A 72,089-nucleotide genomic window follows, 5' to 3' on the forward strand; every position below is an offset into this window, starting at 1 on the left:
AACGTGCAGTTTAATAGATTGGGATTTGTTGCAATTTACAGTGTTTCTAAAGAATCCCCCTAAAAGAAAATTTCCCTGCGTCATCAGTATCTGAGATGAGAAAAGTAGAAAAAGTAATTTCTCATCATCTTGGGGTTTGTCCAATCTGGCAGCTAAAATATAAAGAACAATAGTCATTAATTTTTAGCGGAAAACAAATGGCACTTTTATGTCTACGTATAGTTTTAAGCATATAAATTAAACAATGCGTATCACATACATTAAATATCAATGATCGCCGTTTAATTGCAGAACGTAAAACTTAATATAAAAGCTACAAGGACTATTTATTTTAGTAATCAGAATATGAAGATGACCTTTGAGCCATCCATCATAAACTAACTCTGGAAAATAATCAGATCGTGAACCCGGAAAACTGACACTCAGGAGAATCTTGATTGCGTCTTGCTGCTCCCGGTACCAGGAGAAAACAAGAGAATGATGGGAAGTGGACCCAAGCCCCAGACTGAGGAGGAAGCGCAAAAGGCAAAATGAAAAAGAACAGTAGGGATTCAGGAAGGAAGGAAAGAAAGTCACACTTCTCGTCTCCCCATTTCCCATCCTTTAGAAGTCTAAATTTCAACATGAGACCTGCACATCCACAAAGTTTTGGGTTTGTTTTTTTTTTTAACTAAGTCAATAGTTCATTTGTTTATCATCATTAAAAATAGAACAGCCAAAAAGAATATGCCTAAGCAAATAATACTCAACAGAGACAACGTCCACCCTTCTGCTGGCTGCTCTACAATGTACCCAGACAGCGTTCAAGGAAAGAACACAGACTGTCCTTCGGTGCCTCTCCCAACTATGCTTGTTGCCACATCTGAGAAGGGCGGATACTGGCTCCAGTGAAAGCCAATCCAGCATTTCCTGAAGGTGACGAATATGGAGACCGAATATCTCACGTGGCGAATGTGGAGACCGAATGTTAACAAAGAGCAAGGGTACGGAGGCTGTATTTCCCAGGGCTGTATAGATCTATGCTTCCAGGATCACTGAATGGACAGGAACATGCCCTTCGTTAGAGTAAGCTGCTGTGACCCACGTGGACAATGGCTGCCTCGGTTACGGCCTCACATGGCCATGTCTTGTTGTCATTTGGATTAACTGGGAGAAAATCTCTACTTTCTCAGTCAAATACATTTGAAGCACATAAACATGCTTTAAAGGTCACAGAAACTAGTACTGCACACATTTTCACTCTAGGGGGTCCAGTCCCCAGGCTTCGCTTCAGGGGACACACCAATCTCCTGGGGAGTTTATTAGCAATGCAAAGCCCAGAGCCTCATTTTCAGACCCACTGAATCAGAATCTCCTTGGGTAGGGTCGGGGATTTGCTATTTTCAACAGGCACACCAGGTGATTTTCAGGGGAAGAGAGGCTTTTATGAAAGCAATGTGAAACCCGTGGTTTTTTATTTTCTCGACCAATAGAAGATTCTTCTGTTTACTTCATGCAACCGTTGTTTGCTCTTTGAACAAGAGGTCACATATATCGATAGATTAATGTTGCATAATTGTTAGCAACTGTCTTGTAATTTCTCATATGTTTACTCTAATCAAGTGTTCAAAGTTCAAAATCTGAAATCGTCCATTTGAAACTCTGAAAGCATTTCTTTTACTAAAAACGACATAAGATTTTAACAAAGATATCAAGTATTTTATCCAGGGCCCACCATAGACTTCCACAAGATATGCGATTTTCCCCTTCCTAGGGCCTCACTCCTCTCCAGTCACCAAGAACAATTAGCATTCAACTGCCCTCAAGGGTCACTTCATTCCTCTGTGTCTCTCTTCCTGTTTCTGCCTCTAGTAGAAGGTTCTACTCTCCTCACACCCCTCTGCATAGCAAACTTCAACAATCTCTCAAGACAGAGATCAAATGTCACCTTTCTTGTGAATCCTTTCATGAGTTCCATTAAATAGGACTGACCACTTCCGACCACATCCCCTCCCCAGGGCCCCTGAACACAGAGAACATTGAATTGCGTCTATCTGTTACATGTGTCTCTCTACAAACCAAGCGATAAGCCCTTTGAGTCAATCGGGATGGTTTCTTAGTCATTTGACCGTCTAGTAGCCAGCCCACAGCGGATAGTAAGTGTTCGTAAACCATCAATAAGTGTTTCTAGATTAGATGCAGAGCCAATTCTAAGCACCTGGTCATCTTGAAATCTGGAGCAAAGTGAATTTTTTTTCTAACGTAGTAGTTTCAAGTATCATGGAAAAACACCAAGTATTTCAATAGTGAAAAAACCAAAGTCATTTGGCCTCAATATCATTTACTTGAAAACAGTTCCTTGCTTCTTAATCTATTTCTCATTTAAAAGGATATATATTTGAGGTAAATAAAAATGTGTGTGAAATGGTAGAGAATGTAGAGGCAGCGTCTCTCAATTTATTCCCTAATAACACTCATCTGAGATTCTTTAAGATGCTTTATTTTGTTTTCTTTCATGTCTAGATAGCAAAGTTGCACAGAGCTGTTGCTGTTTGGGGGATAAGAAAATCTATCACCCCCTATTCACCATTCCCCAGTCAGTTATAGGAACCTCCAGAATTCTTGTTTCTTTTTTTTTTTTAATTTTTATATTTATTTATTCATTATTTGAAAACCAGAGAGAGCAAGCAGGGGAAGGGCAGAGGGAGAGGGAGAGAGAGAATCCCAAGCAGGCTCTGCACTGTCAGCACAGAGCCCGGCACGGGGCTCCAACTCACCAACTGTGGGACCATAACCTGATCCGAAACCAAGAATCGGACACTTAACTGACTGAGCCCCCCAGGCGCCCCTCTTCATTGCTTCTTAAAACAAGAAACGTACCAGAAATGAGAGGAGAGATCTCTCAAGAGCACGAGTAGACCCCAAAGTCTGCCAGACAAATGCAGCAGAGGGCCTACCGTGCCATATGTCCTCCAGATATTTGCTGAAATAAACCTAAACACTTCTGAAAGTAAAGATATTTTTCAAAGAGTAGACCTATTTGTTATAGATGAACACGCAGTAAAATACCGTAGAAAATTTTCCATTGCAAAGTACCATGAGGGCTTTTCGCAGTAAATGAGTCAGTAATAAAGACTAACCAGAAGGGGTAGTCAGCAAAGATCCCCAGTCTGTTTACATTTGTTAGAAACCACACGGGACCTTTGGTTTTGAGGCACTACTAGCACTGGTTGAGAGAGCGTTTCAAAAAGCACACACGTATGTTGTGCTTCATCTTTTATCATGGGGACTTCCCATCAGCAGGTAAGAAAAGAAGAGCTGTCTGCACCTTACATTTTGCCAAGGATGAGACTATTACCACTTCTCGGCCTCAGAAACGGACTTGCTGCAGCAGGAACATGTGCACTCCATCACCTATTTATCACTTACACCCTGTAACTGCCAATAGAAACACATCTGAACTGAAGAGCCGTTTCCCTTGCAATTGTTTTTAGTGGCCCAGAAATACGCTATAATCACCAGCAGAATTCACAAGCGTCTATGCCAGTCACGGTGAAGCTTAAATTTACCAATGCTAATCAACTTGAAGCAAGAAAAGATAAAAGCTAGTGATCTTATGATGAGTAAGTTTAGCATTTTCACATTCGTATTATCATCCCTCTGATGTCATCGCAGAAAACTCGTGGGGAAAATATCACTGCTTAGGATATGTATCCTATAAAAGTAGGTGGGGTGAAGTTTGTTAAATCTATTTTTCATGTTTCTTGATTGTGAGCATATTGGGAATACGCTCTACTTACGAAAGAAAGAAATCTTTTAAAAGGTTAGTTTCTTGAACGCGAAGTGTATCAATGATAGTTACTTTAGAAAACGAGAATCATAATTCAATGCTGGAAAGCAACTATAGAGTAGCAAGACCAATGATTAACAGTTTTATAGGTAACCCTCCAATTATATCTCTATTGTACATATTATATATATTTATCAATTATATATTTATATATATAATATATATTATAAATCATCCTATATAAATATATATCATCTATAAATCTATATACATATTATATATATTTATCAATCATATATTTATATATATAATATATATTATAAATCATCATATATAAATATATATCATCTATAAATCTATATACATATTATATATATTTATCAATTATATATTACATAATATTTATTATATATTATAATTATATATGATAAATATAAGTCTGTAAATACATATATATATTTATCAATTATATATTACATAATATTTATTATATATATTATAATTATATATGATAAATATAAATCTATAAATACATACTATATATTTATCCATTATATATATTACAGTATACATTATATATTATTATATATTATAAATAAACATATAATATATATAATAATATATAATGTTTCAGTTTGCCCTCTGTATAGTATATATAATAGATGTTAGAGATACCTATAAAACATCTATATCACCTCATATACAGATCACGTGCCTTCCTTTGGCCTCACCACACACACCCTGTGTCCTCTCGATTCCTTCAGTTGCCTTTTCACAAAGCACAACACTTCGGGTTCTGCTCGTATGCAGGGTCATACCACATTTATTTACTTATGAGATCCCAGTGGCCTGGATGTGTCAATGTTATCCGCGAGTAAGCTAAGTGTCCAGGTCAGGGCTGGACAAAACATGCTGCACATTGTCTACAGAAGTGTGGATTCAGAGAATGCCCCCTTCCCACTCCGGGCTGTACCTTGACAGGCAACTGAATTCCAGTGGGCGTATTCTTTTAGCCACTCTGAATGATCTTAAAAATACAGCCCCTTGTTTGAAAAACATAAATATAAACATACAAATACAAATGTATATGTATGTATGTATCGCTCTTGTTTGGAAGTTTCCCAAAGATTTGACACGGGATTCACAAGAGCCCCCTGGCTTCAGGCTACATTCAGACAAAGCAGCTTCTGCCCATTGTAAGCTGTTTTTTTTATTGCACTTAACAAAATTTTTAATGCTTGTTTATTTTTGAGAGAGACAGAGACAGAACGTGAGTGGGAAAGAGCAGAGAGATGGAGACAGAGAATGTGAAGCACGCTCCAGGCTCTGAGCTGTCAGCACAGAACCCGACGCGGGGCTCGAACCCACCAGCCGTGAGATCGTGACCTGAGCCGAAGTTGGACACTCAACCAACTGAGCTACCTAGGCGCCCCTCATTTCATTTTAAACATGAAGGGGAAGGGACATCAAGGGAAAGAGAGATAGGAACCGAGGACAGGAAAATCAGTGATGCTATGTAACTGGGCTCTCACATTTGCGTTTGCTAAGTGAAGGGCCTAATCAGACTATAACTTATTGCTTCACTGTTGTTATTTTATATCCATAGTTATACATCAATTCTTAATCTGTCATCCATACAGGATAGGTTCACTGAAGACTGCCTGGTAAGTAATTTGATCTTTGTGGAGAATTATTTGTATAGGATCAGATTATAATGACTAATAAAATACTTAGAAATATTTTTCCAAGCTTGTTAAATAGTTTTTGCTGTGAAATGGTCCACTATCACTAAACATCCTCCTCAAATCAGTTCCATATTCATTTATTTTTCAAATACAAATACCAGTATCTCTCAGTAAGTATGAAAATCATCAAATTAATCAAATTAGATTGGAGCACAATAACCCCAAAGAGCTTTATAATAAGAAGCAAATGAGATCTCATTTTTTTATCCAGGATAAATTATATGTAGGGACATAATGAGTTCCGAGAATACATTCGAGAAAAAAAAAAAAAAAGAAAGAAAGAAAACAGAAGAGCTAAACTTTGAAACAGACATTTAGTATAACACTTAAAATCATTAGTGATCTTGTGACACTCCAGAGTTTAAAAGAATGTATACCCTTTAAAGAAATAGGTCTTTGTATTCATAATGACAGTAAATGGCTCGGATTAAAAATCTGCCTGTAGCCCCTCATTCCAAAGGGTGTTTGGCAATTCACAAGCCTGACAATTTCCAGAGTGCACTGTATTATAATGGTACATTGTGCACTAATCCAAACTCAAAATTTCCCACATAAACTTAAGCTTCTGTTCTTTGCCCTGATCTCATTTTTACAGAACAATTATCTTTGACAAGAAGTAGTATATCCACTTTTTAAAAGACATTCCTTGTATTGTATACTTGAAAGTTGTTAAGGGGGTAGATTTTCAGTGTTCTTACAAAAAATATATATATAATTATTTGAGATGATGGATGTCTTAACTAACCTTATTGTGGTAACCATGTAACTATCTATAGGTGTATTGATCACATTGTACACCTTAAACTTATACAATGTTATATGTTAACTCTATCTCAGTAAAGTTGGCGGGGAAAAGAAATTCACACAGGGAAAAGTATAGCCTTCCATGGAAACCAATCACAATGTATAACATACCTCTCTGACAAAGATTTACTTTCATCCATATCTCACGTGGTACAATTGTGAACCAATTTCCTAAAAGAACATGGCTTAAAGGAAAGGCGGGATCAAAAGCCAACATGCTTGAGGTATTGGGAACACCAACCCATGTAAAACAGCACGGCACTTGACAAGAACAAAGATTCATTATTTATTAAAAATAAAGATCTTTCGGGGCGCCTGGGTGGCGCGGTCGGTTAAGCGTCCGACTTCAGCCAGGTCACGATCTCACGGTCCGTGAGTTCGAGACCCGCGTCAGGCTCTGGGCTGATGGCTCAGAGCCTGGAGCCTGTTTCTGATTCTGTGTCTCCCTCTCTCTCTGTCCCTCCCCCGTTCATGCTCTGTCTCTCTCTGTCCCAAAAATAAATAAACGTTGAAAAAAAATTAAAAAAAAAATAGAGATCTTTCACTTAGAAAATTATGCCTTTAATTTCAAGATGAACAAGAACATATTAAAATATGAAAGGCAGTCATTTGACATTTTAAGGTAATTGATTTTCTGAAAATTAACATGAAATGAATTCAATAAAAACTGAGCAATAACTTTCGGTTGGCCAGAATTAGGAGTATACCAAAATGAAGAAAACAGGCTTCTCTCAAATTTTCTTCACCTAAAGTATGGCTTTTCAAACTTTTGATCTATGACTCTCAACAAACACAAAAATTCCACACCTTTCTTTGATGTCATTCAAAACTCCAAAGTATATCACAGTCTATAAATTCAACACAAATCCAAAACACATATCATTTTAATATTTTGTTTAATTTTTAAAATAACCTGAGGCATAAATTATACACAATATGATGGACACATTATAACTGCATAGCTGTTGACAACTTTTGGCAAATAACCCTATAATCGCTACCCCATTCAAGATTTCCATCATTGCTAGACTTTCCCTCATGCCCCTTTGCAATCAATCCACTCCATTTTCTGCCCCAGGCAACCACTTTCTGATTAGTCTGGATGGATTCGTTCTGCCTGTTCTGGAACACCCTATAGAGGCACCTGGGCGACTCAGTCGGTTGACCATCCAATTCTTGATTTTGGGTCAGGTCGTGATCCCAGAATTATAGGATTGAGCCCCCCATCATGGGGCCTATTTAAGATTCTCACTCTCTCTCTCTCTCATAAAAAATAAAATAATAAAACAATAGAATACCCTATAAATGGAATCATAAAGTGTGTACACTTTTTACTCTGGCTCTTGCTCAGAATAATCTTTTTGAGAATAACCATGTCGTTGCTTTTCTTCCTTGTTACTCTGCAGAAGCATTCTATCATATGTATATATAATACAATTTTTAATCTATTCATCAGTTGGTAGATAATTTCCAATTTGGGGCTTTTATGAATAAAGCTATCATGACTGGTCCTGCACAAATCTTTTTGATAATTGCTGTGGTTGATTTTAACCTTATAAGCTTATTTATTTTCCACCTGTCCCTTATGTGTTGGGTTCCTTTCTACCCTTCTATAGAGTTGGCCAAATAGTTTTAGTGACTGTTTTCTTTACTGGCTTCTTAGTTACTTTTTATTTTTTACTTGCTATTCTAGGGCTAACAGCATGCATCATTTTAATCACCGCCCCATAACTAACAGTATACATCTTATCAATCTTAGTTAAGGTCAGTATTACACCCCTTTATATTTCACACTTTAAACTTCACAATTCCTTCTTCTCTATCATCCCTCATAACACTCAACATAAACTTACCCCTTTCTGCCTCTGCTCTGACTTCCCGCTTTGCAAATGTACTTCCCTTGTAACAGGATCATTCTATTGGTTTGCCACTGTGCCCGTTTTCAACTGTCTTTCTTTTCTACGTGTGTTATAAATCTGAATCTAGAGTATTACTGGTTTTAAAGTATGTTATGTGAAGAAAGACAGCACAGCCATCTCTATTCCCCCACTAAATTGTCATTTTCAGTTCTTCCTTATTGTTCTTTGTAGATTTGGATTTCCAGCTGTTACATTTTCTTCTGACCTACAGGACAGCTTTTAACATATCTTGTGGTCCGGGTCTATTGGTGGTGAATTTTACCTCTTCTTCCTCCCTCCTTCCTTTCTTCCTCCCTCCCTCCCTCCCTCCTCTCTTTCCTTTCTTTCATTCTTTCTTCCAGTGCTCCACAAAACCCTTTAGAGTCGCCTCTCTGCACATCTCCCAGTGCCCCACTCCATAGATTTAAGCTGCTAGAGACGCCCTGACCTCTGATCTCTGCCTCCTCTTTTCATTGGAGGACCATCATTCTCTCCTCAGTCTTGAGCTCATTGCCACATAGGAAAGAGTTGGGGAATCACGGGAGCATTTGGTCTCTCTTCTTCTACGTCCTTGAGGTTGAGAGTTACGTGGTTCATTTGAGACATTTCTTCTTTTTTAATGTAAGTGTTTAGTGCTCTAAACTTTCCTTTCCATATTACTTCTGTTATATCCCATAAGTTTTGGTGTATTATGTTTTCGTTTGCTTGTCTCCAGGTATATTCTAACGTCCCTTTTCATTTCTTCTTTGAGCCATTGGTTGTTCAAGAGTGATGTATAATTTCCACATATTTGTGACTTTTCCAGCTTTCCTTTTCTGTTGGTTTCCAGATTCATTCCATTGTGGTCAGAAAAGATACTCTATGTGATTGCAATATTCTTAAATTTGTGAAGACTTGTTTTGTGATACAACATGCACTCTATCCTGGAGAATGTCCTGCATGTACTTGAGAAGAATGTGCATTCTGTTGCTATTGGATGGAATGTTCTGTATATGTCTGTGAGGTCTGTTTGTGTATAGTTTTGTTTCTTTTTTTTTTTTAATGTTTATTTTTGAGAGCATGAATGGGGGAAGGGCAGAGAGAGATGGAGATACAGAATCTGAAGCAGGTTCCAGACTTGGAGCTGTCAGCACAGAGCCTGAGGTGGGGCTTGTACTCACGGACCGAGGAATCATGATCTGAGCCGAAGTCAGATGCTTAATCGACTGAGCCACCCAGACGCCCCTATAGTCTTGATCTTCTTTTTCTTTGATTTTCTGGCTGAATGTTCTATCCATATTGACAGTGGAGTATTGAAATTGCCTACTCTTACTGTAATAAGAGATATATTAATAACTATATATACCAATATATAGTAATGTAGTACTATGATAATAGATATATATTAATATATAATAGATGATGCTATTATTTCTTCCTTCAGTTCCACCAATATTTGTTTCATATATCTAGGTGCTGGGATGTTGGCTGCATATGTATTTATAATGTTTATACCTCCCTGGTAAATTGGCCCTTTTGTCATTATTTAATGTCCTATTTTTGTCTCCTGTGACAGTTTTTACTTAAAGTCTATTTAGCCTAATATGACCCTGGCCACCCCCGCTCTCTTTTAGTCACCATTTGCGTAGAATATCTTTTTCCACCCTTTCACTTTCAGCCTATGTCTGCCTTAAATCTAAAGGAAGTCTCATGAGGACAGTTGGATCTTGTTTTTTTTGTTTTTTGTTTTTTTTATTCTTTCAGCCACTCTATGTATTTTGATTGAGTTTAATCCATTTACATTTAAAGGAATTATAGATAAGGAAGGGCTTACTATTGTCATTTCTTGGTTGCTTCCTGCCTGTCTGGTTGCTGGTTTCCGGATTTCTCACAAAGGGAAAGGTGCTGAATTGCCTTCTGTGGAAGAGTGACTCTGGGACTGCCTATCAGCCATCCTGCGAGTTTCCTGCAAAGATCCAGTTTTTATTAGTCGGGATTATTTCAGGTTTGCAGCGGTATTCAAGCTGAAGCTAGCTTACGCTAAAATAATGGGTGCAAACAACCAAAAACTAGTGGCAATGAGCTTTTTAAGGAAGAGCTCAGGGCTCTATCTTTTTCTCCACATTCAGGCAGTTTCGCTCCTAACACTGAGCAAAGTTGCCTGTCAGTTGAACAGCCTGAATGAAAAGCTCCACCTGGAAATTTCTCTGACTGCCATGCCTGCACCTTGTGTCTTTCCCTGGACCAGTCACAGTTTCCAGGAAAACGAGGTGCCAGCAGTCTGAAACCCACACCACCGTGCACTCACTGCAAGGCCGGCAGTGATTCCAATGACATAACGAAACGGATTCCCCGCAGAAAATGGGCTTCCGTTTCCACGAAGTGGGAAGACCCAGAAGCTGCAAAAACAACAGATTTTCTGTCTATCCCGCTTGTGAAGACGAGCGTTACGACACAAAACTGCTTAGGGCATCGTTATCTAGAATGTCTAAAACCTTAAAATACACTAAAATACCCAGTATTGGGGATGGCTACTGCATGGTGGCACAAACCTGACCCCTGAACTATGTAGAGGTTAGGAGCACTGACCCCCATGCGGTCAAAAGTTCGCATGTAACTTTTGACTCCCCCCAAAATTAACTAGGAATAGCCTACTGTTGAATGAAAGCCTTACCAGTAACGTAAACAGTCGATGAACCTCTATTTTGCATACTATATGCATTATATATTATATTCTTACAATAAAGTAAGCAAAAGAAAATGTTATTAAGAAAACTGTAAGAGAGGAACACGTGGGTGGCTCAGTCGGTTCAGCATCCGACTTCGGCTCGGGTCATGATCTCGCAGTTCATGAGTTCAAGCCCCACATCGGGCTCTGTGCTGACAGCTCTGAGCTGGGAGCCTGCTTTGGATTCTGTGTCTCCCACCCCCCTGCCTCACTTGTACTCTGTCTTTTTCTCTCAAAAATAAACATTTAAAAAAAAAAGAAAATTGTAAGAGGAAGTACATTTACAGTACTGTGCTGTATATATATAATAAAAACACCATATATAAATGGACCCGTGAATTCAAACCCATAATGTTAAAAGGACAACTGTATTCATATGACCATCAAATTTTGCATACAAAGAGTTTTATTAATGTGGAGAAATGTGTTAATGTTAAATGACAAAATAAGGATACAACTCAAAAGACTCTAGCAGGGCAAAAGGTTGTAAAACACATAGGAAAATGTCTAGAAATGTTACAGTAGAAAGAGTAGATACATCTGGGTGTAAAACAAATTTTTCCTCTCCTTTTGTTTGTATTTCTCTATTCTTCTAAAATGCATAGATTTTATATTTCGAAGATAATCAAAATTTTAAATTAAGTAGAGACACAAAAGAAAGTTGTATGTTTACCAGCATTTATATTTGAAGATGTGTCTTGAAATTAGGATTCCCGTATCACAGGGGGAATTACGCGGTGTGATAAATGTTTGAAAGTAGAGGTTTAAACCAATTGTATTTCAAGCAAGTGAATGGAGTTTTCATTTCTTCTGTAAAATGGAAAGACTGTATTAGGCATTCGGGGATTTGGAATGCTTTCAACACATGACACCAAGACGCCTTTCTTAATTTTCTCTGTAAGTAGTGCAGGCTATATTGGCACCTTGTTTAGGAAGCTGAGGTGTGTTCACTGTTATATAGCCTATGGTCAAGTTTTAATAGATGTAGAAAAGGATGCCTCCGTTCATTAACTCCACAGGGCTCACATTTGGCCTAGAACTTCAATAAAACCAAGAAATAAATGAGACTCTGAAATAAAACTGCATGAACACTGGAAAGGTATCTGTCCATGATGCGGCACTAAATAGAGTAGAATTTCTTTTAACTGTACCTGTTTCTAAGTGAAGTTAGAACCCATGATTCTTAGGGTGTGAGAGACTAATTTCAGAAAACACCTTCCATCTGGATTCTTGCTGTTACCATTCTCGCTATTTTAATTAAAAAATCTTATATTGATCTGTTTACTTACTACAAGTAGCAAATATATTTCAGATGTAATTGTTAACACCTTAATTACTCTACTGCGAACGGATGCCCCCCACTTTCCCCTCTGTTCTTTGTAGGCAAGCGAGCTTGGCACGCTGCCAGTAACAGGCCATGCGTTTTCCTGCACAGTACCGTCCAAGTAGAAAAGAGGCAAATAATTATGAAAACATAAACATATTAATTTGGCAAAGGAGTAGAATCTGCGATTTAAAGATCCTAACCTACAATGTGTACTACAGCTACAAATTCACGTACATAGGTGCTTCCTCGTCATCTGCTATGTTCTAGCTAGCTGCTATGCCTGTGTCCAAAGAACTGGACAAGGTCTCTGCTCTCAAAGACCTTACAAGGCTGTTGCAGAAATGAACATATGAACCACTATGACGAGGTTAAAAAGCAGCAAGGACAGTAAGAGGAGAATCTGCTAATTAAGCAGAAGGGAAAGGAACTTTAGCTTATATCTGCAACCGGGTAGAGAACTTCAGGTTGAGGGAGGTTTTGTTTGTTTAGTTTTGTTTGCAGAAAAGTCACGGGGTTAGGAAAGTACACTCAGGAACAGTCAAGAGTCCGGTGTGACTGCAGCCTACGCGTGTGATGAGGAAAGCAGGTTGTAAGAAGATGACTGAGAGCCTGGATACCGTGCTAGGGACCGAACATTTTCTTGTAGAGGATGAGGAGTCGCTGGAGCATTACAGCAACAGAGTGTGGCATGACTAGCTCTGGGCTTTAGCAAGAGGAAGTGTGTGACAGTAAGAATGATGGATCTAAAGGGTGAGAAACTATAAACAAGGAGGCCGGTCAGACGCAATAATCCACATGAGACAACAAAAGGAAATAAACTAAGGCAGTGGCAGCAGAAAGAAAGGAAGGGCACACAACCAGAAGACAGTCCAGAGTTAGAACCAACGCATTCGTGGTAGTGAAATACACACACACGGACTTCTCTGCGCCCGTTACTGGATTGAGGACTCCACGCACTCTCATCTCATTCAATCTTCCTAACGGCCCTGGGGGCTACGCTCTGCTTATCATGCCTGTTTTCCAGATGTCAGAATTGAGGCTCAGAGAGGTTAAGTAGCTTGTTCAAGGTCACATAGCTAGGAAATGGTAGATCAAGGACTGAACCCAGGTCTGACTGAGTCCAGAGTACGACAAATCCCTGTAATACACACCGTCATCTGGTGACCACGGTCAGCGAGGAAGTGGTCACAAAAGATGACCATATTGGTTCTGGCATCAGTGACTTCAAGAATGGAGATCTCCTTGACAGAGGTAAGGAATATATGAAGGAGAGCATGTTCTGGTAAAAAAAAAAAGGTTATGTATATATACATATACATATATATATATAGATATGTATATATATACACACACACACACACATAAATATATATATACACACATAAATATACACACACACACATATATATATATACACACACACATATATACACATATATATAAAACTTTTATACATATAATATATATTATATATTATATTATATAATTTATAATTTATATAATTACATATAAATTATACAGATAAATTACATAGATGAATTATCTATCATTTATAGTGTGTTTACATCTTCTATAATGTATAATGTGTTGGATACATTTACCTTCAATATTGAAAATAATGTAGGGGCGCCTGGGTGGCTCAGTCGGTTAAGCGTCCGACTTCGGTTCAGGTCACGATCTCACTGCTTGTGAGTTCGAGCCCCACGTCGGGCTGTGTGCTGACAGCTCAGAGCCTGGAGCCTGCTTCAGATTCTGGGTCTCCCTCTCTCTCTTCCCCTCCCCTGCTCATGCTCTGTCTCTCTCTGTCTCAAAAATAAATAAAACATTTTTTTTAAAAAAAGAAAAGAATGTATATTCAGTAGGAAGCTCCAAGTTTAGTTTAGGACTAGTGAGTGGCTCTCATGGAGACTGTCACAGAAGCCGGAGCCGAGGGCAAAGCCAAGGCAGAGCACACGGTGAGGGGACACCAGCCCTGGGAGCTGGCACTTGCGGATCCCTTCTTTAAGGATGCACAAAGGACGATGACTCTGAGGAGAGGGAAGGATCTGTCAGAGAAACAGATGGAGACTCTGGAGGATGCAGGGTTAAGGAAGCCAAGACAGACAAGAGTGCTGACAACGAGATACAGAAAAATAAGACACACCATTTCAAAAAGCTGGGTCTCAGATATCAAAGCGAGAGCACGTTGGAGGAGAAGGTGAGGCATGTGTGTTGGATTTGGCCTTGGGAAGATCCCCTCTGACATCTGAGAAGGTGGTTGAAAGAAGCCAGGCGTCCCGCAGGGAGGGCCGGGGGTGCCGAGAAGGGCAGGTGAGGAAGAGGGTCACCTTTCTCTGACAAAACTGATTCTTTTCTGATGAGTGAGCTCCTCTCTTCCTCAAACCCCACAGTGGAAATACTACAAAGCAAGAGCTACACTTTCACAGGGACATTCAACACACTCCTAGTCTCAGAGAGGTGTTTCTCTCCTTTCAGCCTAACAGAGGCTCTGAATGGTTTTGTTAAAGAGAAAACGGTGGTGTTTTCTTCCTCTGGAGGGTATTCAACTGGCCAAAGCCACTGCTGGCTTGTTTCTGCCCCTTGACGACTCAAACACAAGCTCCGCGAAGCATCTGGGCCTGCCCAGCCCCACGTCTTTGGGAACCACGTCTGAGCAGAAAGGGCCCAATCACAGAGGCTCTTCCTGGGCGGAGTGGGGGCCTCCTGTCATGGGGGGGGGGGGCTGCCGTTTTGGGGCAGAGCCGTAAGGACACCAACATGTGGTGTATTGGCTGGAAACTCAGAAACGACATGCAAGGAGGCACAGCTGAGGAGAAGGAGGACTTTTAACTGGGGCTGAGACACACGGTTTGGAATCCTCACCGTAAGTCCTGCAGTAAAGGCTTTGAGGTCTGTAATGGCTTCTATTGGGCCAATTTTAATTGTGGATGGGCCAGCCCCCTTAGATTCAGGGCACATCTGGGTGAATAAAGGCAGACTGTGCTATATTTCTGTTTGGGAAAGCACCTGTCTATGGAGGTAAGTCTAGAGAGGGCTTGAAAGAGATCCATGAGGCAGGGAAAGGCGTCAGCAGGCACGGGCAGTTTCGAAACAAAGTTCTTGCTTCTTGACCTTGAAATACACGTGTATACAATACATGCATGCACAGCCCACAGCAGATGCCAGCGTCTGCAGAGGACAGCTGAGGCAAGACTGAAATCATAAACACAACTGGAGTTTTTCTATAAATTTGTGGACCCTGATATAAAGTTGCTTTTAAACTACCGGGCGGCTGAATTTCACAGGTGAATGGAGTACTTGTGAAGTTCTGTCTTTACCTTCTTGGTGTGAGGCTTTACTAAGCCCCAGTGGATCGATGATCAATTGCCCTGAATTATTCTCTCTAGCCAGGGTCAAGAAAAGGACTGCGGATTTATGAGGATGTCCACAGGCTCAAATGGAAACTACTCAGAGAAACAGAGGATAGGTTCCAAGGTGATAGAGTTACTGTATGGGACTTTCAACGGTCTTGCTGTATTATGAGGGAACCAGGCTGAGAAACTTCCAGAATGCACAAGCAGAGGAAAGACGGTGTCCTGAGGAGCATATGGCAGGGCCCAAGTGGCACAGGCTTCAGAAGCATTTTATCTCAGGAAAATGTTGCCAATATTTTTTTCCGGTTGAAGTAAATACAGGGACAAGATGTAAAGCCATCACTAAGAAGCAAATTTCTTGGGCTTAAGCAACTCTATCACAAAGGCAGCTGCATCAGCCACTGTGGCACAGGACTGCAAATGTGTTTCTGCAAGATTCACGGTAGCTATACGACCAGAGTTCATTGTCCACACAGCACCTAAGTGCCAAGAACACAGCACTCAAAGAGGAAATGGAGATTAAGAAGCTATGCCTGGGCAGATCTCTCTACCAGAAATGGTGGGTGCATCGTACTAAATCTTTTTGCTGGAGATTTACCCCTATTAAATTTAAATTAACAAGTCATAGAGTCTACTTATTTTATACCCACTGACCAGCGGCATCTTGGTGAGAATAAAAATTAAGATTTTTAATTAAGATTTCCCTTTTGGGGGGAACCAGTACCCAAGACGGCCCCCAGTGTTCCCTGCCTCCTAGCATGAAAAACCTTGTATAATACTCTCTGTTGAGGGTATTACTGTACTGAGTCACTCATTTCTTTCTTTTTCTTTTTAGAGAGAGTGTGTGTAAGCAGGAGATGGGCAGAGAGAAAGAGAGAGAATCTTAAGCAGGCCCCCCTCCTTAGCATGGTGCCCTACAGGGAGTTCAATCTCATGACCATGATGAGACCATGACCTGAGCCAAAATCAAGAGCCGGACGCTTAAGTGACTGAGCCACACAAGCACCCCCCGAGTGACCGCTTTCCGAGAAACCGATTAAGACAGAAGACAGCGCATGACTCAGAAGTTAGGACATAAATGTCGTACAGTATCACTCTTCCTCTTCCTTTCTCCCAGACCACCGGCTCTGAGGGAAGCCAAGGGCCATGTCCTGGGGACACTCTGGCAGCCTATGGAGAGGCTCAACGTGAGGTGTGCGGCCAATGGCCGGTGAGAAGCTGTCGCCTGCCTGCTGCCACATGAGTGAGTTCGGAAATGATGACTACAGCCCCGAATGGCAGCCGGACACAGCCTCGTGAGAGCCTCTGAGTCCGAACCAACGAAAAAAAGTGCTCCTGGATTCCTGGACCACAGACACTGCGAGATGACACATTGGTTGTTTTAAGCTGCTAAGTTTTGGGGTGATCTGTCATATAGCGATAAATAATTGTGTCTTCTTTCATTTAGAAAGAACTGAGCTTTCGCTGCAGTTTTAGGTAATATTAAACAATGAGTTCGAGGGATTTTTACCTGTGAAAAATGTGCTGGGGGGTAATGTAATTATAGACCCACAGGTTCTAGTAACTCTGTGGACTCTAGAGAGACAGAGCAGATACCCTGTGTTAAATTAATAAAATACATGAGATCCTGAGGAAATAACCCCCATTCTCATCTATCCAGATAAATTAAGAAAAACATCTAGCAGAATAAATATTGGACATTACTTTAAATTCTAGCTTGTAACTCATATTATTAAGAGAATTAAATTTTAGGGGCACCTGGGTGGCTCAGTCGGTTAAGCATCTGACTTCGGCTCAGGTCATGATCTCACAGTTCATGGGTTCAAGCCCCGTGTAGAGCTCTGTGCTGACAGCTCAGAGCCTGGAGCCTGCTTTGGATTCTGTGTCTCCCTCTCTCTGCCCCTCCTCTCTCTCTCTCTCTCTCTCTCTCTCTCAAAAATAAACATCAGCAACAGAGGGCTTCTATCGATTTTCCGGCATATTATTGTAGTGTTTGTATATTTTATTTTTAATAATGTCACTAAATCTCAGTGTAGAACCAGTGATCTGTTAAGTTGGACGGCACGGCTGGACATAACTTGGGATGGAAAATAGAAACAGTGAGTAAACATGTTCAACTTTAAGAACAGCCCTGGAGTAGATTAATTAGCCAAGTAGAAGACTCATTTCAGAGCCTTCTCAGGGCAAAACGTATCTTTCCTATGAGTGGTGACAAGAGGATAGTAAAGGAACAGTGATTCGTCTTTGACAGAAGGTAAGGGACGGCCTTGTGAACGTGGTTAGCAGCTCATCTCCTGGACAGAGAAACCCCCATAACCACACACAGGCTGAGAAACTAAGCCAGTTTGGTAGGGGAACTAAAACAAGACAAACCTGGAGGGGGTTAAAGGGAATGCTACGTTTCCCTCCTCGGAAGGTAGTTCCATTACCGTAAAACCTATCTCGCGTCTGCCCCGGTACTCTGCCCAGAGCAGATGGACTGCTTTATCTGACTGATACACTTCAAAAGCAAGCACTGGGTGGGCAAAGCCGGCCCAAGTTTCCCTCCTGAGAGCTACTGGCTCCCAGCTGTAGACTCTCTATTGCTCCGGGGGTCAGGCTTTCCCCTAAAATCGGTGGTCCCTAATGCTTTGACTGGGTGGGTAAGTCTGATTAATTCTGGACTCATTTACCAGGCTTATTTAGCCCTTACAACTTAGCCTTTATCACTTGTTGGGTGTTTCTGGTTGTGGTTGTTGTTGTGTTTTTTTTGTTTTGTTTTGTTTTGTTTTTGGCGGGGGGTGGGAGGTTAAGCAACATTTTCATTTTCCGTATACATTACTCTTCATCTCAGTTCTCAATTTGCTTTGAGCCTGGACAAGGAAGACGGCAGTTAGACAAGGAAAACCAACATGTCCATCAAAATGCAAATCACTGAAAGGATTTACCCTGCAACATCTAAAGGTAATGATACAAAATTCCCTTTCAAAGGTACGTTTCCATCACCATCTAATGATAGATGATTCAAGTGTTCACAGGATGTCCCTTGGCGTATATATTTTCCTCGTGTACAGAGCAACAAAGAACATGGGGAAAGTGGGGTAAATGTGGCCGATCTATCCTGTAGTCACATCCAGTTTTGGAGCAGGTCTGGATGACTTCTTCTTCTTCTTTTTTTTTTTTTTTAACGTTTATTTATTTTTGAGACAGAGAGAGACAGAGCATGAGCAGGGGAAGGGCAGAGAGAGAGGGAGACACAGAATCCGAAGCAGGCTCCAGGCTCTGAGCTGTCAGCACAGAGCCCGACGCGGGGCTCGAACTCACGGACCGCGAGATCATGACCTGAGCCGAAGTCGGCCGCCCAACCGACTGAGCCACCCAGGCGCCCCACGGTCTGGATGACTTCTGACCCCAGGTCTGGCAAATCACAAAACCTCACTGAAGCCTGTTTCTTCCCTGCATCCACACCTTCCTGTGTTCGGGAAGGATCAGCAGCTGCTCTCCAGGGTGGATGCGAAGGCCGGAGGGGACACAGTCCCCACGCCATGTCAAGCAGGAGCGCGGTATGTGACATGCAGCCTGTGCCCAGGGTCTAAGAGCCGTGACAATTGTGTCCTAAGGGCTATTTGCTTTCACTGCATAATAATTCACCAGGGGCAAAACCTCACACCATTTTTTTTTACCCAGAGGACTGTTACATCGTAAAGAAATGTCCTGAAATTGTGATTTCCTTAAGATAGCTTTATTCCCACCAACACTTTCTCCGTTAAGCTTGCAATTAGTGAGTCCGTAACTTGAGGCAAGTGCGAATTCACCTTCTCTCCTTCTGCTTTATGCTCATAATGTGTCGTCTGAAGGTAAGTCAAACATTTTCTCAGCTTCCACCACTTAATTTGTATGAATGTGAGATCCAGGGGCAAAGTAAGGTCAAGGAATAAAAGTCCCTGTGGATATTGCTGTAAAAAAATCTTTTAATACTTTTAATATTAGATTTGCTTGTAGAATGTCCATGGTCCAATTTAATAAATTCTGGGTTTGTTGCCTCAGTAAAAACTGTCTTATATCAGTCCTTCAGGACTTCTTTGGATAGATTCCCTTTTTTGGTTAAATTATCCCATTAGCTGAACTGTCCGCTGTTGAGAGACACTGCTGTGAAAATGAGACTTTAATAACTCTAAGTGTCTAAAATTGATCTCTGTCCCCGCATATAGATGCCAAGCTATGAAAGAATCCTTACCTCGCATCTTGTGCCCAAGGGAATCTTCTGGGCTCAACTTTCCAAAGTCGCTCATAGGTACCCTGTAACATACTTCACTTGGGCCCCTGTGTTTGCACTGATTGTATAGACTTAAATGCTCAGACAGTTCCCAGCTTCCAGCTTTTTCTCTTCTTCCAGCAGCTCTCCATTTCTCTTTGTTCCGTGCCCTAAATCCTCGGGCAACACAAACCACTCTCCAGACGGGTCCCTTTTACAGAGTTCCCTGGGACCACACTCAGTGTGAGGGAGGAAGTGGTTATTGAATGCGGGAAGGCTACATTTCTACCAACAAATTTCCAGCATAATGCCATTAAAAATGATAAACAACAGTACTCAAACCTGGACTCCATCGTACCAGAGCATCTTATTTGTATGTTTTTTCATTTCAAACCTTTTGCTATACGGAATGTAATAATATTTAGATTTAGGGCTTTAGGAAATGAATGTTCCCTTTCAAAGAAGGAAAATCAAACAAAACATTTCCTCATTAAACATTAAAGAGAATATATAAAAGGAAACGTACCTGATATTGGAACTGTAACGTATTCCTTCAACTCTGAGTTACTATAACATAGAACATATTTTATATTTCCCTCGCAGAATACACAAAATCTTTTCAGATATTGAAAACAAGTCCTTGCCAGAGGTAAACTTACTCAATGGTGGAAAGGAGCTGTAGAATTATGTCAGGGGCACCTGGGTGGCGCAGTCGGTTGAGTGTCCAACTGTTGATTTTGGTTCAGGTCATGATCCCAGGGTCATGGGTTCAAGCCACACATTGGGCTCCACACTGAGCACAGAGCCTGCTTGGGATATTCTCTCTCTCTCTCTCTCTCTCTCTCTCTCTCTCTCTCTCTCTCCCCCAGGCCCCCACTTGTGTCCTCTCTCTCCCTCTCTCTGCCTCTCTCCTCCACTTGTGTTCTCTTTCTCTAAAAATAAAAAAAAAAAGGATATCAGATGCTTTCTTTTTTTTTTATTTATTTTTGAGAGACACAGAGGAGAGAGCAGGGGAGGGGCAAAGAGAGAGGGAGAGAGAGAACCCCAAGCAGACTCCACACTGTCAGCGCACAGCCCGGTGTGGGCCTCCATTTCATGACCATGAAATCATGACCTGAGCCGAAATCAAGAGTTGGACCCTTAACTGACTGAGCCACCCAGGAGCCCCGAATTATGGTAAATTTTTAGTGGCAGACTTTCCTTACAGAGCTGAGAATGCTGGCACGCTAGTTTAAATTCAATAACTTGATTGAGGTAGAATCATGGATATGGCTATGAAGCGTATGCCAATCCTGCAAGTTCCCCTCTCCCATTTCATTTTAAACATACCTGATGAGGGGCGCCTGGGTGGCGCAGTCAGTTGAGCGTCCGACTTCAGCCAGGTCACGATCTTGCGGTCCGTGAGTTCGAGCCCCGCGTCAGGCTCTGGGCTGATGGCTCAGAGCCTGGAGCCTGTTTCCAATTCTGTGTCTCCCTCTCTCTCTGCCCCTCCCCCGTTCATGCTCTGTCTCTCTCTGTCCCAAAAATAAATAAACGTTGAAAAAAAAAATTTAAAAAAATAAATAAATAAATAAACATACCTGATGAATCCGAACAACAGAAACAGTACACGAGAGGGTGGTTACCAGTCAGAAAGAATCCTGGGTCCAGTCTTACTTCTCTGCTTAAGAACTTTGTGACCACTACTCCTCACTCTCTCATTGCTAAACAAGAATTAAAATAAAGTTTCTACCTCATTGGGTTGCTGTGAAAATTAAATGGGAAAATATGTAATGTAATTGGCACAGTAGCTGGAATATAGTAAGTGCTCAATACACATGAGCTCTTAGCAGAAAAAGGGAATGTTTAGTAACAGGTTATGCTGTAGACACTGAACAAGAGGGCTTATAAACTATCTAATTTAGTCCTGTATTGGCCATATTGAAACAAAATTTTTTTTCAGTTTAATTTCCTTTGAACACAGTTGTTCTACAAGCTCAAACATGTACACTGAATTCTTCCTGACATTTCATTTACTATGACATTCCTTGGGCTAACAGCAGGTTTTTAATCTCAAACAGATTTTCCTGCCTCAATCATCTTAAAACATTTGCTGAAAGTAGTATTAAAAGAAACTAATATAGCAACACTAACATGCTTTTAGATAGAGATTTTCATCCCACACAGTGTGGGAAACAATTTTTGATCAGACCATTTTCAACCTAAGGTACATATGGAACCAAACAGATTTATTTGGGGGCTCTCAACAGCTTCCTTGATAACAAATTCAATCCCTGCCCGGCTTCTAAAGTTAATCAGAGGCAGTATCATTTTTCCACTGCTACTTAAGTTTTCTTTCTTAGTTTTTACTGTTCAAGATCTCGGGTCTCACAGAAAAAACAAACTGCTTCCATTTCAACCAAATACTCTTTAATCCCAGTGGCCTAGATACCTCATTTAATTTCCATGTTTTCCTTCTGTGTTATCTTCATCCTAGAATCTTTTAACTTTGTAAAACAAGTCCTGTTTATGTTCTCTCTTTTTTAAAAAAAATTTTTAATGTTTATTTTTGAGAGAGAGAGACAGAGCAAGCAGGGGAGGGGCAGAGAGAGAGGGAGACCCAGAATCCGAAGCAGGCTCTGGGCTCTGAGCTGTCAGTACAGAGCCCGACGTGGGGCTCGAACTCACGGAACGGGAGATCATGACCTGAGCCAAGGTCTGCTGCTCAACTGACTGAGCCACCTGGGAACCCCTTGTAACCATCATTTTTATCTTTACCCCCAGAAGTTGGTCCTTTCCTCTTAGAGTCTCCTCTGACCATGTTCTTCTTCAATCTTCCAGCTGACTCTCTAATTAATTTCTAGTGGAAAATATTTGCTATTGCTTTATATTTCTAGAGTACTTCATTTAAATCTCTAATTATGCTCCTAACACGTATAGTTTGGTATTACAGTTGGTTGGACTCAAGTTTACCTGCCCATCAGATGATAGCCCTGTTCAGTATAGCATTAGAATCACTATACTTCCTACAGCCCCTAGCACATGATTTGAAATAATAGACACTCGCTCCACGTTATTTGAATTGAATATCCTCGTTGACATGAATATTACTGAATCAGCCGCTTATGTTTCCTGGCCACATATTATGTGCCAACCACCTTACTAGGGAACAGTGCTCTAACATAGCTAATGCTCTAACAGCGGAGTTACGGGAGTAAGCTTGACAAGCACGGTTATCGATCTCCTGGGGGTTCATGGGCATCTCCTCTGTGTCCAACTTTATCCAAAATATTATTGCAATGTTTATAAGTACCTTCGAGGTAATTAAAGGAAAGCAAATGAGGGCTTATACATTCCAATTTTTTGTGCCAAAAATGTTTCACTCTAATTCCCACTCTCCTTTGTAGCTGGGATTGGTCACACTGTACAGTTCCAGACAGGACACATGTTGACAGACGCAAGGGAGCTTCTGGGAAATCCTCCATTTATTTATTTATTTTTCTGCTAAAAGGGACAGGCATCGGTGACATCATTCCTTTACCCCATAACCAGCCTTGAACACGGACACGATGTCTGGAGCTGTGGTAGCCACCTTATAATGGTGAGGAAAGGACACCCTCATCCCTGGAGTCACTGCCCGTGATTGCCCAACTCCTGACTTGTACTTGCTAGAAAATGAAACCCTCATATGCTTGCGTTGCTCTTTCTTGAATCTCATCCTCATTCACAGAAAGGCATTGTTACCCTGTTTTCTCAAAAAAGGAAAGAGTGACTCAGAGAGGCTAAGTGGAGCATCTAAATGTCTAAGTCTGTGCATTTGTTGTGCGGTACGGTGGGGCAAAGTTTAACAAAGAATGCAGAACTTGACTTTTATACAAACCACTATTCAAGGGTTCCAGGCGAGAAGTTGGGCAACCTGAACACTATGTATACTTTCGTATATGTTGTAACATTTTATAGGAGTTGCAACATTTCAAGCCACTCACTGCCCAATCTTACCTTTGAATCTTTCCCTTGGGATATAATTTGTTTCTTAACCATGTTCAAATATTGTGGCCAAGCAAGGAGTGTTAGAAATACATTTCTTTGGACAGCAACATGCAGAAGGTTGAAACTAGACCACTTTCTCACACCATTCACAAAAATAAACTCAAAATGGATAAAGGACCTGAATGTGAGACAGGAAACCATCAAAACCCTAGAGGAGAAAGCAGGAAAAGACCTCTCTGACCTCAGCCGTAGCAATCTTTTACTTGACACATCCCCAAAGGCAAGGGAATTAAAAGCAAAAATGAATTACTGGGACCTTATAAAGATAAAAAGCTTCTGCACAGCAAAGGAAACAACCAACAAAACTAAAAGGCAACCAACGGAATGGGAAAAGATATTTGCAAATGACATATCGGACAAAGGGCTAATATCCAAAATCTATAAAGAGCTCACCAAACTCCACACCCGAAAAACAATTAACCCAGTGAAGAAATGGGCAGAAAACATGAATAGACACTTCTCTAAAGAAGACATCCGGATGGCCAACAGGCACATGAAAAGATGTTCAACGTCGCTCCTTATCAGGGAAATACAAATCAAAACCACACTCAGGTATCACCTCACACCAGTCAGAGTGGCCAAAATGAACAAATCAGGAGACTATAGATGCTGGCGAGGATGTGGAGAAACGGGAACCCTCTTGCACTGTTGGTGGGAATGCAAACTGGTGCAGCCATTCTGGAAAACAGTGTGGAGGTTCCTCAAAATATTAAAAAATAGATCTATCCTATGATCCAGCAACACGACTGCTAGGAATTTCCCCAAGGGATACAGGAGTGCTGATGCATAGGGGCACTTGTACCCAAATGTTTATAGCAGCACTTTCAACAATAGCCAAATTATGGAAAGAGCCTAAATGTCCATCAACTGATGAATGGATAAGGAAATTGTAGTTTATATACACAATGGAATACTACGTGGCAATGAGAAAAAATGAAATATGGCCTTTTGTAGCAACGTGGATGGAACTGGAGAGTGTGATGCTAAGTCAAATAAGCCATACAGAGAAAGACAGATACCATATGGTTTCACTCTTATGTGAATCCCGAGAGACTTAACAGAAGACCATGGGGGAGGGGAAGGAAAAAAAAAAAGGAGGTTAGAGTGGGAGAGAGCCAAAGCATAAGAGACTCTTAAAAACTGAGAACTGAGGGTTGATGGGGGGTGGGAGGGAGGGGAGGGTGGGTGAGGGGTATTGAGGAGGGCACCTTTTGGGATGAGCACTGGGTGTTGTATGGAAACCAATTTGACAATAAATTTCATATATTAAAAAAAAAAGAAATACATTGCTTTCACTTTATCTATGGTTTGTCCTACTTCAAACGAAAGCACACTGGAAATTTGACCCACGAAGGCAAAATCAGAATGTCCCCTCTGGAAACTTCCCTTCAAAATGGCAGAAACCAATGTCATAAAACAATGGGTGGGTGTTATTCCCATAGATAAGGCCCTACTATACAAAATGCCGTGTACAAATTTATCTACAGCCAAAATGTTGGTTTTCCCTCATGAAAACACTGCCCCTGAATTCCAATCGTTCTGAAAAACAATTAACCTGTCAAGTTTAAAGTTTTTGTTCATAATTTGGACTGTATCCTGCCATTGATATTTATTTTAATCTCCTACTGATTTCTGTGGGAATTCTTCTTGTAGAATTTAGGCAGGATATAGCCCCAAAGGAATTTCTGCAAAGTAGCTTCCCACTTTCAACTCTTTGTGTTTGATTTTTATTAAGTTTAGGTCATGACGCTGTATGTCTAAAAATAGGTCTATGATAAAGTCTTCTATTTTTAGAATCAGGCTGAAAGGTCAATGAGAACACTAAAGTCTCACAGGAACAACTACATTACAAATGACTTTTAACCATATGTTTTTGGTCCAGTTTTTAAAAAAATGGGAATATATTATTTAAAAATGTCTTTTTTACTTTATATGTTCCTAAATGTCTATCTGCTATGAGATTCATTTTTAAAATGCCCATTTAAACCATGCTTAAAATATGTGAAAAGAGTAGATATCATAGAAGACAGTCATTAAACATTATACTAATGACAACTATAGAATTATGGAGCTTGGAAATTCTTTAGAATGGTGTAGAGTTTTTAAAAAGCAAAGTAGAAAATGATATATACAAATATTTGCAGTAACGTAAAAAATGTACCGAAATAAAGATTGGGTGTTAATAGAAATTTAAATTTTGTGTTAAACACTTAGTGAATTTTATGTCTTATCGAATTTCCCAATGTTTTGGATTTTATATATTAAAATTAAAATGCCAACAAATAATATCATTCCCCTTAAATTCATCAAATTCGTGTGAACTTAAAGTCATGACAAAAACTGAAAGAAATGTGGGGCGCTTGGGTGGCTCAGTCGGTTAAGTGTCCGACTTCGGCTCAGGTCATGATCTCACGGTTCTTGAGTTCGAGCCCCACATCAGGCTCTGTGCTGACAGCTAAGAGCCTGCAGCCTACTTTAGATTCTGTGTCTTCCTCTCTCTCTGACCTCCCCCCACTTGTGCTCTGTCTCTCTCTGTCTCTCAAAAATAAATAAATGTAAAAAACAAAATTAAAAAAAAAACTGAAACAAGTGAGAGAAATGTCACTAAGAATATGGTGGTGAGCAGAGCTTAATGTATAGACTTGTCAAATCACTATGTTGTTACCTGAAACTAATGTAACATTGTGGGTCAACTATACTTCAATGAAACAAAAAAAGAATGTGCTGGTACGTCAGTAATTTAAAAAAAATTAGTGCTCCCTGGATCATTTCTAGAGCAACTAAGGGCATCTCTGGTCATGTGTTAATCTTTTTTTTGTTTTTTTCCTGGTGTCATGAAAATAACTTTAGAAGTTACAGGATACCCATAAAAGTTGCCCAAGAGAATTTTTGCCACTGCTCTGTCTACCTGATAGGGCTTTCTGTGGACCAGATGAGATGATGTTTATCTAAGCACTTTGAAAAGTACACACGAAAAGCAGCAGAGTAATTTTCAGCATTACCCCAAATATTTTCCAGATTAGATCTGTAATTTGATCTCAATTGTATAAGGAAGAAATAAGATGAAATGAAACAACTATGAAACAAGTCTCTGAAGACTCACTGTAACACAGACTCACACTGTTCTTTGTCCCTTAAGAAGAAACAGATGCTAAAATGACTTATTATTTTGAGGGAAACCTGGGTGGCTCAGTTGGTTGAGCATCAGACTTCGGCTCAGATCATGGTCTCTCAGTTGGAGAGTTCGAGCCCCGCGTCGGGCTCTGTGCCGACAGCTCAGAGCCTGGAGCCTGCTTCGGATTCTGTGTCTGCCTTGCTCTCTGCCCCCCCCCCCCACTCACATTCATTCTCTCTCTCTCTCTCTCTCAAAAATAAAACATTAAAAAATTTTTAAATAAAATAAAAATAAGTAAATAAGATGACTTATTATGTTGAGGCCAACCTCCAACACAGGCTTGGTTTGGGAAGCTCTGAGACTGCAGAGGCAACGTCCTGGCTCCATTATACGAACTGCAGATGGCCCTCACGGAGTGGTCAGCAGACGGGGTGGCCACCAAGGCCCCTAGCGTCAGGATGCTCCCGCATGATGACGGATGTTGGAGCGAGGCTCGAGTACCACGTCCTCGCCGCTTCCTGCCGACTGGCAAACCGCCCACCAGGGAGACCTTGCTCTGGAGCTCCCCACCGGCTGCCAGGGATGGTGTCAGATTCATCAAGGCCTGACGGCTCCTGCAGTTCGACCTCGCTTCCTCTCCCCTCTCACAAAAGCCTCCAGTAGTCCTGTCTCCATCCCAGCATCTGCTTCCCAGAACCCGACTGGCTCCAAGAATAGTCCAAGAAAGACGGCAGGAGAGACGTGGTTGCCAGACTGGACCGCCAACCACAGGTCGGATGATGAGGACCCCATCCCAAGCTGTGTGTGAGCCACGCACAGACCCCCACACAAAGAGATAGCCCAATTACTCAAGAGTCACTGACGTGACTCGACAGACTTTTCTTGGGCAGGGAACGCCATGACTGGGGAATCTACCAAGAATTGGAAACGGCCTGCAAAAGAACAGTGGGATCAGCTGGTTGCCATTAAGTCATGGCAGTGTCCTTCCTAATGAAAAGCTGATACTATTTAACAAATAATTGAGAATCGAGTGTAAAGACCAGCGTCCTTGTTGGGAGCCTAAAAGACATCGATTTTCTCTCTTGCAAGAACATAAAAGGCCTAAGACAAAACTGAGGATTTACATTATAGTCACTTGTCTATACACCTGAAGCAGGTCTGTCCTGTCGAGCTTGGAACCCAGGCTGGGTACACCTGGAACCCTGGCAACTGAAATGAGAATATCTGGGTAGATGTCCCTTGAGGTTTGGGTTCCAAAGACTCTTTACATTAATAAGCTTAATTTTTTAGAGCATCTTTAGATTCACAGCAAACTCGAGGGGAAAGTACACAATGTCCCCATGCAGACACAGCCTCCCCCATCAACATCCAAACCCTTCCGAGCTCTCAGAGCCTACCCAGGGGAACCACCCCTTTCTAGCAAAACCTAGCCCCACTCCCAGGGGGGAAGAAAGCACAGCGCTGGTCCTCTGCAGAGCCTCAGGGGTTCTCTCATGATATTGACCATCGCAACAGGTAAGCCACAGCATAACCCAACCAGGGACGTGCTAGCTGTCCCAAAGGTATGAAGAGCCTCTGTCACGAAGGAACTCAAGACTTAGCCAGCACATCCCAGCAGCACACTGGTATGGTGGGAGTCAGGGATTCTGTGGCTAGTCCGACCACCAAACATCACACAGATCCACCATATGGGTGACATTATGCTAATTTAACGAGATGAGCAAGGAGGCTTGGTGACTTGGTGAAGACACAGAATCTCTCCAGATTGCTTTCAGAGGTCTCTTGATCAAGGGGACTGGAAAATAAGATAAGGGAGAGTTTCCTGACTTAGAGCATTCTCTTGTGACATGGGTCTTAACACCCTGCCAGGGCCCCCAGGGGAAGATGCAAACTAGGGGTTAGGAGCCATCCTAGGTGGTGAATGGTGGGTGGTGAACACAACTGAAATTCCTGAATGGCGATGGTAGATTGTGGGGAACTGATTAAAAGGCTCCGAAACGTGACCATGCTAGAGCGGTAATATTCTGGTGAGGCCAGCAAATCATTTGGTGTTGTCTCCTCCTCCCCCAACCGAGGAATGTTCAGAGACACAGGAGACTGAGAGGCTCAAGAATTAGCTGATAACACAGGCAACAGCTTCGCTAAGAGTCAGCAGTGACTGCCCCATGCGAGCCAGGTCTGAGAGAGGAGAAGCGGTAAGAGAACTGGCCTCACCAAAAGCAACAGAGATGCTGAGGCCAGAAGCCACGAAGCCAGGGGCTTTTAAATGTGTATTACATTTATTTTTTTAAAGTTTATTTATTTTTGAGAGAGAGAGCAAGCGAGCATGGGAGGGGCGGGGGGAGGGGGGAGAGAATCTCAAGCAGGCTCCAGCTGTCAGCTCAGAGCCTGATGCACGGCTAGAATTTATGATCCGTGAGATCATGACCTAAGCCAAAACTAAGAGCTAAACCACTTAACCGACTGAGCCACGCAGCCGCCCTGCTAGAGGCTTTTAAACACCAGAATCTAGGAGGCAGGGGCTCACAATGATCATAATAACCATCCAGGCCACAGTGGCGGCTGATGGGGTTTGCTTCACGGGGAGGTATGGAGGTGATGAACACGACAAGGCTTCCTTAGCAGAAAGACAGATGTGCAACCAATGAGGGTACTCTTCCACATATACTCAAAAGAAAGCAAGAATGGATGAGTAGAGGATGGTCACTGCCTGTAAAGAGCCACAATCCTGAGGCAGTTTTCAAAGCTGGGGGCCATTAACTGAAGAGAGAGCTGAGTCCATAGGAGGCAAAACCCGACAAAAACATGGCAAATGCATATTGTAACCATGCCTCCACTTGTTCCCCAGAAGAACCTAAAGCAATTTGCTCAGGTAACTCTTCACTGAGGAGAGGGCAATACGCAGGCATTTCAAGGACTAGTAGACACAGGTCTGAATTGATATGGATACCCAGATAACTAAACTATCCGCTCGCCCCCCCCCCATTATAATGGGAACATACGGGGTCTAGGTAATAAATGGACTCCTGGAATAAATCCAACCTATAGTGAGACTATGGGTCTATAAATCTACCCGAATAAATCCAACCTATAGTGAGACTATGGGTCTATAAATCTACCCGAAGTTCTTTTCTGAAGTTCCCAAGTAGATATTTGACTTGCTTGAAAATCAGAGTAACCTTCACAGTGGGTTCGTGGGCTGTGTGGTAAGAGCTATGATATCTGGGAAATCTCCGACATCACTCCCACCCAGTCAAGAGAGTCAACAGAAGAGATATGCCAGAAAAGACAACAGATTCATGCCATCTTCACAGATCTAGAAGACAGCGAGGTTCTGGTGACTATTACAGCTCCATTTTATTTGTCCGGCTGGGTCCTGCAAGTAATGGATGGATCCTGGAGAATGATTACAGACTTCAAGTCATAGGCTGACCAGCTGCCGTGACAGGGTTAGCATCATTGCAAGAGCAAATATGGCCTCAACTATGTATCATGCAGCTAGTGACTTAATTAATACATGCTTTCTTTCCCAATCAACAATGAAGATCAGAAACCATTAGCTTTCTCTTGGAAAAAAGTAAGTTACAACATTCAGTTTTCCCCAAGGCCTTCTTGATAATCCCACTCTGGGGGCGCCTGGGTGGCGCAGTCGGTTGGGCGTCCGACTTCAGCCAGGTCACGATCTCGCGGTCCGTGAGTTCGAGCCCCGCGTCGGGCTCTGGGCTGATGGCTCAGAGCCTGGAGCCTGTTTCCGATTCTGTGTCTCCCTCTCTCTCTGCCCCTCCCCCGTTCATGCTCTGTCTCTCTGTGTCCCCAAAAAATAAATAAACGTTGATAATCCCACTCTGTCATAATATAGTCCGAAGAGATCTAGATTTTGTGGATAGTCCACAAAACACTGCATGGATCCACTGTATCAGTGACATCATGCTAATTTGACAAGACGAGCAAGGAGGTTTCGTGAAGACACAGAATCGCTCCAGGGGACAGGGTGGCGGTTCCGTGAACATTCAGAGACATGTCCCTTCAGGAAAGATTTGGGGGCTCCAGTGATCAAGCATGTGCCAGGACATTCCCTTCAAAGTAAAAGGCAAACAGTTGCATTTTGAACACCTACCACTCGGAACAAAGGACAGCTCTAGGTAGGTGTCCTCATTTTGGAGGCAACGTGGCCAATACCTGGGAACATGGCTCTGTCCATTCGTGGGGCGAGCCAGACATTGATGAGGAAGGCGCCCCACAAGCCCTGGAATTAACACCCGCAGGCACTGCAGCACCAGCTCAAGAGCAAAACTCTGTGAGGATGGGCCCCCATCTTCCAGGACATGCTACTTACACTGAATTAGAAACTTTTATATGGCGCTGTGGACCCCCATATGAAGAGTACATGGGCTTGGGTGCAGGAGTGAACCATCATCCCCAGTACTCACCCTTACAACTCTGGGCTCTACAGGGTTACGGGTCCTGTTCCTCCAAGGAGAACAGAAATCCTAACAGTTACCATTTAATAAACCCTTATTATATGCCAGAAACTATTGTTTGTGGTCTACAGGTGCCAAACCATTTAATCCCATCAAAACATTGAGGAGTATTTACTATCATCAACCTCTGGTTAATGTGGAAACCAAAGCACAACAAGGAATCTTGCCCAAGTTCACATACTTACTAAGTGTAAAACTCAACCACTATGAATACCAAAATTTATGACACAGTGAGTCAGATAACATTCCGCTGATACTGGACAGCCAAGATCTAACGGTCACATGAGACATTACTGTCAGGCCTTGACTATGTAGTCGGGCTCAGAGGCAAGTCAAGAGCTATTTACTTGTAGCAAAGCCATGACATGCTTCCAAAATCATCAGAGCTCCCTCTGTCTCTCTTAGCACAGGGCCTATGCAACATGTGTAGGACCCACTGAGCCAGAAGGGCCAGATGTAAGGGTTGCTTGCATGGCATCTGCACCAATTGGGGAACATTCCTGTTTTCGGGTCAAACTGGCAGTCGTTTGGGGCCACTGTATATAGGTCAGCTTCATTTTTATGCTTCATTTTTCTTTCAAAATCAAAGAGGTTTTTTGTTTGTTTGTTTGTTTTCCATTTTGGAGAGGAGCCACCTTAGATCATAGGACTCTCACAAGCTTTATGGAAGTGAAATATCCTTGCACTTCTGTGACATTTATTTTCCAGGTTGGGTACTCATGTATCTTACCAAGGTAATAGGGACCCTGCTATGTTTCCATTCTATGTGTCAGTAGGGTGATGGCCAGGATGATGTCCTGAGCATTGATGAAGTAATTACTTATCCCTGCAGAATGACTTGGGACACAGAACCGGACAAGTGATACCACCGTGTGACAAGGCAGTGAAGATGTACAGCTGTCTGTGTCACATGAAAATAAAGTTTCTGTGATTTACTGCTTTTGGTGATAGAGAAAAAACAACATTTGTCAAATCAGCGGGTGCTAAGGAAGGGCCATATTGATTCGTTCCAATGAAGAGACCACATCTTGTACAAAATTGCAATATTGAATCCCCACTTGATTAAACTTCTGATAATCTTCTGTCGTTCTCTGTGATCAATCTGTCTTTTTCACTAGCTGAACTGGACAGCTCAGAGAATCTCCACCCCTACATCTTTCAAGCCTTAAATGATATTGCAAATATTTGTAATTTCTCCAGGTCTGCAGTAATGTCTTTGATTTATTCCCATTGTGGGTGGGGGAAACCCCAGAAGCTTCCACTTGGCTGTTCTTAACAATAATAATAGCAAAACTTCCATGACTTTTGGTACTATCCATACACTATCCATACTACTATCCATGAATTAATAAATTTACCTATATTAATTCATCTAACCTCAAAACAACCTGAGAGGTACGTGGTATTATCATCCAATTTCACATGAGGAATTATAACAGGCCAAGGAAACAATGTGGATTCTATCCGTCAATGGAAACACCTTCAGTCAATTCTTGTTATTCATGGTAGTTTATAAAGTTGCCCTTGGGGTGCCTAGGTGGCTCAGTGGGTTAAGCACCCAACTATATATGAAGGGTGAAGGATCTAAGACTATGTACAGTAAGGCTTCAGAGACAGCATTCACTGGACAAACCCCAGGGTAAAAGCAACAGCAAGTGTATGATCTTCTGTGGCCCTCTGAATTCTGGAACAGCAAAGATAGATCTTACAGGACCCAACAAACGATATTAAGAAATGATTTCAGACTCTGAGACCCTTAAGCTCCATGATTAGAGAAGTACCAGCCTCAACCCTGGCGTAATCAAAGGCTGATGTTCAAGCCTTATAGTTATGGTAATATAACAAAGCAGAGTATTGGCGTCCTGTTCCCTGGTATGATCAGGGGCCTGGAGACTAGAAGTTGTAGCCTAAGTCTACTTTCTCAGTACTTACAAGCCTTAATCTCTGGGAAAACGTGACTAGAGCAATATCCAGAGAGATCTGCAGGAGGCTAGTCTACAAGGAATAAGGGTTAGACAGGTTAAAACTTAAAGATATTCTGACCATAAAGATCGAGGTATTTCTCTTTTCCTTTTTCTGGGTATTCTTGATACCCATAGAGTCCTCTGAGGAATGCTAATCAGGAGATTCAAAAAATATTATTGGGTTGCTATTGCACAGCTTTTTGTACACACTCCTGGCTTCTCCTTCAAACAAAGGACCCTGAGTGTGGAATCAAAGGAAGGGTCGCCATTAGGATTATGTCCATGCCAGAGCTCTGCTCACCTGACCCGTCCTTGCTCAGATACACAAATCAAGTAGGACCTGAATGGGCTCACCGTCTGTTTTCACCCTCAGAATCTCAGGTGACGCAGCCACCACCATGGGTGGACCTTGCAGACCAGACCAGAGCACCGTGATGACCAACCACACCATGCCTGATGCCTATTATGGTAAGCACATCTATCTTGCTTTGGGGGATTCATTGCGACAACTTGGTTTCTGTCACTTCACCAATGTACCTTATCCAACGCAATCAGGGAGTCACTTCAACTGTCGTGTCTTCCTCCGGCGGCTCAAGCCGACAGACAGCTGGGAGCAGAGCACCTCTGAAGGCGTTCACGAAGGCTGTGTCTTCAGAGCCCTCTCTGGCCAAAGCGAGTGGGGAGAAGTGAGATGCATATGTTAAATTCACTCCAGCATATTTTATATCTCCCAAACCTTGGGATTTCTTCACTGATTCCATCCCAAGCATTTTCTGCCTTCCCAGTTTGATTCGGCAAGAGCCACCTGAGACTTTATTTTAGTTACTCAACCAAACCATTATCATTACTGCCAGCTGTTAAGGCCACCCTGCACCCAGAACTCTGGCACTCGTGTGGATCGATTCAGCCCAATCTGAAACTCTGTTTCCCCTCTTTGCTCAAGCAGGCCCGGACACGTTCCCCAGATCCTTCCTGATGTGAGTCAGAGTACTGCTCCAATTCTTTCAGTGGGTAAGTCACATCCTACCAGCCTTGACTTTGTCATCCCTCCTCCCATCCCCTGCCCCCTAGTTATGGGATCTAATTTAGTCGTATATTTAGATGTAATACCGTGTGATGAGGAGGTTAACTGGTTTCCCACTGCAATAGAATTCCCTCCAGCCGGTGAGATTCTAAGTCTTTAAACGAGGCAGGAACAGGCTCTTAGAAAGGAGCAAGGGGTTATTTCACCTGGTATGGAAAGTTTGTTGGAGTTAGATGCCTCGATTCCTTTACTCCTCTAAATCCATCCTGGATAAGTCTATTCCACTGTCAGGAGTTCCATTACCACCACCCTTTGCCCTGGCTGTCCCGTCAGATTTCTGCAGAGGTTGTAAAGCATGCTGGTGTGGAGATCCACGGCTACAGAAACATACGGTACGTGTGCTTTTTAGCTATTTCAGTGCTCGGGAAAAAATGAGAGATTCATTTAGCAGTTGTAAGAAGCCCCCGAGACTTAGTCTGCACATTGAGTCAAGAACTTGAGAAATTCAGCTCATCGTTTTCTTTCTTTAATCTTTAATCTTTTCACTGTCACTAAAAGCACAACAAATGCTGTCTCTTGGCAGGGCAGCCCAGCCCCTCACATCCTAGCCTTTGGTGGATACTTCAGATGATAGTTGATTAAGCTGTTTACCACTGTGTACCAGGGACAGTCACACCTCCGCCCCTGGATACTATGTAGACGCCATCTTGTGCCAGAGTAGAACCCCAGGGAGTAAAGCTGAATCATGTGGAAGCATTTTGTGAACCAATAAACCCAGGTCAAGTAACTCCCAGTTGTCCGGGGACTTCTGACTACAACTGTAATATCCACTTCTAAGTCCATTAACATAGTTGCATCTGGAAAAAGCAGAAACCCCTACAATGCTAGTGCCACTATCATAGGATCTCCCATAAAAGGAAATCTGTAAGGAGTGTGGGCTTCAGAATCGTTTAATCCCACAGAACAGGGGTGGCAACCAGGTCTCAGACTATTTGTTTCTCCTCTCTGCTTCGCACCGTGCTGGATTCATCTTAACGCTGTTTCACCTCAAGCCTCCAGGAAGTATGCCAATAGGAATCAATGCAGGTCATGTGGGAGAAAGAGTGGCTTTCCTTGGCACTGTGTCATGAACTAAGAAGCGAAGCCACAGCCTCGATCCAGCAGAATTTCCTCACGTTTTTTGCCATGTGGATGAGTTAAATTCTTTAGTGTGCGTTCACAATTATGGATTCTGCTTAAAGGTAATCTTTTGCACTTGAAACAACTCTCTTTCCTCTCTGGATTTTTTACTCTGGTACTACAATAAGCCAAGTTAGGGTAAACTCTATGAAGACAGGCTCTTAATTTTATAATTTTTTTTCACTGTGATGTTTCTCGTGTTCGGGAAGCACTCAATAAGCATATGTGCCATGGGTGAGAAAGACTCCCTTTGAGAAATCTTCCCTGTGGCAGCCGGAGATGCCTACGGATAGACAATCCTAGCCGATATCGGCGGTGCTCTGGATTTTGGAGTATAAAATAATCTTTCCCTCCGTGTCATTTTTGTTAGCTTTATTTTCCTTTGCCTCTTGTGATCTGAGTGGCCTACCAGTGGCCAGGGTTTGGATGTGGATAAAAAGAAGTAAATAAAGCCTATTTTTAGCCTAGATTCCCTTAATCTGTCTAGTTTATACAAATGAAGTCACCCAGGCTCTTAGGTTTCCGGCAAATGAGAGATTGATCTCATGCAGGAGTTGCATTAAGCTGAGACTCCAAGAACACTGAAATCCCCTGATTCCTGCCTTGGCTAGCCATGCTTCCTCCTCAAAAGACCCTGTACGTACAATTGTGGCAACGTAGGAAATACAGGACTCTCCCATTAACTAGGATTTTGTGCCAGAGTAGAACCCCAGTGAGTAAAGCTGAATCATGTGGAAGTATTTTATTTTTCCTATACTAGTTAGGTGTAAATATTCCCGAAACAAGGGGGCCCTACGCCTGCTGTTTTTCTCCCCAAGCTGGAACCAGAGTCTCAGAATTTACCATAACAATGAAAGGCAAAGCCCTTGCCCAAATGAGAAATGGAGACCATGTTTCCTTTGCAGATAAGTCACTGCCCCTAGGCAGGTGGCTTCAGTGAGCACCCCTGCAATCTCACCAACCCAACTCTTTGCCTTTCCTCCTTAGGGCAAAGATGAGACTGGAGAGAAGGATAGGGTTTCCTTCCCCCAGGAGCCAGCACAGGCCAGCTCGCAAAAGCTGAGCCCTCCACGCTGAGGACTAGAAGCCAAAAACTTAAAATAGTAAACAGCATACTTGCTTTGCAGTTTCCCTTCTCGCGGTCGCCTTCGTGCACCCGGACGGATGACAAAAGGCAGCTGATGGAGAATCCGCGGGCTCAGGATTCCAGCCGCACCTCTCCTTGGAGTCACATCTCATAGGAGAGATCAATTCCCATTAAAATGTGTGCAAAACCATACTGCTGTGTGTTTGCAAATGGAAGGACGTGATGCAAGGTAGTTTTGAAGTGCCATGTCCAGCCTGTGCTCCCGCTCCTGCCCTCGAGTCCTTCTGAAAACCTCGTTATGTATAATTTCCCTCGGACTCTGGAGTCAAGGGGAATCTGGGGTTGTGCTAGAAACAGATGCTGAGAGAGGGACTCAAGGGCAAGTTGTTGATGTGGGACGTGACCTCAGGCGGGAACCGCAGCGCACGGAGAAGTGAGGCAGCCAAGGGGAAGACGATACCGCACACAGGGCGTGTCAGTGACCAGGTCACTGCTGAGGACCTTCGCAGAGATGCTGCAGTCCCACATGGAATTACTTCTTCCTAAGGAGTGAGGAAGTCGGGCTATCTGCCCCCCCCCAATTCCTTTCCATCAGGGCCCACAGGCTGCTCCAGGGGCATCAACTTCTCCAGCCTGAGCATTCCAGGGAAAGCCCTTGCGCGGAGATTTCCCCGAGACTCTGGGAGGAAGGCTCGCCCCTCCGAAGGAAGGTGAGGTTGGGAACGTGGACGGGAGCATCAGCAGCTCCTACTACGATACATAAACTACCCCCGGGAAGGTCCTCTTGGAGGAACACTCTTAACCAGATCGGCTCCCTAAAATCTGAGTGAAATCCTTTCTAAAGTCTTTAGAAGACTATAAAATAATAGTTCTATTTTTCAATCTCCATCAATAGAATGACATTTCTTTATGTACAGTCCCTGGAGATTATCATGCCTCTCCTCATCCGTTATGAAACATATTTATAAAATACTAATAAAGACCATCTTTGCCACGAACCTGTATTATTTTTTTATAATATTTGGTGATATGCAGCATTTCTTCTATCCCCTCTCCTGACAAAAAGGAACGTTGGGAAATATTTTTTTGAAAACTTACGCCATCCCAGGCACCGTCTTCAAGGGCAGGCGTGATTTAAATCACTAAATCCTCACAATAAACCAGTGAAGGAGGGGCCTTCATTCACAGATGAGGAAAATAAGGAAATGAGGGGCTAGTTCTTAGAGCAGGAAAGAAGAATCCAGCAGGCAGGCTGGGTTCAATGCCTCCTGCGATCATCATCTCTGGCCTGTTTCACAGGTACAAGGGCAGTGCCGCTGATTCTGAGTTCTGTTCTTTATATGAAATGTCACAGTATGATTCTTATACTTTCTTGAGCTCCAGTGCAGTTTCTGCGAGTCACGACCACAGACGGGCATCCTTGTGACTGAAAAGTCAGCCCTGTTGTATTTGTGCAGCCTGATGTATAGTAAGGGACTTTCCCCTTGGTCCTTATGATCTATGTTCTGTTTATATTTGCCAAGGTCAACAACATCTAATCTCTTTCGGTAGGCTTTTTTGTTTGTTTGTTTTAACATGTTATGTATTAGGTCTTCCTGTTCTGTGATAAGACAAGATTACCAGAAGGATCAGAGAAGCTTCTCTCACTATAATAAGTGCTCTTAGGATGCCCAGTGCTGCTATCTTGGGCTATTCCATTTTGATGATGATAGGGGTAGAATATTTATCAAACTGCTATTTAGTTCTTACGGATGAATCTCTGGGATTAGAATTGGATTAAGAGATTTATGGGAAATGATAAGGGCTCCGAATCCCCACATTCAAAGGAAGATAATCGGCACAGAATAATGGCAGGAAATAAAAAGGTTTTGAAGTATTGCATATAAAAAACAGAGTATCACCGATAATGTATTTCAGGAGTCAGATGCCCATTACGTTTCATAAAATTTATTCATTTTTACCTTGATAACATTACTTACACTATACTAAAAAACAGAGTTGGATGCTGGGCTCTTGAGAAATGCAGTTTAATCTGAAGTGTATGTGATCCCCCTCACTAACCTATTTCTACATCCCGATAACAGAATGTGTAAACATTTTGGGTGGCCCCAGCGGTTTTCAAATTTCAAACCCTTTTGCAGGGATGCCTTGAAGCATTTTTAAAATAACAAATACCATCAGCATCCTGTCGGTTCCAAATGTTTTTGATTTATTCCCACTTTCGGACCAAAGGAACTTATCAAAACCTGGCAATCCTTTTACTTTGGACTTTTTTAAGCAAATTTTTAAAAGTTTCCATGGTTATGGAAAAGGGCAGTGGTACAGTATTCTACCTTTTGTGGCCATTTTCTAAGTATAACAGGAATCAAAGTCTCCTCATTACAGAGAAGATAATGTGTCAGAAAACAGTTACTGTTTAGTTTGGGAAAAAATCAAGTAAAAAATCCAAAAGTATGGCAGCAGCTATATTTTCATAATGAACAGTGCAGTTGCTCGTCAATTTCATTCAGAAATCTTCCAAGAAACTTTCTGGCCCTTCATCCCATTTTGATTTAACCAGTGAAAGACAGCTGGGTTTATACACTAACGTGATGGATTCTCCAAATTGTGACCTACCAGCATATCAAGGTAGGTTGTTTCCGACACCAATTTCTCCAATTTAGTTCCTATCCTTTCAATTACCATTGATTGTTCAGCCATTCACCAACGAGGCAATCCACATAATTTACGATATCAGAATTGTCCTCTGTTCTATTTCTAGTATATGTGTCCAGTGGTTTTCATTTTTCACTTTTTATCTTGCCCCTCACTTGAACAATTGAAAAATGACAAAACCATTTTTAAAATGTTTGCACTGATTGTTGTTTCCCTAAGTCAGGCAAAGCCTGGAAGAAGATTCTGGGCAGTCAGGAATGACCCTCCAAATCCCAAGAAGATCAGCAAGTCAGGGAGTATCTGTCACTACATCTGGAAGTGAACAAGGACCTCCACCTACAAGTGTGTGACAGCCGGGAGCCATCGGACAAAGGGGAGCCCCTCTGGGGTCAACCTTGTTACAAACCTGTGAACTCTGTTCATGTTTTATGACCCTGACAAGCCAAGAACTTGAGACGTCAGTTGAATGAAGGCAAGAGCAGGACTCTCTCCCTTGTCCACTTTGATCATCCTGTACACAGTTTTGTCTAATCTTCACACGCTGTTTAACTTCTTTCTCAACCCAGAGGACACAGGGCATTTTGTAATTTTAGATCTTGTTTATGGCAAATATCAAAACCTTAGTAACTGATTTAGAATCTAATGACATATAGAGAAAAGACTACCTTTTCCTCTTCATAATTCTTCTCCATAACAAAAAAATGACTCATCTATGTGCATTCTTCAGCATTTTATTGCCACATTGTTATTAAGAATTTTTTTTCCAGGGGCGCCTGGGTGGCTCAGTCAGTTAAGTGTCAGACTTCGGCTCAGGTCATGATCTCACGGTTCATGGGTTCCAGCCCCACGTCGGGCTCTGTGCTGACAGCTCAGAGCCTAGAGCCTGCTTTGGTTTCTGTGTCTCCCTCTCTCTCTCTCTGCCCCTCCCCTGTTATGCTCTGTCTCTCTCACTCTCTCAAAAATAAAATAGAAACATTTAAAAAGAAAAGAATTTTTTTCCAACCAATATTTTTAAAATTAGCTTTAGTTTTGATCGGGGTAGGAGACGGGTTGGTTAATTCACTTTTTGGTTTTATTATTTTGTAAGACATTGCATAGCTCCAATGTCAAAGTAACACACAAACGTTCGGAGAAAGCAGCTCTCATTACTGTCTCTTCTTCCCTACATCCTCTCTCTTCATATGGGTGAATATGCTCATTAGTTTTTGGATTAACCTTCCATAGTTTCTTTCGGAAAATATAAGCAAGTAAACACACACATGTGCACACGCACACTGATTGTATCAGAAACACTATTCTGAGCCTTGCTTTTTCATTTAATAATACGTCCTGGGATTACACAGAGCAACTTACAAAGATACTCTGTGTCCCATTCTACAGGCAGGCACATATCACCATGTGAATGTACCGTCTTTTATTCAACCAGTCTCGTGATTATGGATACTGGGGTCGTTTCTTCTATCTTGCTGTTACTAATAATGCTGCAATACCCTGGGCCTGCATCAGTTTTTTGTTAATTTTCTGCCACTTCCAACCAACTTACACATATAATCTACGTGATTTGCAATTTACTCAGCAGATGATCTACATAAACCTAGTGGAACCATTTCAGAATTCGAGACAGAGATTTCACATCAAGCTTCGGAGAGCCCGTCCCGTGTGATAAAAGCACGAAAAGTGAACCGGGTACAAAAAAAGCAACTAAGACTTGATGCATCTCCCTATGGGAAAACAACCCCTATGTTCAGCAGGCTGAACAGTGTGCAGATCCGATAGGCATTAAGTGAGGACTATGACAACCCAAAAGTTTAAAAATTGTATTGTACTGTGATCCTTTATCATCCACCTTGCAGCAATAATTGGGAACTCAAACTGTGGTTTCTCCAATGTAATAAAAACAAGACTGAGGGACTGTGTTTAGAGAAAGTTCTGGTGGTTTTTAGGACAGATTTTAGTAGATCCATCTCATCATTCTATCTCATTTTCACTCACTACCACATAAAATGGTATTTCAAATACAAGAACACAAACCTAAATGCTGCTGATGGGTCCACGTTTGGAGTTCTCTAAGAATGAGACTTTCAATTTAATGGGAGGCCACAGATGTACACAGGGGAGTGAGATTTGTAAATGCTGAACCACATCTAATCACTTACTTTGCAAAGCGCTGGGAAACTCTGAGTTGTGCTCTCCACGCCACTTCCCTGCTTCCTTTACCAGTCACAGGCTTGTCACCGAAGACAACGTGCTCTTTTTCAATAACATTAGGCCAGCCAGCTGAAGATCTATGAAAAATAAGCAAGATGATTGTATTCAGTTCATGGATGAGCCGATCTGCCCCACAATTTCTGTGCATCAGTACACTGGAAAAGTCAGTTAGAGCGTGGGCTTTGAACCCTTAGAGCCTGAAGTCACGAGGTGGTGATTCCAATCACAGATTCAGTGCCTTTCCTTCGGAGAGTGACTTAGCACCTTGGTACCTCAGTTTCCTTATCTATTATCCTTATAATAGTAGTGCCTTTCTTATATTATTGTTCTGACAATTAAGTGAGCTAACATTTAAACCATTTGCTCTTGGAACAGATTAAGTGCTCCAAATTTAGCTTTTGTGAATTCTAAATTAATTATTCTGCTTAGACCCCCCTAGGAAGGAAAATTGGTGGACCCCCCCCCATAAAGCGTATAGCTTACCAGCTTTAACCATGGGAACAACAATCTTCCAGAGTAATGTAGGCATAAGGGAGTCTAAAGACAAAGCCAGAAATTTCCCCAGGAAATAGGAAGAGAACATAAGGATGCATGGGGGGAAAAAAAAAAGGTATTCTAGAATCTCCTAAATTCTCCAGCACACAAGATGGCCACAATCATTTTGAACGACCAAATTGTAAGGTAGTGGCGTTGACTCACAGAGAATTAAAATGAAAATGCTATAACAAATTAGTTTAAAAACCTCAAGATTCAATACCCTTTAGTAAAATCCGTTCTCTTATCTCATTGCCCCTCCCTTCTACAAACCTAATTTTGGTTTTTCGACTACATATTTCAGTATCAATGCATATATGATGTTTATTCTCTTTATATCAATGCTTTAGAGATGCTCTATTTTTCTTATTGTTCTTTTTTGAATTTAAAGATCCATGAGGGCAAAAATACTTATTCTGTTCACCACTGTTTTCTTCATTTGTATTACTGAGGGAAATTGTTAAAAACGTGACTTGTTATACACAAGTCAACTTTGGAGAATGTTTAGAATAGAAGGCGTTACAGTTACAAAATAATTAATATCCAAATATTCTTCTCTGACAATATCTAAAAACTAGAACCAGTTTTATCTCGTGATCTATCTGGGCTCGTGCTGATAAAATCATACCATCAGAATCATGGGCAGCATAACTAATTGCCAGTTCTCTGTGCCAAGAACAAACCTGCAGGAAATCTGAGCAAAGCTTCTAATAACATCATTTCATAAAATGGAGGAATCAGAATTTGTTACATCAGTGTGTTGTTGTCTCGCTAAGTGAATACCTCTTGTCAACCAAGACATTAAATCACAAGATAGTAAATAGGAGACAACAAGCCCCACGTAGAAGTAACATAACAGGTATTAAATAAGACTTTTCCTGCCTTAGAATTGCAGCTGAAGAAAACATAATCAGTCCATAAATAATCTCACACAGAGTGCTAGACATTTGTCGGATTTTCTTCAAAAGAGAACCAAGCTACATAATCTGTGCCCTATCTCTAGCGTTGGGTGCCATTGCCTACACAAGACACAGACTGGAAGTGAGGAGGAGAATGACCAGATGAGTGGTGCAAATGCTCCTGTTGGCCTCCCTTCTCCGTGTGAGGGGGGCTTTAGCAGAACCCTCCGCGGAGAGCGGAGCTGCTGCCACAGGGGAGGACACATCCCCCGCCCTCCGGGGGCCACCCTGGCTGAGCTGCGGAAACCGGTGAGGAAACCTGCAAGCGCGGCTTGTGCTGCTCCAGGCGCGAAGGTTACTGAGGTCTTTTCTCTCTTTCCTTCCAGGGGGAGCTGTCCCTGTGAAGGAGCCCAAAGCCAGGCAGTCAGAAGTATTTAATCCTGACTATCAGGATCAGGACGAAGCAGACACTGAGGATGTTGGGAAGGATGCTGATTTCCCTGAGTGGCAGGAGCGCTGTCTTTAGAGCGGCCGCAGGCTGGCAGGTGTCTCGGCTTCCAAGACGAGATATGGGAAAACAGGAAATTAAGGCGTACTTTCGTTTTCAAGGTAATCTAAAAGGGTCCCTTTCCACCAAGAGTTTCCCCCAAATCATTTGAAAGTCCAGTTCTGTAAGAGTTGAAGAAACAACAAGCAACTGTCCTAGTCAAATTTTTTGAGTGTCAGATGTGCCTCCCTTCCTTAACAACTGAGACACAAACCTTCAAGGAAGGATAATATTGATGCACAGAGCAGGTCAAGAGGATAGCCACGGGACGAAATGAGGGCTCTGGGCCCTAGGGGGGCAGGAGAAGAGAGGATAGTAAAAGGTATCCACCGACAACCAGGCAAGAGGTTTCTAATTTTACCTCATCTTGGCTTTCCATCTCTTTTTCCAAAGACTAAAAAGGAAGGATCCATCCACAGTTAAGAGTCATTACTCTGTCTTCATTTTAGGTCCTTATGCTACCCAAGGCAGCAAGGAGGTAAAAAGTGGAGTCCACATAGGTTTTGCGGTGCTAGCCTTTTTTTTTTTAATGTTTATTCGTTTTTGAGAGAAAGAGAGACAGGGCATGAGTGGGGGGAGGGGCAGAGAGAGGGAGACACAGAATCCGAAGCAGGCTCCAGGCTCTGAGCTGTCAGCACAAAGCCCAATACGGGCCTCAAACCCATGAACCGTGAGATCATGACCTGAGCTGAAGTCTAACGTTTAACTTATTGAGCCACCCAGGGGCCCCTAATGGTGCCAGCTTTTAATCTACACCCGTAAGGAGGCTTGTGGGTGATACTAAGCCAGTTCTCTCTGGATGTGAAGGAGAAATTTTATCCCTGGGATTTACAAAAAGCTCCCTGGAATTAACAGTTGGCTAACGGTCTGAGGCTGCTTTGTAGCATGCAGAAGGACACGCGCACGCGTGCACAAGCACCGCTTGAGGACCCCGTGCGACTTAACACTACCCCAGTGAAAAGTGCTGCTTCTTTCTGATGCCCTCCATCAGCAGCTCCTGTCCTCAGTAACAGAAGAGCGTTTACTTTGCGCACCTCATGGCCTTCTTGTTGTCCATACTCAGCCTCAGATAACATTGCTTTCTGACTCTTTTCACTGTGTCTTGCTTTTAGGAAGACAGCTGGGAAGGTGTCAGCGTGGCCTCAGGCCTCAAGCTTGGACAGACGCCGGGAAGAAAGGAGAAGCAGGATCCTGGACAGAATTCCTCGCATATTCCCTTCTGAAGAATAAAGATATAAGTAATATAAATAAAGAATAAAGGAGGACGGTAAAGGAAAACATATGGAGTATTAATGAGGGAAGCAGAGAAATGTGTTAATGGCAAAAAAGAATTTGCTAGTGATGGATCTAGGTATTATATGTAGCATTTTATTCTTAAATATAGATTTCACGGTTGATGCTCTGGGGGAATTTAGTTAAAAAGGTAATGATTAATGCACTCGGAATTCTGAATCTAGCCGAGGCAAGTTTTAGATAGGAGCAGTTCTGATACATACACTCAGCTCACAAAAAAGTCAAGTCCATAAGCACTGCTGAAAACAAAAGCGGGTCAGAAATATCAAATCAAGGAAAACTTCCCAGAAAAGGAAAACTTCACATGGCTCCTGTAAACAATGGCGAACGTGCACTGGACACAGTTTCAGGTGGTGGGGAGTTTGTGGGTGCAGAAAACTCTTGACTTGCATCATCTCTTTCTGTCCTGCAGACACCCCCCCCCCAAGCGCCCGTGGGCACGTGCACTCCACCGCCTGGCTATTGGGAGAGGATGAGGAAGGCGCGATCACTTTCCTCTTTCCTCCTCTGAGAACATTAGGACTCTGTACTCAGAGAATTGTAGATGATTATTAATATGTTCCATCTCTCAAGTTCTACATTTGCTTTTTATCTGGCCTTCTGAAGATGGTGCCTTCGTCCATTAAGGCCAATCTACTGGAAGGACTGGAGGCCCTGTGTGAGGGGCAGGCTGCAGGCTGGCGGGATAAAGTACATCGCACATTTCACATCTTGCCTGCGTCTGGTCAACCCCTTAGCTTATGAATGTGTAGGGCTCAGGCAATTAACACAACGTGTTTTTATTGAAAATCAAATAGTTAAAATATTTAAAGTGAATATTAACATACCATCCTTTGAAAAATTGGGGCGCCTGGGTGGCGCAGTCGGTTAAGCGTCTGACTTCAGCCAGGTCACGATCTCGCGGTCCGTGAGTTCGAGCCCCGCGTCGGGCTCTGGGCTGATGGCTCGGAGCCTGGAGCCTGTTTCCGATTCTGTGTCTCCCTCTCTCTCTGCCCCTCCCCCGTTCATGCTCTGTCTCTCTCTGTCCCCCAAAAAATAAATAAACGTTGAAAAAAAATTTTTGAAAAATTAAAAAAAAATAAGTAAGAAAAATGGAGTTATCTCAATTCCTTTCCCATAGATTTAAAAAAATGTCTTGTTGGAACATTGCATTTTAAACTGTAATAGGCATGAATGTTAGATGAGGGTGACTATTTCTCCTGGGACACAGAAGGCAGCTCCCTGTTATCACTCTCATGCTAACAAAAGAATAACTTTAACCTCCATCACGATCAGAACCCAGAGGTAAGATGTCCCAGCTCCTAGCTCAGTAATGTATCCTTTGAATCAACTTAATAATCAACTCACGTAAATTTAATCCTGCATAAAGCCAAGCCTTATTATTAACATGCAATTTCGCTTATTTATTTCATTTCAATTGAATTTACATTTAGACTTTTTGTTCTCAAAAGTTTCTTTAGGGAAGTTGTTTTGATTGTATCATATTAAATACTGTGATTGAAACTCTAGAAATATGTATATAGATGTAATATATCATCATATAAAGACAAATTTTTAAACTTCAGCATGGGAGAGAGACAGACAGAGAGAGAGGAATTCTAAAGCCATACACTTTAAGAGTGGCAGATCAGAATTGGTCCAAAGTGTGATGGAAAATACTGAAGAGCTGATCTGATGTTTACCTGCTGTCATGATACAACCTCACTAGTTAAATTAATCCCAATGGTGAGATGGTATCCCAAGGCACTACGGAAAAAGTTTCTGAGTGTCAGATATCTGTTATAATTTGGATTCATGTTTATATAATCAGATTATTCATCTGCTTTCTATTTCACTGACTTTTGTTCATTATTTTCTCTTACTTGGGGATGGGTGGAGATAGATAGATAGATAGATAGACAGACAGACAGATAGATATCTCTATATATATAAATCATATCAAGCTAGGATTCCATGTATTTTTTGTTATGGATTCTTGCATCTACGTTAATGAAGGATACTGGATTTTTTTTCTTGTAATGACTTAATTAGGTTTTTAAAATAATTTTTTTAATGTTAATTTATTTTTGAGAGAGAGACAGACAGAGCATGAGTAGAGAAGGGGCAGAGAAAGAGAAAGAGACATAGAATCTGAAGCAGGCTCCAGGCTCTGAGCTGTCAGCCCAGAGCCTGATGCGGGGCTCAAACCCATGACTACAGGATGGTGATCCGAGCCAAAGTCAGATGCTTAGCCGACTGAGCCACCCAGGGGCCCTCTTAATCAGGTTTTGATATCGTAAGTATGCTGGCTTCATGAAATGGATTGGTAAATATTCCCTTTCCCTCCATTTCCTCTACGAGTCTGTGTAGGATGGGTACTGTTTCCCCCTAACATGTTTGATAGAATTCACCAGTGAAGCCATCATGGCTTGAAGTTTCATTGTGGAAACGTCTTTATTAATGAATTCAATTTACTTAATGGGATAGGGTTCTTTCGACTTCCCATTTCTTCCTGCCACAATTTTGGTAACCTTTGCGTTTCAAAGAATTTGTCCATTTCTTCGAAGTTGTCAAATTTGTTGACGTGAAGTTGCTTACGATAATTACCTTCTATAGAATCGGCATGATCTACTTGCTGCATAGACAAACGCTTAGAAGTTTAAAAGAAATCTCTGAGATCTCACGGGTCCCTGGATTCTGGGTCAGGAATTCGGAAGTGTGTTAGCTGGGTGCTTCTGGCTCAGGAACTCTCACAAAGTGGCAGTCAAGATGCCAGCCGAGGCGCGGCTGTTGGAAAGGCTGACTGGAAATGCAGGATTGGCCTTCAGGGAGGCTCGCACACCCTGATTCTGACAGATTAGGACCGGTTGTTGGCAGGAGTTCCTCGTCACATGAACCTTGTCACCACGCCTCTTATTTGCGGTCACGACATGACAGCCGGCTGCTGCCAGGGTGAGCGAGCCAATGGCAAACAAGGCGGAAGACACAACGTCTTCAAGACTTGGCCTTGGGAGTCCCACTTGGTAAGTTCCACAGTATTTTTTGGTCATGCTTGTTGTCTCTATTAATGTAAAATGGAAATACCCAAAAGTATGAATACCAGGATGCGGGGGTGGTTGCAGTCATCTTTGAGGCTGGCTGAGCTCTATCATTCAAGATGTATCAACCCTGGTATTTGTAATTTCTGCCCTCTAATTCTTTTTATTATTTTTCTCTTAATTGGCCTAGCTAAAGGTTTCTTTAATCTTATTGATATTTTCAAAGAACCACTTTTTGGCTTTAAGTCTCTTGATTATTCACCTGCTTTCCATTTCACCGATTTCTGTTTATTTTCTTCCTTTTACTTTCTTTGAGTTTATGTCTTTCATCTCACTTTTTGAGGTGAAAGCTTCCACCACTGATTTTTCAATCCTCTTCAAAGACACACATTTAAAACTAAATTTCCTTTTAAGCACTATTTTAGCCATAGCCTCCAAATTTTGTCATCTGATGTCTTTATTTTCATTCACTTTAAAATATTTTCTGACTTCTCTTGTGAGTACTTCTTCAAGCCATTCACTATTTTAAAACGTGTTGCTTAATCTTCAAGTATTTGGGGATTTTACCAATATCCTTCTGCTATTAACTGCTAATTAATTTCATCATGCTCAGTGAATATATTCTGTAGTACTTAAACTTTTTAACTTTATGGTGTCTTGGTTTACGGATAATTTACCACGTGCACCTGAAAAGAACGTGTTCTGCTACCATTGAATGAGTTGCTCTAGAAATATCAATTATGTTACATTGGTTGGTTAAGTGTTCTATATTCTTAATGATTTTTTTTGCCTACTGTTCTGTGATTTACTGAAAGAATTATTGATCTCTAGTTAAGTTTTTTTTTTCTTTTTTTCTTTAGATTATGTGTTTTGCTTGAAACTCTGTTTTTAGGTGCATGACCATTTGGGTTTGTTATTTCTTATTTATTTATTTTTTTTTAATTTTTATTTTTTGAGAGAGCAAGCAAGTATGGGGGGGAGGGTAGGGAGGGAAGGAGACAATCCCAAGGAGGCTCCGCACTCAGCACAGAGCCCGATGCAGGGTTCTATCTCATGACCATGAGATCATGACCCGAGCCAAAATCAAGAGTCAGATGCTTAATCAACTGAGGCATCCAGGCGCCCCCTGATCATTATGAAGTGTCCTTCTTTATATCCTGTAATACTGCTTGCCCACTTTTTCTCCTACTAATACAGCCACTCCCCACTCCTTCTTCGTGAATAGTATTAGCCTGCTGTATTTTTTTACACCTTCTTATATTGTAACCCTTGTATTTCTTCATATTTAAGTAGGTTTCTTCAGACAGAAAAATACGTTCTTTTCCTCCAGTCTGACTTCTGCATTTTGCTTCTATTAGTAGCATGTCTTCGTTAAAGAGGGATACCTGGGCCAGATTTGGCAAACAAGGGGCAAATTACCAACCGAAAAGGTAGATCAGGCCCGAGGGATGTGAGGGCAGCTGATGGTCTGCTGAGAGGAGTCAAGGAGGTCAGGACCTTGCAACAGCTCGGGGCGGGGGGGGGGGGGGGGCCTCAGACTGTGATTTCAGATGCTGGGCCACCAGCCATTCTGCAGGGGCTTGTGGAAGTGTGGAGCCCGCCAGGGGTCTCCTTGACGCAACTTCTGCCTGATCGCCCTAATCCAGGATGCCGCACCATTTTCTGTAAAGGGTCACACAGTAAGGATTTTAGAGTCTAGGGGCTGAATTTGGCCCACCGAACCAAGTTTGCTGATCCCTGCCCTAGAGTATTCCATGGTGCGGGTCCGAGTTCTGGCTTTTCATGCCCATTTCATCTCCTCTCCATCATAAAGAGACTCGCCGGAGTTATCTGCCCCATCCGTACCCTGCAGACACGCAACAGCCTCCAGGTCCCCCCTGCCATTCTCTTTGTCCTCACCGTGCTTTTGTCCCCCGTCACTGTGCTGCTGCGGGTCCGGGTGCGGGGCGGCGGCTCCCCAACGCCTCCCTCACGGTGGGCACGACGCTGCTGTCTGTTCCTGCAATTCTCTCAAGTTAGGCTACTGACTGCTGTTTCTCCCAGTGCTGCCTCAGCCAAACGCGTTCACAATAGACGAAACCACAGCATCTCGGGAACATGAGGGGAGACTGAGGAAAGTAAACCGCCTGAGGCAACTCCCTGTCAGCTTTTTAAGCATAACGTGAATGTTACATTTAAGTTTAATTAATTTTCATTGTGGTTGGAATGAAGTCTACCATCTTGCTATTTACTTATATTCTGTTTGTCATGTTTTTTGTTTGTTTCTTTTTTTTTTTCTCTGCCTCTTATTTTTTTTGGGGGGGGGGATTGTTTCTGGATATCACACTTTTTCTTCTCTGTTGAATTGTTACTTACTCTAAATTTTGTAATAGTTGTTCCAAAGTCTATAGTAACCAGCTTTAACTTACAACCGTCTATATCCAAATAACATCACACTATTTTATATCTAATAAAAAAAGCTTTATAGCAATACACATCCATTGTCCATATTCCATCCTTTTGCTAGTTGTCATGGCTCACTTCTACCTCCACTATAAAATTCAACATACTTTGTTTGATTTAAACAATCGGTTTTGAAGATATTTATTTATTTACTTATTTATTTATTTTAAAAAAATTTTAAGTTTATTTATTTTGAGAGAGAGAGAGAGAACACGAGCAGGGGGTGGGGACCAAAGAGAAAGGGAGAGAAAGAATCGCAAGCAGGCTCCACGCTGTCAGCACAGAGCCTGATGAGGGGCTCAAACTCACGAACCATGAGATCATGAACTGAGCTGAAACCAAGAGTCAAACTCTTAACCGACTGAGACACCCAAGTGCCCCTGAAGACATTTAAATACTTACCTACATATTAACTTCTTGTGTTGGTTTTCCAAATTTCTGTTTATCATCCTTCTTTCTCCTGAGAGAAATCCTTTACTATTTCTTATAGCACACATTTATGAACAACACCCTCTGTCAGCTTTTTTGGTCTAAAAAATAATTTATTTCTTTCTCCTTAATTTGTGAAAGACATTTTCATCAGATATAGAATTCTACATGGACTCTTTTTATTTCAAAACCTAAAATGATTAATTCATCAGGTTCTGGCTTCCACTGTTTCTCCTCAACATTTTTATCTTTGCTTCCCTATAAGTAGCATGTCTCTTTCTGGCTTCTATATGAGTTTCCCTTCTCCTGAGTTTCCAGTTATTTGATTATGATATGACTTGACGTTGTTTATCATATTTGGGATTATTTAGCTTCTTGTATGTGGAAACTTTTGATCATTATTTCTTCAATTTTTTTTTCATTTCCCCTCTTCTAGATCTCTATATTATATCACTTTATATTTAGACACAAGTAATTTTGGCTCAGCTAAAATTTTTTAGTCTCTTTCTCCCTGTGCTTCCTTTTGGAACTTTTTCTCTTTTCATATCTTCGGTCTCACTGGACTTGTTTTCCTCTGCAATGTCTAATTGTCTAGTCAGTCCATCCAGTTGATTTTTCATGTCGGACATTATATTTTTCTTCTCTAGTAATTCCACTTATTTTTTTAAAAACCTATCTTCCATTTCTCTTATTATTTGATCATGATTTTCTCTAAATCCTGGAGCATGTGTACAATAACTACTTTAAATCCCTTGACCTCTACATCTACTATCTGTCATCTCTGGACCTATTTCTATTGATTGATTTTTCTCCTGCTTATGGTTCATATTGTCCTCCTGCTTTCCATGTCAAAAAGAATGTGATTGGGTGGTAGATATTCTTAATAAAATGATATTGATGACCGGAATATTTTTGTCTTCCTTTAATGTGTGTTGACTCTGTTCTACGAGCAGACAAATGCTCTTCAGCGGAAAGCCACGGTAGTGGGGCTTGCCTCGCGTGTTCCTCTTTTCTCAGGGCTCACGGTCCTGTGTTGCCCATTGTCCACTATCTAAAAACAGGGTTTTGATTTTTTTCTGCATTTTTTTCCATTTTTCTACTTGTTTATGGTGAGAGGGCAAGTCCTGTACCAGTAGCTCCACTGGAAAGGTTGGAGGCCAAAGTCTTAAGTGCATGATTGAGTTATGTTCTGGCTAGGTAAAACCAATCTAGTAGTCCAGCACAATACTGTACAGCCTGAAATTTGAAGATACTGCTTCATGACTACCTTTTTTTTCTGTTACCACAAGATTTGAAAGTTCTACTGGTGTTTGGTTGTGAATCTTCATCTAGTCAGCTATCTACGGCAGCTACGGCATCAGTTAGCACATCCCTTCTGAGACAGAGCACCTTGGTTAAAGACCCATTTGTGACGCTTATGGCCTTGGGTAAGTTTTTTAATTTTTCTCTTCCCTAGTGTCCCACTATTAACTTTGGGTAATCATAGTACCCACTTCAAAGGGTTGTTCTTAGGATTAAATGAGTGTCTACATATACAGTGTTTTCTAAGGTTACTTAGCATCTCCATGCCTTCTTTTCCCATCTGTGATAATGTGATAATCGTATTACCTACTTACTTCATAGGGGGTGTATTGAGGGGCAAATATTAGTTCTTGAACGTATCCATATTTTTTTTGGCATTTTGAGTTTTTCAATTTGAAACTGTCATTTTTCTGGGATGGATTTTCTCTCTTCTTTTCATATTCCTGATAATTAGGTATTATAAGTTTTTAATATAAAGGAATGGAGAATAAATATTTTAACCTTCAACAACCAGATGGTCTCGGTTGCAATTATTTGGTTGTGCTATTGCATTGTGAAAGCAGTCCTCAGTAATATATAAGTGAATGGGCGTGCCTGTTTTCTAATAAAATGTTATTTACAAAAATCAGCAGTGGGCCAGGCTTGGCCATAGGCTGTAATCTGCCAACCGTAATTTGTAAACTATAGTTTAGTCGGTCTGTCACCTCCAACTCCATTTTAAATTCCTGGAGTTGAGAAACTGTGTCCTTATTTTGTTTGTATTTTTAGATCTCTACCCAGTGCCTGGCATAAAATAAGTGCTTACTTGGTGATCTTCTTAAAAAAATAATTATTTATTGAACTCCTACCAAGCACCACAGCACCAATAAAACGCATATCCTGAGGTAATCGCTGCCTACTCTTGCTTTTTTACTCAACGAGGCAAGATGGAAAGGCCACCTGAAGAGTTAAGAAATAATGAGCCTATTCTAATATAAACAACTCTGCTGCTAAGCTTTATTTTTTTTCCAGCATTTGGGTCATTTATGTTTCCTTTGCACCTTGCAGAAGTAGTTTAAGCTCTTCACAGCCATTTTTCGAATCCTCATTATCTGGCCACATTCCCCAGACAGGACGTTACAAGTTTCCCTGATGATCATTTCACTTTGAACCTAATGGAAGGGTGGGTTCGGTTTCTGGCCCTCTAAGTGTTTGAGCCAGGACAATTTGTGTAACTCTGCTACGTTAATGACGAGGAAAGTGATGTCTGTTTGATGAAAAGGATATCCTGTCCCTGCCCTATCCCCATCCCCGCCTCTACACGCCTATCACGCAATTGTGCTTACCTCAATAAACACACCCTGATGGGACTCAGGTCCCCAAGGCTCATCTTTTATCTTGGTTTTATAAACCTCTTCACCAGGATAGTGTAGAGGAAAGAGTAAAAAGTCAATCTCACCTTTAACTCTTTTTATAGATAAAATAACATTATCATGATGCTATAAAACGGTCATTTTTACTCAAGAGAAAGGGGGAGCCATGGCAAAATAAATCAATTCCATTCCTATCTCTGCCAATAAAGCAAGGATATTTAAACCAATATACATCTTCTGGGCATGTTCCTTTGTGGGGGGAAATGTAGATGGTCGCATCACAAACACTGAAGGTCCCTGCCCCAGTGTCTCCGTGTGTGTGTGCGCGCGCTTGTGAGAGAAGCTATAATGTAAACGCACGTACAAATCATTACATCTGAATTGCGTCAGGATTGGCACCACTTGACTGTCTCGGGTCATGTAAAAACCACTACTCACCCTTGTTTAAAATCAGAGCTTCCGACGTTGGCTGCAGATGAGTATTCCATGGAGAGAAGCAAACACAATGACCTGATAGCTGAGACATTAAGGGGTGGGTGTTGATGAAAAGATTTCCTTGTATTATTTTCATTAGGTTTCCTGCTTGTCTCATCAATGCTTGATAGACCTAGGTGCCAAAAACTAGAGATTACTTTTATGGAGCATCTTGCGAATTTATTTCCTCTAAAACTTGATGATATTCACCTTAGTGATCCAACAGAGCATGGTCTTTACTGAAATTAGAAACAAATGCACCGGGATGTGCGTAATCACTAAATGCCCTTGGGAAACTGGTCCGAGCACACTCAGATACGCTCTCGCCCATCTGCGGTCGTTATCTTCCGAGTTCACACGTGATGCTGCCCCACGCCCCACCCCCCACCACCGGTGCACCCCCCTCCACCCCGTGCTGTGTTGCTACTCCCGTTACCAGTGCTCCTGAAGATAGTAATCTCTGTTTCAGTATGTGAACAGGATGTATTTCTACTTTGTACTGGTGGCCCCTGCCTTCACGTTCTGTCAGTGTCAGCTCTGCTTTGCTTTCCTGGCTTCACCCCAACATCTAACTAGCTCTATTTGCTCCGAGTGAGAGTTTCTCAACTGCATCATTTTTGACATTTTGAGCTGGATAATTCTGCTAGGAGGAGCGGTGGTTATCCCATGCATTGTAGAATGTTTATCAGCACCCCTGGCTTCTAACCACTAAATGCCTAGCCCATCCCCAATCTGTCAGTTGTGACAATCAAAAGTGACGACACAGGGGCACCTGGGTGGCTCAGTTGGTTGAATGTCCAACTTCAGCTCGGATCCCCATCTTAGGGTTCGTGAGTTCAAGCCCTGCATCAGGCTCTGCGCTGACAGCTCACAGCCTGGAGTCTGCTTCAGATTCTGAGTCTCCCTTTCTCTCTGCCCCTCCCCGTCTCATATTCTGTCTCTGTCTCTCTCCCAAAAATAAACAAACATTAAAATGTTAAAAAAAAAAAAAGTGACTACACATATTGCCAAAGTTCCCCTGGTGGGGGTGAGGGGGTGAAGGGTGCAAAATTACCCCTGGTTGGGAACTTAACACTAAATAGTAAGTTGATTTTTACTACAGTGGTCGCCATGATCACATAAATCCTGCCCTATTTTCTAATGTAGTTTGTTCCTAAGTGAGCATTCCTTTCTTTTTTTTTTTTTTTTTTTTTTTTTTTAATTTTTTTTTTTTTTTCAACGTTTATTTATTTTTAGGACAGAGAGAGACAGAGCATGAACGGGGGAGGGGCAGAGAGAGAGGGAGACACAGAATCGGAAACAGGCTCTAGGCTCTGACCCATCAGCCCAGAGCCCGACGTGGGGCTCGAACTCACAGTCTGCGAGATCGTGACCTGGCTGAAGTCGGACGATTAACCGACTGCGCCACCCAGGCGCCCCGTGAGCATTCCTTTCAATACATCATTTTAAAGATAAGGAAATGGTGGTCCAAGGTAATGAATTCAATTAACCAGGATGACACAGCTCACTGATGACAAAGCCAGGGTTAGGCCTTATTTTATTACAGTGCTTCTTCTAACCTGGCCCTGCTCCCATTTACTCTATCACAGAGAGTTGTCAGCAAAGAGGTACTACATCTTCTGCTCTGTGCTATTCAAGCAACCATCATTAAGTAGCTAATTAGTTATCCATTCATTCATGCATTCAACAAATATTTGAATGGCTTCTTTGAACCAGATACTGTTGGAGGTTCAGGAGATATAGTAATGAGCAACCAGTCTGTCTCTGCCCTCCATAAAATAGGGCAGGTGGAGAGAAATATAAGTCTGTCTCTGCCCTCCATAAAGTAGGGCAGGTGGAGAGAAATATAAGTCAATTGCGAGAGGGGTGTCTGGGTGGCTCAGTCGGCTGAGTGCCCGACTTTTGATTTCAGCTCAGGTCATGGTCCCAGGGTTGTGGGATCGAGCCCCATTTCAGGCTTTGCACTGGGCATGGAGCCTACTTAAGATTCTCTCTCTGTCCCTCTGTCCCTTTCTGCCACTCATCTATGCTCTCTCTCTAAAAAGAAAAAAAGAAAACAAATCTATAAAGAGAGACTGGGAACCATGAAGGGCTTTCCATTCTACTCTATTCTACTTCTATTCTATTCTATTCTATTCTATTCTATTCTATTCTATTCTATTCTATTCTATGCCATCCATCAGCATATCTGAGAGACGAACATTCCAGGAATAGGAAAAGCAAGTCCACACAGGCTCTGAGACAGTCATGTGCTCAGCATATTTAAGAACTGGCAAGGAGACCAGTATGTCTGGAACAGAGAGAAGGGAGTGGTAGGAGATGGACCGGACAGGACCCAGAGGCAGATAATCTAGACCAGAGAGACAGGAGGTGATGTTGATTTACTCTAAGATGGAAAGGTGATTGTCAAGTTCAAATCCCAGCTCTGCTACTTCCAGTTTATGACCTTGGGAAGTTACTTAATCTCTGTACTTAAATTCCCTCACCCTGTAATGTGAGGAAATTTGACGATGTTACTGATAGGGTTGTGCGAAGTTTTAAAAGCTAACATATTAAAGTACTTAGAATAGTGCCTATAAGTACTAAAAAGAAGTTACCAGTTATATTATTGACTGTTTAAATGATCCTTCTGGCTGCTGAGTATGGAACCAATTAGGGGTGCAGGGGTGGTGCAATGTGAAATCAAGGAAGAGTGAGGGGTTTGTTACAACAATCCAGAGTATTATAAAAGATGTTTGAAGAAACGGCCTGAGTATTCAGAGTATAGTTTGAAGATAATACCCATAAAATTACTGATGACGTAGAGTCTAAGAGACAATGAGAAGTCAAGGGTGATAGCAGGTTCTTTAACTCAGTCAGCTAAAGGAATAGAGCTACCAGTTCCTCAGAAAGGAAAGATGGCAGAAGAGACACATTTGGGACAGAGAATTTAGACAGAGAATTAGGGGGCATCTTAGTATGAAATGTTTGTTTGACATCCAAGTAAATATGCTGAATAGTTGATATGGTTCATAAACTGGGAGGCCAGGAGAGAAACCCAAGCTGGACACGTACATGTAGAAGCTGTCAGCATATGGGAGCTCTTGGAAGCTGTGAGGCTGGATGCCAACACCTCTAAGTAGTGGTGTGGATACACAAGGGTGGGGGGGAGTGCATGGGTGGCTCAGTGGGTTAAGTGTCTGACTCTTGATTTCAGCTCAGGTCATGATCCCAGGGTCTTGGGATTGAACCCCACATCTGGCTCTGCACTGGGCACAGAGCCTGCTTGGGATTCTCTCTCTCTGCTTCTCTCCGCCACTCACATTCACGCTGTCACTGTCGAAAGAAAGAAAGAAAGAAAGAAAGAAAGAAAGAAAGAAAGAAGAGAAAGAGAAAAGAAAGAAGAGAAAGAAAGAAAGAAAGAAAGAAAGAAAGAAAGAAAAAAAAAGAAAGAAAGGAAGGAAGAAAGAAGAGAAAGAGAAAAGAAAGAAGAGAAAGAAAGAAAGAAAGAAAGAAAGAAAGAAAGAAAGAAAAAAAAGAAAGAAAGGAAGGAAGAAAGAAGAGAAAGAGAAAAGAAAGAAGAGAAAGAAAGAAAGAAAGAAAGAAAGAAAAGAAAAAAGAAAGAAAGAAATAAAGAAAGAAAGAAAGAAAGAAAGAAAGAAAGAAAGAAAGAGAAAGAAAGAAAAGAGAAAAGGAGAGCACCAAGGGATGAGCTCAGGGCACTTAGTTATTTGCAAACTGGCAAGATAAGGAGAAGCAGCAGAGGGGAGGGAGAGGAAGGTGTTGAGGAAGAGGCCTCAAAACGGGCAAGTGCTACTCTGGAATCCAGTCGAAGGAGAGGCCCAAGGCGCAAGGATCTCCAGCTCCAGTAAGGGAAGATGAAATGTCTTACATTAGGCCAACCCTACCTTTGAGAGAAACTCTGAAAGCTAGGCCAAAGATAAAAACTATCTTCTTACAAGCATTAGAGAGCTAAAAAGAAAGTGGAAATTGTTTAATCTGCAGAGATACTTTTCTCTTCTACTTATGAACGTTTGATTTTTTTTTTTTTTTTAATTACTAAGCCATGATCTGGGAAGAGAATAAACTCCAAATGATGAGCCCAGAATCTACGACCCCTTTTACCATGGGCAAGGCCTGACTCCGGAGAAGGTAGCTGAGAGGTTGGGAGGCAGAACACTCTCCGAAGCCCCAACCAAAGCCCAAGGCCCTCCAAGAGGAAGCCGAGTGCAGGCGAACTCTGTGTGCGTAGCTCGGAGCACTAATGAGCTATGTACCAAGTTATGATTCCCACAAGGAACCCTCTCAATTTCTAGGGCTGTGCTCAATTTGTTGCTATAATCATTAATACCATATTTGGCACACAATAAAAAATAGCCTCGTGCACAAGAAGACAACATTTCTTTTTAACAGCAGGATTAAGTGACAGTAGAAATAGATCCACAGGGGCTGTGAGAGTGAATATAAAATAATTATGCTTCTGACATTCCATTAAATAAAGGACAGGATAGAGAAACAGGGCATATGAGTGGAAAACATAGAGGAAGATAAGGCAGAGTTGAGGGGTGCCTGGGTGGCTCAGTTAAGCATGTGACTTTGGCTCAGGTCATGATTTTGCAGTCCCTGAGTTCAAGCCCCACATCGGGCTCATCACTGACAGCTCAGAGCCCAGAGTCAGCTTTGGATCCTCTGTTCTCTCTCTCTGCCCCTCCCCTGCTCGCTCTCTTTCTCTCTCTCTTTCTCAAAAGTAAGCATTAAAAAAAGTTTTTAAAATAAAAATAATAAAAAAGCAGAGTTGAAAAAAAGACCAATTATAGCAAAACAAATAGGTGGGTCTAATGGCAGATTAATTACAGCGAGAATTAGTGAACTGAAAGGTCAGAAGCAGTATCCAGAAGGACAAAGACATGTGAGGTTGAAACGTAGAAGAGAAGGTGGCGGGCTCAGAAAACACAGAGAGCAAGTCTAATGAACAGAGTGAGAAAATCAGGCAGAATAGAATTTGAAACCAGGCTAAAAATTCTAAAACCTTTGAAGCATAAACATAAATTGAAGCAGGATCCACAGGTAGGACAAATGTTTTTGAAGGTACACATGGGAGAATCATGCTAACATTTTTCAAAACAAGACAAAGATAAAACATGAAAAGCAGCCAGAGGGGCAGGGGGGGAATGCAACTTTTCTTCAAAGGAGCAAAAACTGAAGGAAAAGCTGACCTCTCAGAAGATACAATGGAAGCCAAGGAAAAGGTAGTGCTAAAATAAAATTATGCCAACCTATAATTTTGCCAGTGAAGATGTCCTTCAAGAATGAGCATGAAAGAAAGACACGTTCATATAAATAAAAACAATTTACCACCAGCAGAAGTACTAAAGAAATATTCAAGGGACTTGATCAGAAGAGTAAGTCCACAGTCGCAAACAAGGAAATATAAGAAGGAATACAGAGCAGGTGCAAAGGACAATGACACGGTAAATGGCAATTTAATGGCAATTAAAGATGGTAGTTGGCAGGGCACCTGTGGCTTAGTTGCTTAAGCGCTGTGTTCAGCTCAGGTCATGATCTCACAGCTCATGAGTTCAAGCCTCGCATCAGGCTCTGTGCTGACAGCTCAGAGCCTAGAGCCTGCTTCCGGATCTGTGTCTCCCTCTCTGTCTGCCCCTTCCCCGCTCGTGCTCTGTCTCTCTCCCAAAAATAAATGTTAAAAAATCTTTTTAACAAATAAAAAAAAATACAAATAGTAATTGGAGTGGGTTCTAAAGACAAAAGGAGGAAAGAAAAAGCAGACAACAAATACAGACAACTTTTGGGGGGAACCTTTCAATAAAAGGGAGCCGAGCTGCAGTTGAAGAAGGTAAGATCAATGAAAAATTACTTTTTAACATGGAGGACGGTATGGGATGTGTGTGCTTGTGGAAATGATCGTGCAGAGGGAAATCCTATTACGCTGGGGATGTCTGGAGCATGATGTGGATTTTGAACAAAGGGATGCCATGCAGGGCACACAGAAGGGGTTGTCCTTAGATACAGGAGACGACCTGGCCATCAAAATAGGAGTGGCAGCACATGGCTGCAGAGGCAAGTAAGTTGGTACGTGAGGATGGGACCACGGAGGTTCTTTTCTGATTGTTTTGATCTTTCAGTAAAATAGAAAGGAAATGGAGTAGAATTACCAGGCAGCACTAAGATCATCAATATAAAGTGAGACCAGCCAGCAGAACTGCATGTTTCTCTTTAATGGCCTGGATGCAAATACAGAAAAGAGGTGGATTTTGGCAGGTTTGGCATTATTTCAGATGAGGAGGGGGAGGGAATGGCTCTATAATATAACATAAACTGGGCAACGAGAGAAGATCAGCAAGGTGAGGAAGGGATGATGAAAAGCTGGTAGAATCAACAGAGTATAGAGCTGATGAATCAAAGACTCACTAGGGTTCAGGTCTTTGGAGTTGACCTGGAAACGTGTGAGGTGACACAGAGAGAGGCGACCTTGACGGGAGACAAGAGGTAGCTAACCAGAATGCCAGCACGAGGGTCCAGTCAAAGCAATCAGTAAGCGGGCGAATCCACGAACCAATTACTCTTAGAATTCATCAACTTATATTCATTTAACAGGTTTTCAAATCACTCTAAAATTCAAACCTGATCGTGCTGTTATTGAAAATCCTTTAGACTATGGCTCCCAATCTCTGAACTAGTTTTCAGTATAAAATTCACCCACAGGAGGTCGGCACACAAGTTCTTCCATTAATTGGTCTCTTCTTACTTCTCCAGTGGCAGAAACAACTTCCACCCCCCTACACACCCTCCCTGGGCTGAGTATTACCTCCTTTTGAAGTCCATCTTAGGGTGCTACTTTGAGACCTAGACCTGCAACCACGCTCCACTGGACTGAGTTTAGACATAAGATATGAGTTTGAACACTTGTCGCTAGCACTGCACTATGATGCCTTTTCACTATTAATGGCTTCCCACAAATCAGAAGGTCTTTGAGGACATAGAGTCACTTATCTGTAATCCCTCCTCTCTCACTCCTACTTCATATATTTGGACATGAACTTAACTACTAAGTAAATGAGAAAATAAGGAATCAATGTGCATCCTCCTTGAGGCAGAAACCAAGCTAAGGGTTTAGCCTTGAGACTTCAGTCAGAAATACACACTCCGTTGTTCCAGGTGAGAAGGAGTCTGCAGGGGACCAGGGGTGGGGGTGGGAGGTGGGAAACAACTGTAGGAAGAAATTTACTTATCAAGGCATCTCAGTTCCTAAAAACATAGTAATATGTTAGTAACCAGTAGCCCAGTGAATGGAATTGAAAATTTATGGGTGATTCCAAAAAGTAAGTTGGCATTCAAGTTAAACAAGAAACTAGAATGTGGTTTCAGGATAGACTCTGTATAAATGTTGGTCACCTCTGATAGCTTTGCCAATATGTTAACCATTCAACATTTCTGTTCATTTTTCCCCCAATTTTAAAGTGGCTGAATTATAATCTCAGTTGTTTATATAAAAGAGGTAATTAATGTTTGGCAAGAAACTGGAAACAATGACGCTCAGCTGTACCTTTATTTAAATTCTGTTCAACATCTTTGGTTTCTATGTTTGGCTGTTTATTGGTATCTAGGTAGTTATTTAATTAGCTACTTATTTAATGAAGCCATTTATTACTGCCCAGATAGCCATAATCAAAGGCATAATACAAATAAAGTATGAAAAAGATTAAAATCAATTCATCAGCCAAATATGAGCTCCTATACAATGGAGAGATTTAATTATTTCAGGTCTGGTGTTGAGATTAGCCTGATTGACTTTCTGGCTTGGATTCAGCGATCTATTATCTCATTTTGAGATCAAATCTGGCGAGAAGCAGTCATATCATTTGTTTTGCAGGCGCGATGAAGGAAAGGTATATTCATTTACCTCCCATGACAAAACAATTAGTGCAACAAGATAGAATGTATTACAGTTTTTACTCATTAAGCTTCATTCTACACTCATGTTGTGTGCTGTGTGACGTTCGAGGAAGACCAGAGTTTTGGGTTGTTTATGTTATTTAGATAGAGAGCAATTTCTTTTACATTATGGCATGCACCAGAAACCACGTTGTTTTGAAAATGCTTACCTATAAATTACAGGAGAAAAAGACTTACTCTCTTAGTTTTTTCAAAAAATAGAAAAAGGGAGAAATGTAGATGGAAGAATAATTAAAATATTACACAGTTTCATGAGACTCAAACTGAAAATATCCAACATGTGGCCAAAATGTGGCCATTTAAACAATGCCTGTGTTAGCAAATGCTTTTAAAGTTCATGCAGAGTTAGTTCCACTTCTTTGGCTCCCAGTTGCATATACGATGACATCTGCCCTCCTCATCATGGCATATCTGCCTTTCTTTCTTCGGACCAACACTTCTCCAGGTGTTCCCTCCTCCAGGAGCACAAAACACTCAATCCCCTCATACGTGTCCCGCCCCTTTCACGACAGCGCTGGCTTCTACTGACCCACTCAAAATTGGAGTTATTTCCATTAAGCAGAAGAGGTGTTTCCCAAGGAGGAAAAGAGCTGGGATGGAAGTGCAAGAAATTAGGAAGCAGAAACCCAGGTGGTGGAAGAATTAGCATGTGCTTAAGTTAGAGACCAAACAGGAAAACCCAAAGGAGTTGAGCTTGATTTGAGCACATTTTATTTCATGTGAATTTAATTAATCAGAAGGCTTTGGCCCCTAGTAAACCAAACAGTCATAGAATGTACGTAAGGTTGTATACACTGCAAGTGATTTTTTTCACATGCAAACCTTTAGTCTTTTTACCAGCTGGAAATCTGGGTGCACAATGCAATGTTCACAGCATGCCGTCACTAAATGAGTTGCCAAGTTCAGCATAAATGATGCCACTCAGAGGAGAGGACTGGATTTTCCTGTAGGAATTTCTAGGAAACTGTTAGACTGAGGTATTAGGAGACCAAATGAGTGAGCTGACAGCTTTTGATATCAGGCTTTTATCTTCAGAAACGGAGAATATGGCACGAATTGTGTCAGGAAAACGATGTGGCAGGTTGACATGGTTTTACAACCATATTCATGCACCGAGCTCAGCCGCTATGCAAATGTGGCCCCTCCTCATTTTATATCTTTCTATCCCATGTAAACCATGTCTAGAACCCAACTTACTGGATTTTATTCAAAATATATATTAACCACAAAATTTCATTATTTAATTCAGATTTATTTTTGTATGACAACCTAGCAGCTGAGGGTGGGCAAGTCTATTTTTCCCTCAAAACCACTGCACAAAATGAAAAAGTTACTGACTTCTAAATTTAGGATAATTTCTTCCACAGTCACTTAAGTTCTCATTTATACTAATAAGCTCAGAAAGCTGCCCCAAACAAGTTCCCAAAGCCTGCTACAGAAGTATTTCAAATCCATTCAACGAGGATTTCCTGAACAACTGCTGTGTGCTGATCCCGGGGTTGGATATGTCAGGAAAATACAAGGGAATTATATGCATGGTCCTACCTTCGAAGGTTTGTTATCTAATTGGAAAGATGGAGCATATATATGGATGATTCAGTTTTATACATGTTTATGCGTTGAGTACCAGGTGTGGGGCTGTAACAGAAATTAATGTAATGGTGTGCCTGAACAGAAGTTTAAGAGACAGGAATTTATTTCAATCTGGGGGAACTCGTAATAGAAGGAGAAAGGTGAGTTATGAGTATTCAAACGACAAAGCATCAAGTAAGATGCTCTATCATTCAAAATCGTAACAGATGAGATCAAAACCAAACCAACGAAAGCCAAGAAAATGGCACAGAGTCTCCAGAAATCAAGAATGCACCACCAGGATAAACTTGACCTATCAACAGGTACGAATGAAGTTGTAAGTGCAGGAAAATCATGTGCTGCTGGTCTTGAGATCGGTTGGAAAAAGGGATAAGATCTTAAAGATTTTAAGGTGAAAAGATTATTGTAGAAGAGAAATTATACGAGCACACATTACTTTAATTATCCTGTGACCCTGTCTCATAAAACACACTGAAAATGTGTGACTTTTCTGAAAAGACTCCCACTGTTTCCGCCGAGTAGGAATATATTCCAGCAACTTAGCTTGAATAGTTGAGAAGCAATTTTTGTCCTATAAATGATTTCTTTCAGAAGAAAAGAAAAAGTAAACTTGGAGATTCAAATCATTTCAAGAATGGAAAAGGTATGATATAAGGCAAAGGCATCTAGGGGCTGAATGCAGATTTATTAAATTGGACAAGTCAGGTTTTTCATTTGGACTCAAGGGTATAAAAACAATAATGATGATATGTACCACATGCTATTCCAATATATATATTAGGTCCTAATATATATATATATATATATATATATATATATATATATATATATATATATATTCTATCTATAATACCTACTATATTCTAATATATTTATAATATATATAATAATATATATAAAGTAATTTTAAGGGTTTAATAAATTAGTATATACTAATCCCTAATATTATTATAGTAGCATTATATATTAATGTATTTATTTAATATTTATATAAACTAACACATATACATACACATATATATATATTCCTTAATGTAAGTCTTGAAGGTAAGTGCTATGATTACCCCCATTTACAAAGGGAAGAATGCGGTCTAGAAGCCGTAAGCAAAGTGCCTAAGGTCACAGAACTAGTATGTGTTACGACTGGGGTTGTAAAAAGTGTGATACTCCACAGTCGGCATCATGTTCTCATCCATATTTGAGCTATTGCCTCTACCTGAAATGTGCCTCCCTCTCGTCCTTTAGGGTTCATCAGGCTCTGCCCACTTTTGGATCTCAGGTCAAGTTTCAGGTCCGGCATCCCCCAATTCCCACATCTGTTTCCTCAGGTGCAGCTCACATGACGAATTCTTTTCCTCGGAACATATATCAATTCATATGAATATGGTACTTTGCTTAAAAATCTGTCTCCACCATATGACTGCATTATCCATTAGTATAACACCTACCACCATAACATAGTAGGAAGTCTGAAATATTTGTTGAATAAATCAGGGAGGGAGGGAAGGAGGGAAGGAGGGAAGGAAAGGAAAGGAAAGGAGAAAAAAGGAAAGGCAGTAAGGAGGGAGGGAGGAAGTAAAGAAATGAAAAAAAGAGAAGTAAAAATTTAAACAAGGAAAGAAACTAAACATATTTAAGTTCACCCATTCCTTAAAGCTGTATACCTTCTCCAGGAAGCCTTCCGTGGTTTCCCCATCTGGTACCAATCACACCTTCCCTGTGATCTCACCTCCCTTGTACTCCCTTTCTTTTGTCTTCAAGGTCTGCTTTCCGTCCTCTTTAATTCATCCATGTCCACCTCCCTCACTATAATAAAAACCTCTGGAAACCATGAAAGCGTTCCTACTTGCCTTTCTGTTTTCCACAGTGTCTACAGCCTACTGCCTATTTAACACCAAAGTTACTAAGTTTTTTACTGAACTCAATTAACTAAGATGATGATAGCCTTCAGGCATAATATATCCTGGACCCAAAACTTGGAAGGAATCATGATGGAGAGCCTAAAAAGAATCAATGCTTTGCTGCAGCTAATTCAGAAAAATGAAGCTCTATACATACCTTTCTTGCACATGCTATCCGACTATTGCAAAAGCCCCATTTAACAGAGAAAATCTCTAAGAAAAAAAAGAGAACATGTTCCAATAAGCACACTAACTACACTGTCTTCTGTCTGTAAAATACAAACCACATGCTTTTTACGTTTTCACAGACTCTGGACCCCATCAGCAACAATGAACCCAGTGAACTTGGAGTAGCCCCAGGTTGGGGATTTCAAATGCACTGCTGGTCATATACATGTCTTGACCCATACTAGGAATTCTTACTGGCTTCCCCAGAGTGGTGATGAGGTTTCAGGGTTAGCCCCAACTTTCTTACCTCATTCTTTCATGAGCCAAAGCATCTGGGAAGTAATCACCAAGCTGGGTCCACAGCCTGTGGCTATGGGGGGAAAAATCACCTTCTACTGCCCCACGTGGAGGCAAAAACTTGCCAAACCCACTAACAGGGTCTCATCAGCACCATATCCTTACAAAGTGGGCCAACACAGGCATTCTAAAGTCATTCAGCAATCTGCAGGAAATGCCATCCTAGAAAATAAGCTCATCAAAGTCCCAAAGAGAGACTAAAAATGTGGGATATTTTTGGCAGATCCTAATTGACAAACAGAATTTGAAATTATGGAATTAAGATAGCAAATGCTATACTCTATGCTGTTAGAAGTAATGTTTTCAAGAGACAACATTTTTATCTTATTACTACCAAATTTCACCGAGGTCAGATATAAAAGAGATCATCATCAGAAGCTTGCTGTCCAAGGAACCAGGAACAGAGCAGTCCGCAGTCTGCTCTGTATCCTTTGTTGTTCCAGAACCTCCTGGCAATGGTGAATTGCTCTCAAGGGTTGTGACTGAGAAAATTTCATCCCATTCATTTTATTAGAGCGTATCATCCTGCACTTTGATCTCCACTCCAAGGTCCAAGAGATGGAGGTCTACTGAACAAGGGGAAGGAGCTAATCTCAATCTAATCTACCCTCTCACTCAAAAGTAACCTCCCTTCCCTCAGGACCCTCCCGAGGTCACCATCACCTCCCACAAGAGGCTCTGCCTTAACTAGGGCTTATTAAGTCTTTGCCTGCTCTCTGTGAAGGCTACGAAGTATGACTTTCAAATGCTAAGTATAGAACATTAGAACCCTGCTTCTGCTCCAAAAATAAATGAACGCCTGGTTTCCTGGCACCTACAACAGGAGAGTTAAAGATCGTGTGATAGTTCTAACGGGTATGCACGTGCATCAATTGATGCATTATATAAACTAGGATTAATTTAAAAAGGCATTGAGAAAGGGGGGAGGAATCTCAGCTACCAACGAGTCTAATCACTTCATTTTACAGATGAAGAAATCAAGATTTAGAGGACTTGCATCCGGGCTTTCACAGCTAGCTGTGACACATGGACTAGAGTCCGTGCGCAAGACTTTGCTGGCCCCAGACTCTGTCCCCAACCCTACAATACAATGCTCATTAGCAGACTCTGCTGGCAGATAACGAGCATGTAGCTGCCGTTCCTTGAAACAAGACCTCACGAAGTACGAACTAGAGAAAGGCCAAGGGATATGTGCAAGGTAAAAGGGTCATCTGTAGCAGAAAGAGGACTGGAATTCAAGCCTACTAATTCTTGCTGTTTTTATATAGTGCTGAGTTTAAGAGTCAATATATTTGAGATAGGTGTGTGGATCCCGACAGAAGTTGTGATCCAACTCCCAATGCCCAGAATAGACAGCCAGTCAGGAGAGCAGCAAGCCATACACAATGAGGTTTGTAAAGGCTTACTTCTGTTCGGTGTGACGCATGCCACACCAATTCCCTTCATTCCAAATCTTGGAATCAAGACTCTGAGAATCTGCAGAATAACTTTTCTCATTAGATGCGTGATATAGGGGCGCCTGGGTGGCTCAGTCAGCTAAGCCTCCAACTCTTGCTTTCACCTCACGGTCATGATCTCACGATATCGTGGGTTCGAGCCCCGCGTCAGGTTCTGTGTTCACAGTGCGGAGCCTGCCTGGGATTCTCTGTGTCCCTCTCTCTACCCCTCCCCCACTCGCAGTGTCTCAGTCTCTCTCAAAATAAATAACTTCAAAAAAAAAAAAAAAAAAAAGATGCATGCCATATTACTCCCGACCTCACATTTATCTCCAGATGGCAACGAAGCACTTATTCCTACTCTCCACCTCAAATTGGGAGTCCTCCCAGCAATCTGAGAGGACTGCAGGAGGAAGAAATGGTGAATGTTATTTTACTAAACGAGGAGTCAAAATACAGGGTCGCATCCTTTCCAACCAAATACAGGAACCTTGCTTCTCAAGATTAATAATATCCTGAAGCCCCGACTGTACTGAGCCGCTTCATTTTCTGGTCCTCTAAGTACTAATAAAAATTATTGACAACATTATGTTGTGGTTTATCTAAGTTTGATGCCATAAACAAGATTTTCTGCAGTGAAAGAAAAGAATGATTGTACATAATGTTCATATGCTCATGTTACAAATGTTTAATTTATGATAAACATTTATGAGCAATTTTAGGAAATACTGTCTGTGAAACAAACAAAATTAAAATTAGAAGGGTACCTTATCCTTCCCACTTTCACATACAGTGAAACCATTTTAAAATTTTTTTTTTTCAACGTTTATTTATTTTTGGGACAGAGAGAGACAGAGCATGAACAGGGGAGGCACAGAGAGAGAGGGAGACACAGAATCGGAAGCAGGCTCCAGGCTCTGAGCCATCAGCCCAGAGCCCGACGCGGGGCTCGAACTCACGGACCGCGAGATCGTGACCTGGCTGAAGTCGGACGCCTAACCGACTGCGCCACCCAGGCGCCCCAGTGAAACCATTTTAAACTTTTCAAGAAAAGATTTCAATATAGTGAAGTTAGAGGTGAATATTTAAAGTTCTTTTGGCTCAAGAACCAAAATACATAAGAATGTAAATGGAATGTGATCTAGAAATACCTCATGGTACAAACATAACTATTTAAAATTTTTTAAAATGTTAATTTATTTTGGGGAAAGAGAGAGACAGAGTGTGAGCGGGGAAGGGACAGACAGAGAGGGACACACAGAATCTGAAGCAGGCTCCAGGCTCCCAGCTGTCAGCACAGAGCCCAAGGCAGGGCTCGAACCCACAAACCACGAGATCATGACCTGAGCCGAAGTCGGACGCTTAACCGACTGAACCACCCAGGAGCTGCAACACAAAACTATTTAAATAGTTTGCTATTACATTTCGAATTTTACTTCTGAACGTAAATGAACCTGAAAAACATTTTTTCTAGCATTTCTTATATAGTTATCTCAGAATAAGGTGTGTTCTGTCAGTCTGTCCACTTGTAAAATGTCAAGCTTTAAAATGATTAGCACCATCAATATTCTTAAGGAAGATGTTTCTTTAGGTTTAAAGATTTTTAGATTTCAGTGTCATTAGATAGGAATTGAGTAACATTTTCCTGGACTGCTTGTAGGGGAAAAAAAAGCGTTATCTCCTTTTAAACTTAAAAAGTGTTGGTTGGGGGCCCCTGGCTGGCTCAGTCAGATAAGCGTCAGACCCTTGATTTCGGCTCAGGTCATGATCTCAAGGTGTGTGAGTTCGAGCCCCATGTCAGACTCTGTGCTGACAGCATGGAACCCGCTTGGGATTCTCTCTCTCTCTCTCTCTCTCTCTCTCTCTCTCTCTCTCAAAATAGATAAACCTTAAAAATAAGTGTTGGTGGTATTTGACTTTCTTTTACTTTACACGAATTACACTTACCTTAGGTCCATTGTAGGATTGAATTCTGGTACCATACGCAAAAGGAATCAAGATTACGTTTTTAAATTCCCACATTTATCACTTATTAACATCTAGAGGGAAAATTATCTTTGGCTAAACCAGCTCCATTACACAACTGAATATTATTCTGCAATGGTTGCCGAGTATAAAGAACAACCTTACCAGTTGCTTCATCAAGTCTGAGTTGGATCCTGCCCGTACAAGTAGGGTGTGTTTCTGGGGATCTAGGGTGGACACACAACTCTCCCGTTCAAAAGAGAATACCTAGAAAATTAAAACAATAAATAAGGGAAAGAAATCAAAAACAACGAATAATCTCTTACAGCTCCTAAAATTTCCAGGTTTTATGCTTATTAACTTGATGCAGAGTCAAGTATTTATTCATATGGAGAAGCTTAGTACATTCCAGGAAGTGGGGACGTGAATGGCAAAGGTACTGCCTGAGACCGTGTACAGATTAAATGAGATAGCACGTGCAAGGCACGAAAAAAATACCTGGCACAGAAATATATGTAGCCAAGAATTCTTTATCCAGCAAGGCTGTCATTCAAGATAGAAGGAGAGATTAAAAAAAAGTTTCCCAGGCAAACAAAAATTAAAGGAGATCATGATCACTAAATCAGCTTTGCAAGAAATTTTGAGGGGGACTCTGAGGGGAGAAAAGAAAAAAAAAAAAGACCAAAAGCAACAAAGACTAGAAAGGACCAGAGAACACCACCAGAAACTCCAACTCTACAGGCAACACAATGGCAATAAATCCATATCTTTCAGTACTCACTCTAAACATCAATGGACTAAATTCTCCAATCAAAAGACATAGGGTAACAGAATGGATACAAAAACAAGATCTATCTATATGCTGGTACAAGAGACCCACTTTAGACCTAAAGACACCTTCAGATTGAAAGCAAGGGGATGGAGAACCATCTATCAAGCTAATGGTCAATAAAAGAAAGCTGGAGTAGCCATACTTATATCAGACAATCTAGACTTTAAAATAAAGACTGTATCAAGAGATGAAGAAGGGCATTGTATCATAATTAAGGGGTTGATCCACCAAGAAGACCTAACAATTGTAAACATTTATGCTCCAAATGTGGAAGGACCCAAATATAGAAATCAATTAATCACAAACATAAATAAACTCATTGATAATAATACCATATAATAGTAGGGAACTTCAACACCCCACTTACAACAATGGACAAATCATCTAAACAGAAAATCAACAAGGAAACAATGGCTTTGAATGGCACTCTAGACCGGACAGACTTAACAGATACATTAAGAACTTTTATCCTAAAGCAGCGAAATACACATTCTTCTCCAGTACACCTGGAACATTCTCCAGAATAGATCATGTTTTAGGACACAAATCAGCCCTCAACGAGTACAAAAATATCGAGATCATACCGTGGATATATTTTCAGACCACAATGCTATGAAACTTGAAATCAACCACAAGAAAAAATGTGGAAAGATATCAAATACTTGGAGACTAAAGAACATCCTACTAAAAAATGAATGGGCTAACCAAGAAGTTAAAGAGGAAATTAAAAAGTACATGGAAGCCAATGAAAATGATAACACCACAATGCAAAACCTCTAGGACACAGCAAAGGTGGTCATAAGAGGGAAGTATATAGCAATCCAGGCCTTCCTAAAGAAGGAAGAAAGGTCTTAGGTACACAACCTAACCTTAAACCTCAAAGAGCTGGAAAAAGAACAGCAAATAAAACCCACAACCAGACGAAGACAGAAAACAATAAATATCAGAGCAGAAATCAATGCTATCGGAAAAAACAACAACAAACAAACTAACAAACAAACAAAAGAAACAGTAAAACATATCAATGAAACCAGGAGCTGGCTCCTTGAAATAATAAACAAAATTGATAAACCCCTAGCCAGTTTGATCAAAAAGAGAAAGGAAAGGACCCAAATACATAAAATCAAGAATGAAAGAAGAGAGATCACAAACAAGCCAGCACAAATACAAATAGTAATAAAAGAATATTATGAGCAATTATACGCCAATAAAATGGGCAATCTGGAAGAAATGGGCAAACTCCTAGAAACATATAAACTACCAAAACTGAGACATAAAGAAAATTTGAACAGATCCATATCCAGTAAAGAAATAGAAATAGTAATAAACAATTTCCCAAAAAAACAAGAGTCCAGGGCCAGATGGCTTTCCAGGGGAATTCTACAAAACATTTAAAGAAGAGTTAACACCTACTCTTTTTAAGCTGCTCCAAAAAATAGAAATAGAAAGAAAACTTCCAAACTCTTTCTATGAAGCCAGCATTACCTTGATTCCAAAACCAGACAAAGACCCCACTAAAAAGAACTACAGACCAACTTCCCTCAGGAACATGGATGCAAAAATCCCCAACAAGATACCAGCCAACCGGATCCAACAATACATTAAAAGAATTATTCACCATGACCAAGTGGGATTTATACCTGGGATGCAGGGCTGGTTCAATATCCACAGAACAATCGATGTGATACATCACATCAATAAAAGAAAGGACAAGAACCACATCCTCTCAATAGATTCAGAGAAAGCATCGGACAAAATACAGCAACCTTTCTGGATAAAAACCCTCAAGAAAGTAGCAATAGAAGGATCATACCTCAAGATCATAAAAACTGTGTATTGTGGGGAATAAGCTTAGGAATTCCCTGAGCTTGCACCAATGGGTTATCAAGGCATAAAGAATTAGAAAGCCATAGAATGTACACCCCCAAGTTTGGGTAAGCAAGATTAGGTAAATGGGGCAAACGCCCCCAGTATAGGTAAACAGGGCAAAGGTCCCCAGTATAGGACAAGCGGGGC

Source organism: Lynx rufus, unplaced genomic scaffold (assembly GCF_022079265.1).
Source record: "Lynx rufus isolate CCGP_SWC_20201006 ecotype Redwood Valley unplaced genomic scaffold, mLynRuf1.p SCAF_3, whole genome shotgun sequence".
Classification (NCBI taxonomy): domain Eukaryota; kingdom Metazoa; phylum Chordata; class Mammalia; order Carnivora; family Felidae; genus Lynx; species Lynx rufus.